General features: G+C 32.5%; 2 protein-coding genes and 1 long non-coding RNA gene across 3 annotated transcripts; 2 read left to right on the top strand and 1 right to left on the bottom strand.

The window, feature by feature from the left end:
* Nucleotides 1-32,542: 32,542 nt before the first annotated feature.
* LOC142219620 (uncharacterized) lies at nt 32,543-33,254 on the top strand. Its single transcript, XR_012717672.1, has 2 exons — nt 32,543-32,958; nt 33,028-33,254. It is a non-coding gene; the product is annotated as an uncharacterized LOC142219620 (long non-coding RNA).
* A 232-nt stretch (nt 33,255-33,486) lies between these two features.
* LOC142235725 (uncharacterized) lies at nt 33,487-43,977 on the top strand. The gene is made up of 5 exons (XM_075306986.1): nt 33,487-33,675; nt 33,718-33,780; nt 37,156-37,271; nt 37,349-38,321; nt 38,383-43,977. The coding sequence occupies exons 1-5, from the start codon at nt 33,487-33,489 to the stop codon at nt 43,975-43,977; spliced, it is 6,936 nt and encodes a 2,311-aa protein (XP_075163101.1).
* A 12,104-nt stretch (nt 43,978-56,081) lies between these two features.
* LOC142235718 (signal transducer and transcription activator-like) lies at nt 56,082-57,547 on the bottom strand. Its single transcript, XM_075306978.1, has 2 exons — nt 57,381-57,547; nt 56,082-56,315 (listed from the first exon to the last, which is right to left on the bottom strand). The coding sequence occupies exons 1-2, from the start codon at nt 57,492-57,494 to the stop codon at nt 56,082-56,084; spliced, it is 348 nt and encodes a 115-aa protein (XP_075163093.1). The 5' UTR covers nt 57,495-57,547.
* Between the last annotated feature and the right edge of the window lie 14,542 nt (nt 57,548-72,089).

The raw sequence follows: 72,089 nt of genomic DNA, 5'->3' as shown, positions 1-72,089 counted from the left end.
GGGGAAAAATACGGTGGAAGCAAAAGCTTGGCTTGATAATGAGTTTCCGAACTCTGCCCCAGGGAAATCAACAATAATTGATTGGTATGCAAAATTCAAGCGTGGTGAAATGAGCACGGAGGACGGTGAACGCAGTGGACGCCCGAAAGAGGTGGTTACCGACGAAAGTATCAAAAAAATCCACAAAATGATTTTGACTGACCGTAAAATGAAGTTGATCGAGATAGCAGAGGCCTTAAAGATATCAAAGGAACGTGTTGGTCATATCATTCATCAATATTTGGATATGGGGAAGCTCTGTGCAAAATGGGTGCCGCTCAGAATCAAATGTGAGCTCGCACATTTGATTCTGAGCGGTGTTTGCAGCTGTTAACTCCTAATATACCCGAGTTTTTCCGTCGATATGTGACAATGGATGAAACATGGCTCCATCACTACACTCCTGAGTCCAATCGACAGCCGGCTGAGTGGACAGCGACCGGTGAACCGTCTCCGAAGCGTGGAAAGACTCAAAAGTCCGCCGGCAAAGTAATGACCTCTATTTTTTGGGATGCGCATGGAATAATTTTTATCGATTATCTTGAGAAGGGAAAAACCATCAACAGTGACTATTATATGGCGTTGTGCAATGGTTAGCATGCCCGCCTTGCATACACAAGGTCGTGGGTTCGATTCCTGCTTCGACCGAACACCAAAAAGTTTTTCAGCGGTGGATTATCCCACCTCAGTAATGCTGGTGACATTTCTGAGGGTTTCAAAGCTTCTCTAAGTGGTTTCACTGCAATGTGGAACGCCGTTCGGACTCGGCTATAAAAAGGAGGTCCCTTGTCATTGAGCTTAACATCGAATCGGGCAGCACTCAGTGATAAGAGAGAAGTTCACCAATGTGGTATCACAATGGACTGAATAGTCTAAGTGAGCCTGATACTTCGGGCTGCCACCTAACCTAACCATTATATGGCGTTATTGGAGCGTTTGAAGGTCGAAATCGCGGCAAAACGACCCCATATGAAGAAGAAATAAGTGTTGTTCCACCAAGACAACGCACCATGCCACAAGTCATTGAGAACGATGGCAAAAATTCATGAATTGGGCTTCGAATTGCTTCCTCACCCACCGTATTCTCCAGATCTGGCCCCCAGCGACTTTTTCTTGTTCTCAGACCTCAAAAGGATGCTCACAGGGAATAAATTTGGCTGCAATGAAGAGGCGGTCGCCGAAACTTAGGTCTATTTTGAGGCAAAACCGAAGGAGTACCACCAAAATGGTATCAAAAAATTGGAAGGTCGTTATAATCGTTGTATCGCTCTTGAAGGGAACTATGTTGAATACTAAAAACGAATTTTGACAAAAAAATGTTTTTTTCTTTGTTAGACCGGGGACTTATCAGCCAACCTGTTATGCTAAACAAAAATTGCAAAAGAATAAAATTTTTTGAAAAAAAATTTAGGTTGTTATTGGTAAATTGATCAATAATTCTCTCTTAAAACTCTGGGGGAAGAGTTAATTAATTTACTTCATTAGCTTAACCATTCACCACCAGCACAAGACACTCTGCTCATCATCTGCTCCTTATATGGAGCAGGCATATAGCGCACAACATTTTAAAATCAAACAATGCCATGGATTTACTTAAGCCATTTTTGTAGTTCGTCCATTTCATTGTTGTTTAATGCTCGTTTTCATTAGGTTTCATTGACAATCCATTCCATTGAATTGGCTGACTTCCTGTGAAAAATATTTTCGCATTAAGGCTTGTTAACGTTTGACACTTCGTTACAATGTTCCAGACCAATACATTTACTTTTACGGCTAGTTCTGGCGACCACATAGACCAATGCCTGATCAACATTTGCTTATACCGCATACGGCGGTGGTAGGTGGCATTGCACTTTTGTCCCCTTTGCTTCAAGAGCATCTTTTGTTGATTTAATGAGGCTTAAATTAATACCAAAAATGCTGTATAAAACCTCTAGCCATGATGAGATGATGTCCATGATGATGATGATGATTGTCGATGGTGGTGGTTAGTTTCTGGTTGTTGTTATTTCAAATTGACTTTCAAATTAACTGCCATGTTTCAATTGACCTCTGTCGTCTGTAACAAACAATGGCCAATCGTATACTTATCTAATGGTCATGGATATTTGCCAGTGACAAAACACCCTGAAAAATCGGGACATGATTTCTTTTGTAGCTGTGTAACCATAGTTGAATGACCATGTGAAAAAAAAAATATTAAAATCTAATTAAAATTTTTAAGGACATCTGCTACAGAGGGTTTGTAGCGTGCTTACATGATACAGCTTGTGAAGGGATTTTCGTTAGCCCTTCTTTGTTTTGTTATAGATCTTACTTTTTGAGGGGCCAGTTAGAATTTCGATTGTCAGAGAATTGCAGGGTTTCAGTGGTATGGGAAAAGATTCTGATTTTTTTGTGTAGAAGTAAAACTTAGTAAGCAGGCGAAATGATGTAGATTTCTTTCTGAGTATAATTTTGCTCACTCACCCAAAAAGATATTGTTGGAAATACAAAGATTTTATGGCCTTAAATAAAAATGTTTCTTTGGTGTAATATATAGAAAATGCATATCTCTGCATTTCTGCTACAAAAAATTTTTTACCAGACCTAAAAATTATCAACATTCTATTGAAGGAATTTTGTCCTTAGAGCTAGACTTTAGAATATGTATCTTTACATAAAGGATAATTCAATTTAATTATATCCTGCGCCACATTGTGGAACAGGGTATTATAAGTTAGTGCATATGTTTGTAACACCCAGAAGGAGACGAGATAGACACATGGTGTCTTTGGCAATAATGCTCAGGGTAGGTCCCTGAGTCGATATAACCGTCCGTCTGTCTTTGAACACATTTTTGTGATCAAAGTCTAGGTCGCAATTTAATTCCAATCGCCTTCAAATTTGGCACATGTTCCTAATTTGGGTCAGAATAGAACCCTATTGATTTTGGAAGAAATCGGTTCAGATTTAGATATAGCTCCCATATATATCATTCGCCCGATATGCACTCCAGAGTTTTATACCCACCCAGCAGCCAGAGTTTTATACCGATTTGCTTGAAAATTTGTACAAACATAACACTTAGTCGTATAGTCAAGTTTGAAAATTTGATTGAAATCGGTTCAGATTTAGATATAGCTCCCATATATATTTTTCGCCTGATATGGTCTTATATGGCCCCAGAAGCCAGAGTTTTGGCCCAATTTGGTTGACATTTTGCACAGGGAGTAGATTTAGCATTGTAACTATGCGTGCCAAATTTGGTTGAAATCAATTCAGATTTAGATATAGCTCCCATATATATCTTTCGCCCGATGTGGACTTATATGGCCCCAGAAGCCAGAGTTTTGGCCCAATTTGGTTGAAATTTTGCACAGGGAGTAGATTTAGCATTGTAACTATGCGTGCTAAATTTGGTTGAAATCGATTCAGATTTAGATATAGCTCCCATATATATCTTTCGCCCGATATGCGCTTATATGGACCCAGAAGCCAGAGTTTTATCCCGATTAGCTTGAAATTTTGCACAAGGAGTTCAATTGACCAAGAAGTACAATTGGTAGTATAGTCATGTGTGCCAAATTTGATTGAAATCCGTTCAGATTTAGATATAGCTTCCATATATATTTTTCGCCTGATATGCACTTATATGGACCCAGAAGCCAGAGTTTTAACCCAATTTGGTTGAAATTTTGCACTAGGAGTACAATTAGTAGTTAGTCATGTGTGCAAAATTTGATTGAAATCGATTCAGATTTAGATATAGCTCCCATATATATCTTTCGCCCGATATGGACTAATATGGTCCTAAAAGCCAGAGTTTTGGCCCAATTTGGTTGACATTTTGTACAGAGAGTAGATTTAGCATTCTAGCTATGCGTGCCAAATTTGGTTGAAATCAATTCAGATTTAGATATAGCTCCCATATATATCTTTCGCCCGGGAGCCATCGTGGTGCAATGGTTATCATGCCCGCCTTGCATACACAAGGTCGTGGGTTCGATTCCTGCTACGACCGAACACCAAAAAGTTTTTCAGCGGTGGATTATCCCACCTCAGTAATGCTGGTGACATTTCTGAGGGTTTCAAAGCTTCTCTAAGTGGTTTCACTGCAATGTGGAACGCCGTTCGGACTCGGCTATAAAAAGAAGGTCCCTTGTCATTGAGCTTAACATGGAATCGGGCAGCACTCAGTGATAAGAGAGAAGTTCACTAATGTGCTATCACAATGGACTGAACAGTCTAAGTGAGCCTGATACATCGGGCTGCCACCTAACCTAACCTAACCTATATCTTTCGCCCGATATGGACTTATATGGCCCCAGAAGCCAGAGTTTTGGCCCAATTTGGTTGAAATTTTGCAGAAGGAGTATAATTGGTAGTATAGTCATGTGCGCCAAATTTGATTGAAATCGGTTCAGAGTTAGATATAGCTTCCATATATATTTTTCGCCCGATATGGACTTATATGGCCCCAGAAGCCAGAGTTTTGGCGCAATTTGGTTGAAATTTTGCACTAGGAGTACAATTAGTAATATAGTCATGTGTGCCAAATTTGATTAAAATCGTTTCAGATTTAGATTTAGCTCTCATATATATGTTTTTCTGATTTCGACAAAAATGGTCAAAATACCAACATTTTCCTTGTTAAATCGCCACTGCTTAGTCGAAAAGTTGTAAAAATGACTCTAATTTTCCTAAACTTCTAATAAATATATATGGAGCGATAAATCATAAATAAACTTTTGCGAAGTTTCCTTAAAATTGCTTCAGATTTAAATGTTTCCTATATTTATACCCTTCACCACTACTGTGGTACAGGGTATAATAAGTTTGTGCATTTGTATGTAACGCCAAGAAATAGTGGTCATAGACCCATCTTTTAGTATACCGACCGGCTTAGAATTAAATTCTGAGTCGATTTAGCCATGTCCGTCTGTCTGTCTGTCCGTCCGTCCGTCTGTGTGTATATGTAATTTTGTGCACAAAGTACAGCTCGCAATTTAAGTCCCATCGTCCTCAAATTTGGCATAGGGCAGTTTCTTGGGACAGAGACCATCGCTATTGGTTTTGGAAAAAAATCGGTTCAGATTTAGATATAACTGCCATATATATTTATCCCCGATTTGGGCATAGTTAGCGTGTTTATCAACCGATTTTCTTGAAATACCGTACATCCGGTACGGTTTAGATTTAGATATAGCTCCCATATATATCTTGCGTCCGATTTGAACTTATATGGCCACAAAATCCAGGGTTTTGCCGTGATTTGCTTCAAATTTTTCACAAGGGGTACATTTAATAGTATCGTTAAGTGTGTCAAATTTTGTTAAAACTGATTCAGATTTAGATATAGCTCCCATATATATCTTTCGTCCGATTTGAAATTATATGGGCTCAAAATCCAGGGTTTTGCCGTGATTGGCTTCAAATTTCGCACAAGTAGTACGTTTAGTAGTATCGGTAATTGTGCCAAATTTGGTTGAAATCGGTTCAGATTTAGATATGGCTCCCATATATATCTTCCGTCCGATTTGCACTCATATGACCAGGGGGCCGAAGTTATAATCCCATTTACGTGAAATTTCGCATAGATAGCAGTATTATTATTCTAACTATACATGTCAAATTTAGTCAAAATCGGTTCAGATTATATATAGCCCCCATATATACGTACACCAGAGTTGGGGAAATATGGTAGACTGTTACACAGTTTAGACCCATTTTCAATGGAAGTTTCCTCCAATTAACTGGATCGCGTTAGCCGATTTGAATTTTAATTCTAGAGATTTTGTAGAAGTAAAAAAATTGTCTCCTTTATATAGCTTCCAGCAAATGTGAAGTAGTTGAGATGGTAACACAAATTTTGGCCTACATAGGGGTGAAGGTTATAATATAGTCGGCCCCGCCCGACTTTAGACTTTACTTACTTGTTTTTGTACTAAAATTGTGTTCCACCCTAGTACATTAGCCAACTTAAATTTTGAGTCAATAGATTTTGTAAAAGTCTATCAAATTCTGTCCAAATCGAGTGATATTTAAATGTATGTATTTGAGGACAAACCTTTATATATAGCACCCAACACATTTGACGGATGTGATATGGTATCGAAAATTTAATGGTGCAGGGTATAATATAGTCGGCCCCGCCCGACTTTAGACTTTCCTTACTTTAGGAAATACCCCAAAGCAACTTTTCACAAAGTTTATATTCTTTTTAATGGATTATTAGAGAAATAATCCAGTAAAAATGGCGAATTTAGCGCCACCAACAGAATTGCGATAAGAACGTCTAATGAATATTTTAAGAACGTCTAATGAATATTTCATGGTGAAAGAAAAACGAAAGCCGTTCATGAGATCGTGAACGTCCGTGGACGATTTTCCGTGAACGTTTTCGTTTCATTTTGTTACCCTCCGTTCATGATTTTGGAACGTAATTTTTCCTATTAGTGTTTGAGAGCACATGAAGAAAGAAGATAAGAATGTCATGTAAAATATGTTTCCTAGAATCAAGTATGCAAAACTCAAATTTAATAGCGAATTGTTCCTTAAAGGTATCCATACTTCAATCTGTGCTTCTTTGGCTCGGAATTAATACCAAAGTCATTTGTGAAAGGACCGGACATGAATTTTTCAGTGTAAATATTGTCTTGATCAGGGTGAAATTCGAAGACGACCTAACGTAACCACGCTGCAGAGCTTCAACAAAAAAGCTATGGTGCTTAATTTCTGAACAAGCAGCATTTTTAACCCAGTTTTGAAGTTTTTTGATCAGTTTTTATACCCTCCATCATAGGATGGGGGTATTCCGTTTGTAACACATCGAAATATTGCTCTAAGACCCCATAAAGTATATATATTCTGGGTCGTGGTGAAATTCTGAGTCGATCTAAGCATGTCCGTCCGTCCGTCTGTTGAAATCACGCTAACTTCCGAACGAAACAAGCTATCGACTTGAAACTTGGCACAAGTAGTTGTTATCGATGTAGGTCGGATGGTATTGAAAATGGGCCATATCGGTCCACTCTTACGTATAGCCCCCATATAAAGGGACCCTCAGATTTGGCTTGTGGAGCCTCTAACAGAAGCATATTTCATCCGATCCGACTGAAATTTGGTACATAATTATGGACCGATATGGACCAATTTTTGCATGGTTGTTAGAGACCATATGTTGGTATATGGTCTCTAACAACCATGCAAAAATTGGTCCACATCGGTTCATAATTATATATAGCCCCCATATAAACCGATCCCCAGATTTGGTTTGTGGAGCCTCTAAGAGAAGCATATTTCATCCGATCGGGCTGAAATTTGGTACATGGTGTTGGTATATGGTCTCTAATAACCATGCAAAAATTGGTCCATATCGGTCCTTAATTATATATAGCCCCCATATAAACCGATCCCCAGATTTGGCTTGTGGAGCCTCTAAGAGAAGCAAATTTCATCCGATCCGGCTGAAACTTGGTACATGATGTTGGTATATGGTCTCTAACAACCATGCAAAAATTGGTCCACATCGGTTCATAATTATATATAGCCCCCATATAAACCGATCCCTAGATTTGGTTTGTGCAGCCTCTAAGAGAAGCATATTTCATACGATCTGGCTGAAATTTGGTACATGGTGTTGGTATATGGTCTCTAATAACCATGCAAAAATTGGTCCACATCGGTCCATACTTATATATATCCCCCATATAAACCGATCCCCAGATTTGGCTTGCGGAGCCTCAAAGAGAAGCAAATTTCATCCGATCCGGCTGAAACTTGGTACATGATGTTGGTATATGGTCTCTAACAACCATGAAAAAATTGGTCCACATCGGTCCATAATTATATATAGCCCCCATATAAACCGATCCCCAGATTTGGTTTGTGGAGCCTCTAAGAGAAGCATATTTCATCCGATCCGGCTGAAATTTGGTGCATGGTGTTGGTATATGGTCTCTAATAACCATGCAAAAATTGGTCCATATCGGTCCTTAATTATATATAGCCCCCATATAAACCGATCTCCAGATTTGACCTCCGGAGCCTCTTGGAGGAGCAAAATTCATCCGATCCGGTTCAAATTAGGATCGTGGTGTTAGTATATGGTCGCTAACAACCATACCAAAATTGGTCCAATCACACAAAAATTGGTCCATATTGGTTCATAATCATGGTTGCCACTAGAGCCAAAAATAATCTACCAAAATTTTATTTCTATAGAAAATTTTGTCAAAATTTTATTTCTAGAGAAAATTTTGTTAAAATTTTATTCGGTTCATAATAAAATTTTCATCATTGTCAAAATTTTATTTCTATAGAAAATTTTGTTCAAATTTTATTCGGTTCATAATCATGGTTGCCACTCGAGCCAAAAATAATCTACCAAGATTTTATTTCTATAGAAAATTTTGTCAAAAGTTTATTTCTACACACAAAAAAATTTTTTTCTGATTCAATCACGAAATTAATTGATCCAATTAATTTTTAATTGAAATGTCTTCAATCACAGAAATGATAGTATCAATTAAAAAATTAATTGAAGGTCAATTAAAAAATTAATTGATCCAATTAAAACATTAATTGATACTATTATTTTTATGATTGATTTTTGTTTCAATTAAAAAATTTGTTGAATCAATTAAATTTTTAATTGAATATTTTTTCAAACTCTATTAAAATTTTAATTGGAAAAATTTTCATGAAATTTTTTTGTGTGTATAGAAAATTTTGTTAAAATTTTATTTCTGTAGACATTTTTGTCAAAATTTTCTTTGTATAGAAAATTTTGTGAAAATTTTTATTTCTATAGAAAATTTTATTTCTATAGAAAATTTTGTTAAAATTTTATTTCTGTAGAAAATTTTGTCAAAATGTTATGTCTACTTTGTTAAACTGAATTATATAGCTATTGGATCGATTTTTTTTTGATTTAATATATACCACGTATGGACTTACATACAATTTAGAAGATGGTGTTAGGAGGTTTTAAGATACCTTGCCATCGGCAAGCGTTGGGTGGCAGTGTTTAGAAGAAGTTTCTACGCAATCCATGATGGAGGGTACATAAGCTTCGGCCTGGCCGAACTTACGGCCGTATATACTTGTTATATTTTTTAGTAAATGAAACAATTTTAATATTCCATTGGCTTGAATTTTGGAGGTATTTGAGCATCGTAAACATTTGATACAACCACCGTATAGATCGATCTCCCGATTTGATTTATCGAGGCTATGGAATCCGCAATTTTTGTTGAAATTTAAATATATAATTACAATTACAAAGAAATGTTTTCAAAGTAAATTTTTGTATGTCTGCCATGGTGGTGGGTATTTAAAATTTGGCCGGACTTTACTGTTGGCCGTATATACCAGTTCTTCTTTACATATCTATACAAAATAAATTTCGAAAACACTTAAGGTGCCACCCTAATTAGTGATCACTTATCTTTCGTACCTTTTGGTTAAAATATGAGAAAAATCCATTTTCCCCCCATTGACCAAAAAACAGATATCACACAATCCATGGGAACTATTGAAATCAATTAATTTGGTGACTTAATTTAAATCTTTCTCAATTAAGATAAGAAAATTTCCACCACGAAACTATTATAACAAAAAATATAAGATGCCAGTGTATAGAACTACTTCTGCTTCTATGATCAAATCTGGTTGAATCCCCAAAAAAAAAAGATCTTTTTTAGCGATAATTGCAAATGTATAGAATTACAAACAAACAAATCTTGAATATCTCTTTCCACCAAGTTGAAGATCAACAAGAACAAATAAGCCCCGAGTAATAATTTGTTGTTGATATTTCTTCTACTTCTTCTCGAATGTTAAATGATCCATTTGACTTTTGGGGTCGTGGTAAAATAAAATTCTTCTAGCGGCTTAATTGGCGGTATTGTTTGTTTTGATAAAGATTGGGCCATAAAGAGCATTTAAGTGTCTAATTCATTTTATTACCAAACAAATTTACATAGCAAACAAACCAAAAAAAAAATCCATTTCTCAGCTAATTGTTAATGGCCTTATGAAAGGAGGAGGGGGGGAGAAAACCAAAAACAATCGAAATTTCAAACGATTTCGTTGAGATTGACTATAGTAAGTAAATAAGGTCTCTTCCTTGGATCCCATGTTCATCAGCCATATCACTTGAAATCCATACAAATTTCTGTACAATTAGAGGTTTATCTATGAAATATTGCTACTTAATTAAGTTTCCAAACACAAAATGAAGGCGCATCATAATAACAATCATCTCATGGGCAAATTGAGTGAGCCTTCGTTGGGCAACATCGGAGATTCAAGTTGACTGACATTGTTACAATGCTTCGGTTACTCGCGGGAAATGTTCTTCATCCATGGCTATTCCGTTTTCTATTCGCTGTTTTCTATTCCCAGGCATTGACATGAAATAGGAGTTGAAGTTGAAATACAAATAATTCTTCATGCTCTAGCTAACGCCGTGGTGCGCATGCGCAGATAAGCAAACACTGCACAAGGCATCTATGGCAAATAGAATGAACAATTTTTATTTCTATGGTCTGCCTGTCCGTCCATCCATATTTCTGTCTTGTAAATCAGAATATGTCGAAGACTGAGGTAGTATACTCATGTATCTCTATCTTTCTGTCTGTAGGTCTGCCTATTAAATTTTGATAAATTACTTGCCTATTTTATTTATCTCTGTTTGTATTTTTGTGTATTTATGTGACTCCTAAAAAATCCTTGAACAGTGTTTTCAAATGGAATATTAAGGAGGATAGAAGATGGTAATTTCGTTAATTGACGATATTGGAGATGGAATCAAAATATAAATGAATATATAAGTGAATTTTTGACCAAATGTCCCATAGAATTGGAAATTTTGACAAAATTTCAAATTTTATTCAAATTTATTCATGGCAAAATTCCATTGCCATAATGGAATTTTGCCATGAATAAATTTGAATAAAGACTCCAATAGATAGGGAAATTTACCAAAATTTATAGAAATGGAATTTCGCAAATATTTTCTATAGGTAAAAAATTATGTAAAAATTTCCTACATTTATAGAAGTTTGACGAAATATTGTAAAGAAATGATATTTTGAAAATTTTACAAAATTTCCTATAGAAATAAAATTTTGAGAAAATTCCCTTTAGAAATGGAATTTCGACATAATTCCTTTTAGAAATGGAATTTTACCAAAAATTTCCTATAAAAATCGAATTTTGACACAATTTTCTACACAACTGAAATTTTGATAAAATTTTCTATAGAAATGGAATTTTGACAAAATTTTCTATAGGTAAACAATTTTTACAAATTTTTCTAAAGTTAAAAAAATTTAGACAAAATTTCCTATAATAATGAAATTATGACAACATATCTTATAGAAATGAAATTTTGACAAAATTTGTCATGGCAATAGAATTTTGACAAAATTTCTTATGAAAATTAAATTTGAATAAAGACTCCAATAGATAGGGAAAAATTTATAGAAATGGAATTTCGCAAATATTTTCTATAGGTAAAAAATTTTGTAAAAATTTCCTACATTTATAGAAGTTTGACGAAATATTGTAAAGAAATGATATTTTGAAGTTTGACGAAATATTGTAAAGAAATGATATTTTGAAATTTTTACAAAAATTTCCTATAGAAATAACATTTTGAGATAATTCCCTTTAGAAATGGAAATTCGACAAAATTCTTTATAGAAATGGAATTTTACCAAAAATTTCCTATAAAAATCTAATTTTGACAAAATTATCTACACAACTGAAATTTTGATAAAATTTTCTATAGAAATGGAATTTTGACAAAATTTTCTATAGGTAAAAAATTTTTACAAATTTTTCTAAAGTTAAAAAAATTTAGACAAAATTTCCTATAATAATGAAATTATGACAACATATCTTATAGAAATGAAATTTTGACAAAATTCTATAGGTAAAAAATTTTGTAAAAATTTCCTACAATTACAGAAGTTTGACGAAATATTATAAAGAAATGATATTTTGAAATTTTTACAAAAATTTCCTATAGAAATAAAATTTTGAGAAAATTCCCTTTAGAAATGGAAATTCGACAAAATTCTTTTTAGAAATGGAATTTTACCAAAAATTTCCAATAAAAATCGAATTTTGAAAAAATTTTCTACACAACTGAAATTTTGATAAAATTTCCTATAGAAATGGAATTTTTTTACCTATAGAAAATTTTGTCAAATTTTCCTAAAGTTAAAAAAATTTAGACAAAATTTCCTATAATAATGAAATTATTACAACATATCTTATAGAAATGAAATTTTGACAAAATTTGTCATGGCAATAGAATTTTGACAAAATTTCTTATGAAAATTAAATTTGAATAAAGACTCCAATAGATAGTGAAATTTACCAAAATTTATAGAAATGGAATTTCGCAAATATTTTCTGTAGGTAAAAAATTTTGTCAAAATTTCCTATATTTAAAGAAGTCCGACGTAATATTGTAAAGAAATGATATTTTGAAATTTTTACAAAAATTTCCTATAGAAATAAAATTTTGAGATAATTCCCTTTAGAAATGGAATTTCGACAAAATTCTTTTTAGAAATGGAATTTTACCAAAAATTTCCTAAAAAATCGAATTTTAACAAAATTTTCTACACAACTGAATTTTTGATAAAATTTCCTATAGAAATGTAATTTTGACAAAATTTTCTATAGGTAAAAAATGTTGGCAAATTTTCCTAAATTTAAAAAAATTTAGAAAAAATTTCCTATAATAATGAAATATAGAAATTAAATTTTTAAATTTAGAAATTAAATTTTGAGAAAATTTCCTTTAGAAAATTGACAAAATTTCCTTTAGACTGCAAGATGGTTAGATGGACAGCGTTTTCGCAATTCACTAAACCCAAAGTAATTTACACTCGAACCTCCCGAAAAAAAGTTTTCGATAGTCGGCTTTGCCTAAATAAATTTTTGCACAAATATCTCACTTGTCCGTTGCCAAAGTTAAATCATCTATAGAAATGAAATTTTAACCAAATTGTCTATAGAAATCAAATTTTGACAAAATTTTCTTAGGAATTTAAATTTTTACAAAAATTTCTATTGAAATAAAATGTTGACAATTTTTCTAGTTAATTTTTTATTGAAATGAAATTTTGACAAAATTTTCTACAGAAATGAAATTTAGACAAAATTGTGTACTGGAATGAAATGTTGATAAAATTTCCTATTGAAATAAAATTTTAACAAAATCTTCTATAGAAAATAAATTTTGATAAAATTATCCATAGAAATGAAATTTTGGCAAAACTTGTTATAGAAATAAATTTTAATATAATTTCCTATAGAATCGAATTTTGACATGAAATTTTTTGAAAATGAAATTTTAACTTAAATTTTGACAAAATTTTCTATTGAATTAAAATTTTGACAAAATTTTCTATTGAATTAAAATTTTGACAAAGAAATGAATTTTGATATAATTTCCTATAGAAATTAAATTTTGAGAAAGTTTCCAATAAAAATTAAAGTTTGACAAAATTTCCTGTAGAAATGGAATTTTGACAAAATTGTCTATAGAAATGCAATTTTTACCGAATTTCCTATAGAAATGAAATTGTAACAAAATTTCCTATAGAAATAAAACTTGGGCAAAATACCTTACAGAAATGAAATATTGACAAAACTTCCTATGGAAATGATATTTTGATATTTCTATAGGAATTTTGACAAAATTGTCTATAGAAATGAAATTTTGACCGAATTTCCTATAGAAATGAATTTGTAACAAAATTTCCCATTTCTATAGGACAAAATACCCTACAGAAATGAAATATTGACAAAACTTCCTATAGAAATGAAATTTTGGCCGAATTTCTTATAGAAATGAAATTTTGACAAAATTTCCCATAGAAATGAAATTTTGACAAAATTTCTTTCAGAAAATGAATGTTGACAAAATTTCATATAGAAATGGAATTTTGAGAAAATTTCTTATAGAAATGAAATTTTGACAAAATTTCCCATAGAAATGAAATTTTGACAAAATTTTCTATAGAAATGAAATTTTGACAAAATTTCCTATAGAAATGGAATTTTGACAAAATTTTCTAGTGTAAAAAAATTTATCGAAATAAAATTCTGACAAAACTTGCTATAGAAATTAATTGTAATATAATTTCCTATAGAATCGAATTTTGACATTTTTTGAAAATGAAATTTTAACTTAAATTTTGACAAAATTTTCTATTGAATTAAAATTTTGACAAAGAAATGTAGAAATGAATTTTGATATAATTTCCTATAGAAATTAAATTTTGAGAAAGTTTCCAATAAAAATGAAAGATTGACAAAATTTCCTATAGAAATGAAATTTTGACAAAATTGTCTATAGAAATGAAATTTTGACCGAATTTCCTATAGAAATGAAATTGTAACAAAATTTCCTATAGAAATGAAATTTTGACGAAATTTCTTATAGAAATGAAATTTTGACAAAATTTCCCATAGAAATTAAATGTTGACAAAATTTTCTATAGAAATGTAAAAATCTTTAAAAATGTGGGTGTATGTTATCCCGAACTATGCCATCTGTTGCCAATCTCCTCATTACTAATTTGTGCTGCAAATATTTATTTATTTTTCGTGTAATTTTATTTATTTTAATTCTTTATTAATTAACTAAAAATTTCATTACATTATATTATTCTACCAGTATATAACATCTATTTAACAAAGATAACCATGTTCCTTAATCTATATCTGTCCATAAAGCTCGAAAAAAAATTGTATAATGCATTTGGACGTCAATTGCCTGTTTCGGTATCAGGCTAACTTGAAATATAATAAATATGTAATTTGACAATGTTTTTTATGAAAACGTCTGTTTCGTTTTATCATTGATTCAGATTAGTTCATATACCAAGTATTGCCTGTATTTCATAGCCGATTTAATATAGTAGTAATTAATCCAATCGCTTTCTTCGTGACCGTCTAATATATCCTTCATTTCATCATCATTCAATATTATTTTCCGGAAATAAGCTATTTTAAATTCCTTGAGAACTGGGCAAACTCCTAGGAAGTGTTGTATATTTTCAATGGCTGCATATTGCAGAGGTAGCATAGCTTCTGTACGTCTTCCACACCATACTTATCGGCATTCAAAATAAGCAGACCCCCGCGCGCCTTAAAAATCCAGATAATGGTATCCAAAGAATAGTTGTCTGTAAAGTTGGATAACCCCCTATTATAATTTAAGTGCTTATAGAAGCGTTCGCTGTTGTTTTTTGTTCTGAATGTTATTTTGTATGCTACTTAACTTTAGGGCCGTCAAATTATCAGTTTTAAATGAATTCCATCGTATGGTATTAGTTTGATCACCAGGCCAATGTATACTCTAATTCGCCACATTTTCTCTAAGGTTATTTAGCCAAAATATATTTTTATTCAATAGAATATTCGTTAATAACTTTGGTAGTCTATTTTCTCGTGTAATTATTTCAGATGCAAAGTGTAATGCTAAGAGTAGTCCCTCCAATGACATATTTTGTTAATTTCTACAGTTAAATACATTGCGAGTAAATTTAAGAATAACTAGTGGTACTTACTGGTGAAGAGTGAATTTAATAGCGAGTAAGTGGTTATACGAAGAAATGAGTAATATCAAGTTCCACTTATGTGTTTTTTTCTCTCAAGGTGATATTATGCTATTTTTCTTATAAAATCTCCATTATACTTATATACTTCCTTTCTCTCTCTCTCTCCCTCTCTCTTTCTATGCACTGTCTAATTCACAATTTAAATGTAATTTATAAACAATCTTTATAAATTATATAACTTGCAATACATTGATTGAAAGAATACCTAGGATACATAGTGCGAAAACCATTCTCTTCTATCGAAACCTCCAAAAAATCTCTCCAGATGTTTAAAATCTTCCAAACCGCAAAACACTGTACTTCCCAGCAATGTTAACAAGCAATATTTAATATTCCACAGCATCATCGTCATAATAATCATTTTTGTTGGATGGTTAGCTGACTAGCTGGTGGCTGCTATCATTTTCCCTTTTAAATTTTTTGCTTTTGTTAGTAGTGGTTTGGGGCCGTGTTAAGTGAAGATTATTAAACGTATCTCACCCAAGGGAGCACTTAACAATTCGTTAAGTTACCGCCGCCGTTTACTTTTTCCCTTACTACCGATGGCCGTGGTGGTGGTGGTGTGGTACAGATTCATTTCACATCGTAATCCACCAACCACTCCCCTCAAATTATGGATGGATTTGTTCATGTATGTTGGCGCCCCCCCTTCTAAATCATCCACCAAACAATTTTCCACTCGACACTTTGGATTAAATACCAAATGTCCTTCACTGCAGCATAACTAAAGTTCAGTCAATTGGCCTCATGTAGCTGTGATATGGTCACAGAGTCCTCAGATAAATAGAGTGAGGGAGATGAGAGAATAACAGAATTTCCCTTTATATACCTAATTGAGTGTGAGAGAAGTAATGCTGCATTAGGGTAGTTCCCTTGTTGTTCGTGGTAATGTTTCTTGTTATGAGGATTATTTATTGGAATATTTACCATAGACATCACTCTGTACACCCATACTTTGCCTTCTTTGACATCATCATATACTCTATCAATGTTTAATGTTGACTTAGAGAGAGAGAGAATACCATGGAGTTTAATACATTGTCACTTTGATTATATTTGATGTTGTTGGAATGAGAAGTGAAACAAGGGGGTTGGATTTTCAAGTGGTTTGATGTTGTGAAGCGATAAAAGTAATTGGGGTGAATTTTTGTTTTATCGTCATCCTCATTCCCTTTGTCATTGTGTCATGTTTTTTCTTTTTGTGTGTTGTATTTTAATAGCTGATAGCCTTCCCCCTCTCTATTGCCATGAACTTTTCTTGTGTTCTCATAAATAATTCAATAATGATACACAGTGATTCATTCAAGAAAATTTAAGCGAATACTCTGTTTTCCAAAGGGTTTATAATTTGTAATACAATTTTTTTTTATTATGAAAAATATAAATAAAATGTTTAAAGTAAATTCTAATTTATTGTTTTATAATGTAAAAAATTTTAATGCAAAAATTTAATTTTTGAATCTGCACCATAAATAGGGTATTGGAATTTGGTGCCTATTTGTGATAGAACTTAGAGTACTTTGACATGCTTGACAAAAGCACGGCCAAGTAAAAGTATAGATCGCAATTTTCATCCAATTGACTTGATCTATATCTGTTTTTGGTAGAAATTGGTAAATATTTTGATGTTTGCTGTTTTTATAATTAAAGGCCGCAAATTCATGCTAAAGTCGTTTCTAAGGACTCACTCTCAAAGCTTTTAAGTCACATAAAATACCTTTAGATTTCAAAAGTCAAGCAAATTGAACAAAATTTGGAGCTTCTCTGCCTTCCAAAAAGTCAAATGGTGAGATCGGTCTATACGGGATCGGTATATGGATCGGTATAGTCAATTTTTGAACTTTATTTGCAGAAAAAATGAAGTCTGTGCAAAATTTCAATACGGTAGCTTCATTGTTGAAGGTTTTAAATAAATAACGTTTTTGGAAATAATTGGTCACCCCGGAGAAGTGTTTTTTTAGCTGTCAAATCCGCAATTATGAACCGATTTCGAAAATGTTTTCTCTCAAGTTGACCTTAGTAAAACGACACTTTCTTACATGTTAGGATACCCAATTTTAAGCTAAATCACGACGAAACGACTTCAGTGGACAAGGGATGAAACTTTATATCGGAGAAATACACTGAAAACAGAGTTTTCTTTTGTGAAGAACGAAATTTTAGACAAGCAAAGTTTTCTTTTGACAATTTTTTTTTCGGGAAAGGCACCTACATTCCTTCTGTCGCACCAAATACGTTTTAAACTTCTAACGGCGATTTTGGTCAAGTAATATATGAGTTCTTCTCATCGCAAAATCGGAAATTTTTAAAAAAGAAAAAAAATTGTTTTAAAAAATTGTCATTTAGTAAAGGACCTATTGCTAAGCCCATACCTTTTCCAAAATGCCTCATGCGTCCAGTAACCAAGAGTAAAAGTTTTCAACATCCTAGCGGTAAACAGCTGAGAAATGTGCAAATTACAAAAAAGGGGATTTTGATGGTTTTTAGATACGAATTTTGGGAATGGTATATTCAGCAATATTTCTTAAAACAATTTTCCCTGCAAAACTCAATAACAATAATAATGATATCATAATTTGTTCAAAAGTTATCTATATATATAAAATTCAAATTATGTTTGTTTATTTGTTTGTTTGTTTATTTGTATGTTCCGGGTTGGCGCGAAAACGGCTGAACCGATTTACTTGAAACTTTCAGAGATCGTGGGGGGCACTCATGTGCTGAAAATAGGGTACCTCATTTTTTGACATATGGTCGCGGAGAGGAACCTCCCTTTGTCCGACTTTTTGAAAATTAAACCAAACTTGACCGATTTGCACGAAGTTTTCAGGGATAGTAGGGGGTGATCCCTAGACAAAGATTCGCAATTTTTTTTTTCGAAATTTGATCGGGAGGGGGTACCTCCCCTTAAGCGACTTTTTGTTTGTTTGTATGGTCCGAGTTGGCTACGAAACGGCTGAACCGATTTACTTGAAACTCTCAGAGATCGTAGGGGGCGTTCATGTGGTGAAAATAGGGTACCTCATTTTTTGACACCTGGTCGCGGAGGGGACCTCCCCTTTGTCGGACTTTTTGAAATTTGGACCAAAGTTGACCGATTTGCTTGAAATTTTCATTGAAGGTTGGGGTTGGCATCTAGACAAAGATCCGCTACTTTATATTTCGATATTTGGTGGCGGAGGGGGACCTCCCTTGGTTCGACATTTTTTAATGTACAGTGAAAAAACTAAAATTCTCTTAATTATCTGAGATTTACAGAGAACATGCGGTGAGGTTATTTAATTAATATCGGATACCTGATGATTTCATATGTCGACGGGGAGAGGGACCTCCCCCTTGCCCTACTTTTTGAAACTTGGAACAAAATTATGCGATTTGCTTGAAATTTTCATTGAATGTTGGGGTTGGCATCTAGACAAAAATCCTCTACATTACTTTTCGATATTTGGGTGGGGGGGAGGGTTGGGAACAGCCCCTTTGCCCGACTTTTTTTTTAACGTACAGTGAAAACAAAACTAAATTCCCGCGACTGAAATTTTACGGAAAAAATGGGCGAGGTTATGAAATTTATATCAGGTTCCAGATTTTTTAATAAAAACAAAGGGGCATAGGGAGACATCGGCTTCTCTTAAGTATATACAGAGAAACAATTAAACTTTACCAAGTTACTTGAAATTTACAGAGGACTGGGGAGAGGTTACGATATTAATAGTTGATACCTGACTTTGTGATATTTGGACGGAAGAGAGGCCGCCCCTTTAGGCTTATAATTCCGATATCAGGTCGGTGTGGATTGAAGGTGGGGAGAGGGTTCCCTTTTGTCCGTTTTTTTTCTTAAATTGAAAGTAGAGGGTTGTCCATAAATGGGAACTCGGTACATAATTTTATGATTTTTGCACAGCCTTCTGCCAGACTTCTTTTTAGTAACGAACTTAAATTTACATGAAATTGGCAGCCAACATAGAGGGTTAATGTGGTAAACTTTTTTACTACTTTTGCTTTTTCCGATTTATTGGATGGGAAACAATATTTTATTGTATGTTATTATAATATAGTGCTTAATTTTGAGGAGAAAATTTGGAGAGAAAATTCTCAAGAAATATAGAAGATTGTCCAACTACTTGAATACAGAACATTATTTAAAAAATTTGGAGGAAAGGGTACACACTCTCCCAGACATTTATTAAGACGAACCGTTTTACATATGAATATCCTCCGTATTTTCGAATTTGTTTTCAGCACGAAGGATATGGTTGACTAAGTTAACGCAAATTGTTCCTACAAATATGCTTCGGAATGCGCAGCGAAGCGGGCCGGGTTACGCTAGTAAATGATACAATTCATATTTGTAATTCCCCCCAAAAAAAAAGTTGTAATTTGAAAGCAATTGTACCTTGCCACAAAAATTTTCAGTTTTCGAAATTTTTGTTCCTTTTGATTATACAAGAAGAAAGTTCTCTTAAATACATTTCCAACGATATTATATTTAGAAAAAAAAAATTGTACAAAATTTTCTATAGAAGTAAAATTTTGACATTTTTTTTTCTATAGAAAATTTTGTAAAAAATTTATTTCAATTGAAAATTTTCTCAAAATTTTATTTCTATAGAAAATTTTGTTATAATTTTATTTCTATACAAAATTTTCTCAAAATTAAATATCTGTAGAAAATTTTGTCAAAATTTTATTTCTATAGAAAATCGTGTCAAAATTTTATTTCTTTAAAAAATCGGGTAATAATTTTATTTCTAAGGAAAATATTGTAAAAATGTTATTTATAAAAATTTTATTTCTAAAGCAAATTTTGTAAAAAATTTATTTCTATAGAAAATTTTGTAAAAATTTTATTTCTCATTTTATTTCTATAGAAAATTTTCTATAAATTTTATTTCTATAGAAAAATTTCTCAAAATTTTATTTGTACAGAAATTTTTTTGAAATTTTTTTTTTCTATAGAAAATTTTCTCAAAATTTGATGTCTAAGAGAAATTTTGTTAAAATTTTATTTCTATAGAAAATTTTCTCAAAATTTGATGTCTAAGGGAAATTTTGTTAAAATTTTATTTCTATAGAAAATTTTCTTAAAATTGTATTTCTATAGAATTTTTGTGCAAAATTTAATTTCTATAGAAATTTTTTTAAATATTTTATTTCTATAGAAAATCTTGTCAACAATTTTTTTCTATAGAAAATCTTGTCAACATTTTACTTCAATAGAAAATTGTGTCAAAATTTTATTTCTATAGAAAATCGTGTCAAAATTTTATTTTTATAGAAAATGTTCTCAAAATTTTATGTCTATAGAAAATTTTCTCAAAATTTTGACAAAATTCTATAGAAATAAAATTTTGACAAAAATGTTGAGAAATCTCAGATGTTCAACATGGGTTTGTAAAGAATCGCTCGACAGTTTCAAATTTATTAGTATTTACTAATTTCTGTTTAAATAGTCTAGAAAAGGGGAACCAAGTTGACACTATATACTTGGATTTCTGCAAAGCTTTTGATAAAGTTTCACATAATATTTTGCTTGCAAAGCTTTACAAAACTGGTTTCCACTCGAGTTTACTGCAGTGGTTACGGTCATATTTAAATATGAGAAAATGTTTTGTTTATGTGGATGCTTCAATATCGGAACCCTATATTGCTACGTCTGGAGTTCCCCAAGGTAGTATTCTTGGTCCTTTGTTATTTATATTATTCCTTAATGATGTTATATTTTGTTGCCATTTTGCTAACTGTTTGATTTATGCAGATGACATTAAGATATTTGCATATATTAAGTCCTTATCTGATGTATTCTTGCTACAATCTGATTTGGATAGAATATTCTCGTGGTGTGAATTGAATTTATTGCCTTTGAATGTGTCTAAATGCGTATATCTATACTACTCGAGAAGAATTAATGACCTGAATTCTTCATATTTTATAAATAATCAGGAGCTGCTAAAGGTTGATCATGTTCGTGATTTGGGGGTAGTTTTTGATGCTAAATTTTCCTTCAAATTGCATATAGATTATATAATGCCAAAGGCTTATTCGATGTTGGCATTTGTTAAACGGAATTCTAAGGAATTCGTAGATCCATATACAAGAAAAATACTTTACACTAGCTTTGTGAGATCTAGGCTGGAATATGCTGCCATTGTTTGGGATCCCATATATACTGTCCATTGCGATCGAATTGAAAAATTGCAGAAAAAGTTTATAAAGTTTGCATTATTGTCTGTGCCTTTTACTGATCCTTTGCCTTCATATGAACCTAGGTGTAGGCTAATTCATTTGGATTCTCTTCAATCCCGTAGATTAAAGTTTTCAGTTTTGTTTATTTATAAAATAATTAATGGATTTATAGATTGTTCGTCTCTTTTAGAGTTGATTGGTTTTAATGTACCAATACATTGTTTGCGAAAGCATGATTATTTTGCAATTCCTGCTCATAGAACAAACTATGGATCTTCGGAACCTATTTTAAGATCTCTTAAAGAATTTAATAATTTAAATAATAACTTTGATTTAGATTTTTCAATTTCCCTAAATAGTTTTAATTCTATTTTAGACTTAATTTATTTTAAGAATTGCTAGTCTGTAAGGAATGTATTCCATAGACTGAATAAATAAATAAATAAATAAATAAATAAAAATTTCCTATAGAAATAAAATTTTGCGAAAATTTTCTATAGAAAAAAAAATTGTACAAAATTTTCTATAGAAGTAAAATTTAGCCATTTTGTTTTTGATAAAAGCAATAACATTTTGACAAACTTTAGAAATAAGATTTTGACAACATTTTCTTTAAAAATAGAATTTTTACAAAATTATATAGAAATAAAATTTTGACAAAATTTTCTATAGAAATGGAGTTTTGCAAAATAAGATTTTTGTGTTTGGTAGTCTTTTGGTAAGTAGTAATAGTTACTTTTTCCGATATACACTGTCACGGTTCTAGCCCAGTTTCTAACAACCTCCTAATTGTTTAAAAGAAGTTTGCTCTTCCTAATTTATTACTGTCATATTTCTGTAAACCGACACTACAATAGTGTGGTAGACAAAGTAAAAATGTATAAACAGTGAGCCATTTTCCCTTATACTCGTATAAACACGTTTGCAATTGCATTATTTTAAAATATTTTCATAAATATTTATTTTAAAATATTTTCATAAAGTGTTTATGAAATTTGAAAATGGCAACTTTTATTATGATAGTTAGTTATGATAGTTAGTTTAATTTCAAATTTAGATGATGTATTGCTTTTGGGAATACTGACTGAACATGTGTATATCGTGAAATATGGTGAAATCGAAATAAGTTTATTTCATTTCCATACAATGTTACAAAAAATCACACTACGATATATTATAAAGTTTTTTTTTTATTTTGTGTTTTACAAAATAGTTCTTACTTTAGTATGATGTACACGCAAAAAAATAATTCTTTCCTCCCAAAAGAAATTTTAGACAAACTAATATCGTTTCTCATTTGCTTTTCGCTGTAAGGAAGTTTATTTGGAAGAAAAGTATATATACTTTTTGTGATAAACGTTTATTCTTTTCCAGGATGTAAAAACAATTTCATAAATGCTAACTCAAAAAACAATCTTTTCTGTATAAATGCATTTTCCCTCACATCTTTCTCACTTCCACGAGGTTTTCTAGTTCTAAGAACCTTTTTCTGTTATACAAACAATGTAGAAGAAATTTTTTAAAGTTTACCTTTCGCCTGGACGGCGAAAATTTTTTAAAGTTTACCTTTCGCCTGGACGGAGAATCGAACCGCGGACCATGCAATTTGTAAGCCAACACACTATCCACTGGGTTTCGTAGCTGTTATTGTCATCAATAGACAATTATCGGTATAAGTTATATTTATATAGCATAGTTTGTGGCGCCCACGAGCAGATTAAACAACTTTTATTTAACAGAAACATACATTTAGTTGGGCACCGTGGAGCAGTAGTTAATACGTCCGCCTTGCTTACCAAGGGTCCTGGGTTCGCTCCCTACTTCCACATACACCAAAAAGTTTTTTTTTTGTTTTTTTTTCATGTATTCCAAATATGTTCGCAAGATTCCGAAAAAATGTTCAACACTACTATATTAAATTTTTACTATGAACTGTAAAATGTGTCTGATTAAAGACTTAAAGTCAGAAACGAAATAAACGAAATGAAATGTGTTGTTGGTTCAAAAAAATTGTTTCTTATTGAAAAAATAAAAATTTGGTACAAAACGAATTTTTGTGGTGATAAAAAAATTTACAATTTTCGAAGAAATTCCAAAAAACTCTAACAAAAGAAAAACGTTTTCGGTATACGTTTTCTAAACGTTTATTTTCTTTGCGTATATGTGACCGCCCAGCAAAAAAATTTGGAAGTTCTTCTAAAGGCACAACTTTAAAAGCACTTCCAAAAATGTACTCCCAAAGATGTTCTTTAGTTTAACAAAATTTTCTATATAAATACAATTTTGAGAAAATTTTCTATAGAAATAAAATTTTTACAAAATTTTCTTTAGAAATAAAATTTTGACACGATATTCTATAGAAATAAAATTTTTACAAAATTTTCTTTAGAAATAAAATTTTGACACGATTTTCTATAAAAATAAATTTTTGACAAAATTTTCTAAAGATATATAATTTTGACAAAATTTTCTAAAGAAATAAAATGTTGACAAAATTTTCTATAGAAATAAAATTTTTACATTTGCTTTACAAATAAAATATTTACAAAATTTGCTTTAGAAAAAAAAATTGACAACATTATCTTTAGAAATAAAATTTTGACACGATTTTCTAAAGAAATAAAATTTTGACACGATTTTCTATAGAAATAAAATTTTGATAAAATTTTCTAAAAAATAAAATGTTGACAAAATTTCCTATAGAAATAAAATTTTGAGAAAATTTTCTAATGAAATAAAATTTTGGGAAACTTTTCTATAGAAATAAAATTTTGAGAAAATTTTCTATAGAAATAAAAGTTTTACAAAATTTTTTATTGAAGTAAAATTAGCTTTAAAAATAAAATTTTGACAAATTGTGCTTTAGAAATAAAATTTTGACAACATTTTCTATAGAAATGGAATTTTGCAAAATAAGATTTTTGTGTTTGGTAGTTTTTTGGTAAGTAGTAATATTTTCCTTTTCCGACATACACAGTCGTGGGTCTAGCCCAGTTTCAACTTTAAAAGCACTTCCAAAAATGTCCTCCCAAGGATGTTCTTTAGTTTAGCTGCACAGGAAGTTAATTTGGGTCAATTTTTTTATAATTGACATTTTTCATATTTTTAATCGAAATTATTTTTTTTTTGTTTTAAATAGATTAAAAACAAATTAAGAATTAATGAAATGGTACGAATTATTTAAATATTGCCAAAAAAATGCTAAATCCATTCTAGGTCAAAGGTTCCTGACAAGCGTTAGAATGCATTAAAATTAATTAAAAAAATTTAAAATTATTTATTCGTCAAAATATCACAAAATTTATCAATTCACATCTAGAACATTGAATTTTCATCACACCTTAAGAATTTATGAAAATTCAGTGCAACGGCTGTTGAAATGGTGGACATACGCCCATGTTAAATTCATCGCTTCTGCGCCAATTTTGCATCACTTCCGGATCCAAAAAGAACAATTTCACAACTTTTTTGGCGATGCTTGTTTTCCTGGGCGATGTAAGAGATTAACATTTAAAAGCTCTTCTAGAGGATGCACTTCCAATGATGTTCTTTATTATAACTACCCAGGAAGTTTTTTTCATTCAATTTTTCATAACATGTTTTTTTCATACTTTTACGGCCATTTTCATGTAGCTCCGTTAGGCTTTAACTGCCAGTTAACAGGAAATAAATTGCAAATATCTTCTCTCCAGTTAACTTTAACTGAAAAATTTTCGTCAGTTAAGTTCCTAACTGGCATATGGAATATATATGCAAAATGACAGCTTCGTCCATAATACGGTTTAAAAGCTGGTTAGTTAACGGAACACTAACGGAGCTTTATGAAAATGGGGGTTAATGGGTAATTTTAACTCTATTTTGTTTCAAATAGGTTAGAAACAGAGTAAGAATTTATAAAATGGTACAAATCATTTAAATTTTGTTGAAAAAAATATTTGAGGTCAAACGTTTCAGACAAGCGTTAGAATCCATTAAAAATTATAAAAAATTATAAAAATTATTTATTTGACAAACCATCACAGAATTTTTTAATTTACATCCAAAACATTGAGTTCGGATCACACCTAAAGAAGTGATGCAAATTCAGTGCAACGGCTGTTGAAATGGAGGACTTCCGTCCTATGACAAGCCCATGTTAAATTCATCGCTTCTGCGTCAATTTTGCACCACTTCCGGATCCAAAAATAACATTTTCATTACATTTTTGGCGACGCTTTTTTTGCTGGGATAATAAAACATTGTTAGTTGTCCAGACAGCGCCTTATAACCGTAGCTTTAGTCGGTTTGCAATTTATTCAAATGTCTAAATATATGCCACATCGAATTTCCCGGGATCCCGGTAAATTCGAAAGAAATCCCGCATTCTTGGGAATGGTAAAAATCCGGGGAAAAAAACTCTATAAATCATTCACTAAAAATGTCATCTTTAGAAATTGACTGTATATCAAGCAGTTAGTATTGTCAACTTAAAATAGTGCGAATTCAATTCATTTTCGATTTCTTGCAAATCATATGCCTATTATTTGTCCAATTACCCAGAACAATAGAAAGCCTATTGACTTTCCCAAAAAAAAAAAAAAACAAAGACCAAAGTATAAAAACAAAAAACACAATATCACACCGCTATTGTCAAGGGATTGTTTGTTATACCAGTTTCTCGCTTCATTTTCACGCCATACATACCAATAAAAGAGGATATGAGGGGAATGGAACCCAAAGGACTACAATAAAACAAAGGGAATAAAACGAAAGTAAACATCATCAAATTACAATTCTAACACCTGAATAAGTCCTTTTTCTAAGACAAACGAAAAAAAAACGAAAATCAAATGTTTCTTTACTAAGGCATGAGAGCGCCATACAAAGAGCGCATGCGCAACCCTTGTTTTTAGACTCATGTAGCCGTACTTCATGCCATACAGATCTGTAAATAGGGAATACTTGTTTGAATGATTGTGACTTTTGCAACATCCCTTGTTTGTCTTCTAGCCAAAAATCGAAGGTATAAAACACTTCAGATTTTCTTTTTGTGGGTATTTCGATCAAATCATCAAATTGAAATGAAATTAGTTTTAATTTTTTTTCTTTTTAAATTTATTGTTAAATTGTTCTCTGGGTTTTGTACAACAACACTCTACGATAGATGTTTGCACATTATTCTCTTTGTAATATTTAATTGTTTTCACTTTTGTGATAGCCATAAACCAATTGCCGCTGATCAATAAAGAAAATATCTCGCCAAGACTTTTGAGAAGTCCTTAAGGATTCTTCAGGTTTGCCATCATTAATTTACACAGCAGCCAATCAAGTTAATTGTTCTCCCTGCACCACAGGCAATTCAGGCGAAAAATGATCTTCAGAAGAGAATGATTTTGTAGTTCAAGGAAATCAGAAATCGATTTGAAATTAATACTAATTAAGTTAACAAAGGTTTGGAAAAAAAAGAAGTGAGCAATTGCCATAACACCTAACTAAAGAAGCAATTTATAAGTGGAAATATGAAACGAGACTTCGTCCTTCCTTTTATTGATCCAAATGCTGTGTAATAAATTTGTCAAGTCTTTGGAATTTGAAATCGAAATAACATCTGCTTATATTCTTTGCTCTTTTGAACGATTCTTTATAATTTTTAATTAGAACCTGGTTGAAAAAATCGAAAACAATACAATCATCTTTCTGGTTAAAGAAGACAATAAGTCTGAAAAAGATTTTTTAGCACGTGATACATGCTATTCATTGTGGACACAATATATTGTCTCCTTTTTTCATTATAAAGAGCAATAAATGTTGGTAATAAATCATGAATATCAATTTTCATTAAAATAAAGAAGTTTCACCGTCAGTTGCAATTAGTTCTCCGGTTAAGTTCTTCGGTAGGGTTGCAATTAGTTCTCCGGTTAAGTTCTTCGGTAGGGTTGAACATTTTATGGAAGTTTGGTGGTGGCCTCTAGACAAAGATCCGTTATTAGCGCCAAATGAATCTTGTCATAAGAAAAATGTCCATCATTTCAACAACCGTTGCACTGAATTTGCTTCACTTCTTACGGTGTGAACACCTTTGCTGTGGGAGGGCGATATACTTTTGCGTGTATACTTTAAAGCAAATCAAGCAAAGAAGATCACAAAGTAAGAAGTGAAGCAAATTCAGTGCAACGGTTGTTGAAATGGTGGACATCCGTCCTATGACAAGCCCATGTTAAATTCATCGCTTCTGCGCCAAATTTGAACTACTTCCGGATCCAAAAAGAACGTTTTCACTGCATTTTTTTGGCGACACTGTTTTTCTGGGATTTTCTTTAGAAATAAAATTTTGACCCGATTTCAAAAAAAAAAAACCAAGTATATACGGCCGTAAGTTCGGCCAGGCCGAAGCTTATGTACCCTCCATCATGGATTGAGTAGAAACTTCTTCTAAACACTGCCATCCACAATCGAATTACTTAAGTTGCGGTAACGCTACAGAAATAAAATTTTTACAAAAATTTCGATAGAAATAAAATTTTCACAAAATTTTCTATAGAAATAAACTTTTGACAAAATTTTCTATAGAAATAAAATCTTGGTAGATTATTTTTGGCTCGAGTGGCAACCATGATTATGAACCGAATAAAATTTAAAGAATATTTTCTATAGAAATAAAATTTTGACAATGATGAAAATTTTATTATGAACCGAATAAAATTTTAACAAAATTTTCTCTAGAAATAAAATCTTGGTAGATTATTTTTGGCTCTAGTGGCAACCATGATTATGAACCGATATGGACCAATTTTTGTGTGATTGGACCAATTTTGGTATGGTTGTTAGCGACCATATACTAACACCACGTTCCTAATTTGAACCGGATCGGATGAATTTTGCTCCTCCAAGAGGCTCCGGAGGTCAAATCTGGAGAACGTTTTATATGGGGGCTATATATAATTATGGACCGATATGGACCAATTCTGGCACGCTTGTTAAAGATCATATACTAACACCATGTTCCAAATTACAACCGGATTGGATGAAATTTGCTTCTCTTGGAGACTTCGCAAGCCAAATCTGGGGATCGGTTTATATGGGGGCTATATATAATTATGAACCGATGTGGACAAATTTTTGCATGGTTGTAAGAGACCATATACCAATATCATGTACCAAATTTCAGGCGGATCGGATGGAATCTGCTTCTCTTTGAGGCTCCGGAACCCAAATCTGGGGATCGGTTTATATGGGCGCTTTATATAATTATGGACCGATGTGGACCAATTTTTGCACGGTTATTAGAGATCATATACCTACACCATGTACCAAATTTCAGCCGGATCGGATGCAATTTGCTTCTCTTTGAGGCTGCGCAAGCCAAATCTGGAGATCGGTTTATATGGGGTCCATATATAATTATGGACGGATGTGGACCAATTTTTGCATGGTTGTTAGAGACCATATACCAACATCATGTACCGAATTTCAGCCGGATCGGGTGACATTTGCTTCTCTTTGAGGCTCCGCAAGCCAAATCTGGGGATCGGTTTATATGGGGGCTATATATAATTATGGACCGATGTGGACCAATTTTTGCATGATTGTTAGAGACCATATACCAACACCATGTACCAAATTTCAGCCGGATCGGATGAAATTTTCTTCTCTTTGAGGCTCCGCAAGCCAAATCTGTGAATCGGTTTATATGGGGGCTATATATAATTATGGACCGATGTGGACCAATTTTTGCATGGTTGTTAGAGACCATATAGTAATATCACGTACCAAATTTCAACCGAATCGGCTGAAATTTGCTTCTTATAGAGGCTCCGCAAGCCAAATCTGGTGATCGGTTTATATGGGGGCTATATATAACTATGCACCGATGTGGACTAATTTCTGCATGGTTGTTAGAGACCATATACCAACACCATGTACCAAATTTCAGCCGGATCGGATGAAACATGCCTCTGTTAGAGGCTCCACAATCCAAATCTGAGGGTCCCTTTATATGGGGGCTATACGTAAAAGTGAACCGATATGGACCATTTTCAATACCATCCGACCTACATCGATAACAACTACTTGTGCCAAGTTTCAAGTCGATAGCATGTTTCGTTCGGAAGTTAGCGTGATTTCAACAGACGGACGGACGGACGGACATGCTTAGATCGACTCAGAATATCACCACGACCCAGAATATATATATATATATATATATATATATATATACTTTATGGGGTCTTAGAGCAATATTTCGATGTGTTACAAACGGAATGACAAAGTTAATATACCCCCATCCTATGATGGAGGGTATAAAAAAATAAAATTTTGACACAATTTTCTATAGAAATACATTTTTTACAAAATTTTCTATTGAAATACAATTTTAACAAAATTTTCTATAGAAATAAATTTTTACATAATTTGCTACAAAAATAATACTTCTACATTTTCTTTAGAAATAAAATTTTTACATAATTTGCTATAAAAATAAAATTTTAACATTTTCTTTTGAAATACAATTTTGACTCGATTTTCTAAAGAAATAAAATTTTCAGAAAATTTTCTACAGAAATAAAATTTTGAGAAAATGTTCTATAGAAATAAAATTTTTGCTTGATTTCCTTTAAAGTATACACGCAAAAAACCAGGTTTGGAATGTGTACCGAAAACGTTTTTATACCCTCCACCATAGGATGGGATGGTATATTATTATACCCTCCACCATTAACTTTGTCATTCCGTTTGTAACACATCGAAATATTGCTCTAAGACCCCATAAAGTATATATATTCTGGGTCGTGGTGAAATTCTGAGTCGATCGAAAATTGGTCCACATCGGTCCATAATTATATATAGCCCCCATATAAACCGATCCCCCGATTTGGCTTGCGAGGCCTCTAAGAGAAGCAAATTTCATCCGATCCGGCTGAAATTTGGTATATGGTGTTAGTATATGGTCTCTAACAACCATGCCAAAATTGGTCCACATCGGTCCATAATTATATATAGCCCCCATATAAACCGATCCCCCGATTTGGCTTGCGAGGCCTCTAAGAGAAGCAAATTTCATCCGATCCGGCTGAAATTTGGTACATGGTGTTAGTATATGGTCTCTAACAACCATGCAAAAATTGGTCCACATCGGTCCATAATTATATATAGCCCCCATATAAACCGATCGCCCGATTTGGTTTGCGAGGCCTCTAAGAGAAGCAAATTTCATCCGATCCGGCTGAAATTTGGTACATGGTGTTAGTATATGGTCTCTAACAACCATGCAAAAATTGGTCCACATCGGTCCATAATTATATATAGCCCCCATATAAACCGATCCCCCGATTTGGCTTGCGAGGCCTCTAAGAGAAGCAAATTTCATCCGATCCGGCTGAAATTTGGTACATGGTGTTAGTATATGGTCTCTAACAACCATGGAAAATTTGGTCCACATCGGTCCATAATTATATATAGCCCCCATATAAACCGATCCCCCGATTTGGCTTGCGAGGCCTCTAAGAGAAGCAAATTTCATCCTATCCGGCTGAAATTTGGTACATAGTGTTAGTATATGGTTTCTAACAACCATGCCAAAATTGGTCTATATCGGTCCATAATTACATATAGCCCCCATATAAACCGATCACCAGATTTGACCTCTGGAGCCTCTTGGAAGACCAAAATTCATCTGATTCAGTTGAAATTTGGTACGTGGTGTTAATATATGGCCTCAAACTCCCATGCAAAAATTGGGCGAAATCGGTCCATAATTATATATAGGCCCCCTATAAACCGATTCCCAGATTTGACCTCCAGAGCCCCTTGGAAGAGCAAAATTCTTCCCATTCGGTTGAAATTTGGTATGTGATATTAGTATATGGTATCGAACAACCATGCAGGAATTGGTTGCCTTTTGGAGAAGCAAAATTCATCCGATCTGCTTGAAATTTAGTACGTGGTTATCGTATATGATATTTAACAACCATGCCGAAAGTGGTCCATATCAGTCCATAATCATATATAGCCCCATACAAACCGATCCCGAGATTTGGTTTTGGAGCCTCTTGGAGGAGCAAATTTCATCCGAGTCAGTTGAAATTTGGTACATTGTGCTAGTATATGGTCGTTAACAACCATGCCTAACTAGGTCCATATCGGTCTATAGTTATATATATCCCTCAGATAAATCGATTTCCAATCACACAAAAATTGGTCCATATCAAGTTCATAATTGTATATAGCCCCCATATAAGTGACCCCCATATTTCAATTCTGACTCTCTACGTACCGTGCAAAAAGTCCGTATCGATTCGTAATTATTTGTAGACTTACCTATACATACAGTTTGTCAAGAAAGTGTTTTGACAATGGGATAAAAATTATGTTTTGTTCCAAAATTAAATATAATGAAATTTAAAAAAAAATATTTTATTATGTATTTTGCAAAGTATACATACGTACACAGAATTAAAAATTTAATAAAATATTTAATATTTCAATTATTTCTAGAATTTGAAATATTTGGCAATGTCAAAAGACTTTCTTGACATACTGTAACTTTTTTGTCTAATATATACCACGTATGGACTAACTCACAATTTAGAAAACGATGTTAAGAAGTTTTAAGATACCACAACCCAAGTAATTCAATTGTGGATGATAGAGGTCTGCATCGAATAACTTTTCACTACATGTATGCAATTCGCTGTCGAATATAGTACATACTAAAGGCCTGCACAAGACGTCTTATAAGACATATCAAGACATTTTTGTCTATTGAGGGTCATTGTTTACTCTCATTTGTTCCCGCAAATCATTGTATTTTTCCCTACACATGAACTATTATCTTGTGTGTACAAATACAAAAACTCACGCCAAACACTATTTACATATTCAGCATTTGCAAACTTACACACATCTCGCGTATTTGCAAGTTTTATATGGTGTACCTATTGTATTTCCATCTCCACGCTAGTAAAATGTATAAAACCACCACCATTTGTTTGGAGTTGTGAGTAAGTGAGAGAAGGAGAAACTGAGAAGCAGAAGAGAGCAATATAATGTCAAGTAGGGATGCCATATCACAATAAAACGAATGCTTTTATAGCTGAAAGCAGGGAGATTGATGGTAATTGCGGTGGTAATCAAATTCCTAAATATTTTTTGGTTTAAACTGGTAATATTACTACTAATAACTGACTATTTTCAGACTATTGCACCAGCAACTAACAATGAAAATATAACGGTTCACATATGAATTCTCTCCAGTAGTGTTACCGCCTATTTTGCCGCTGCATGTAAATATAAAACTCCAAAATCGCAATATTTTCAATAAGCATAGAAAAGACAACCATATTATGTTATTTGAATTTTGATATATAACATAGGTACCTTTATGTTTAAATAACTAATAAACCAACATTCGTTATTTTTAAATTAAGTTTCTTTGCATTTCGATTAATAACATTTAATTAAAGGAGGTGATTCAGAGTCGATCGGTATATATTTTATGGGGTCTAAAATCAATATTTCTGGTAGGCACATTTTTTGTTTTTGTTGTTATTATACCCTGACCACTATTTAGGGTATAAAAATGAATGTAATTGATCGAAACACAGTCAAAAAATACCACTTTTTCTTCCTACAAGTTGGCAACTCTGACTAACAAATGCACCACAAAAGCATAGCAAAGCAAAAAGATGAATCTCTAGGAATACTCGGTCGCTATGCTTCGTGTCCCGAGTATTTGATGTTGTTTTGTGTTATTTATTCATTATCGATGAATGTGTTTATGCATTTTGCCTTTGCAAAGAGAGTATTTGAGTTTGCGGGATCAGGGCAAATATTGGAAGTACGAGTATTTGTTGAAATAAATACACACTATGTTTAATTTGCTCAGAGCTTCTTCGGTTACAAATACTATTTGTACTCTCATTTATACTCTCATGTCTTGACTTTGGCCGTAAACACCATTTGGTATTTGCCTGCCAAATACATTTGTGCAGGCCTCTAGTACATACACTGTCTTTCTCTCAGAGCGCAAGTAGTGAAGTGAAGAGAACACTTGCTTGTCAAATACCACCAAGTACTTATCCGAAACAATATGTGTTCCGAAAAAAAGGAACAATAAAAATGTAAGTACTTGAGAAAAAGTACAACATGGATTCTCTTCACTTCACGTGGTACCACAAGTATTTCTCAGTTATATGCGAAGCAAAACTTTCCATTATTATTATACCCTTCACCACTACTGTGGTACAGGGTATAATAAGTTTGTGCATTTGTATGTAACGCCAAGAAATAGTTGTCATAGACCCATCTTTTAGTATACCGATCGGCTTAGAATTAAATTCTGAGTCGATTTAGCGATGTCCGTCTGTCTGTCTGTCCGTCTGTCTGTCCGTCTGTCTGTCCGTCTGTCTGTCTGTCTGTCTGTTGATGTATTTTTGTGTGCAAAGTACAGCTCGCAGTTTTAGTCCGATTGTCCTAAAATTTGGCGTAGGGTCCTTTTACGGCTCAAAGACGATCCCTATTGATTTTGGAAAAAATCGGTTCAGATTTAGATATAGCTGCCATATATATTTTTCACCGATCTGGTCATAATTGACGTGTATATCAACCGATCTTTCTCAAATTCCGTACATCCGAATATTTTATAAGTCTCGAAAAACTTGCCAAATATCAGCCAAATCGGTTCAGATTTAGATATAGCTCCCATATATATCTTTCGCCCGATATGCACTTATATAGGCCCAAAAGCCAGAGTTGTACACCAATTTGATTGAAATTTTGCACTAAGAGTACGAATAGTAGTACAGTCAAGTGTGCCAAATTTTATTGAAATCGGTTCAGATTTAGATATAGCTCCCATATATATCTTTCGCCCGATATGCACTTATAAAGCCCTAGAAGCCAGAGTTTTGCCCCAATTTGGTTGACATTTTGAACTAGGAGTACAATTATTAGTTTAGTCAAGTGTGCAAAATTTTTTTGAAATCGGTTAAGATTTAGCTATAGCTCCCATATATAGCTTTCGTCGATTTACAGTCATATGATCATAGAGTAAAATTTTTTTATCCGATTTAGTTGAATTTTTGCACAGGGAGTAGAATTAGCTTTGTGGCTATGCGTGCCAAATTTGGTTGAAATCGGTTCAGATTTGGATATAGCTCCCATATTTAGCTTTCGCCCGATGTACACCCATATGGCCCCAGAAACCAAAGTAGTACCCCGAGTTGCGTAAGATTTTACACAGGGAGTAGAACTAACATTATAAATATGCATACTGAATTTGGTTGAAATCGGTTCAGATTTATATGTAGCTCCTATATATATCTGTCATCCGATTTATAGTCATAAGACCAACGTGGGTCAAAATTTCATCCGATTTACTTCAAGTTGTGCACAAGGAATTGAATTAATGGAATTTTGACTATGCATGCCAAATTTATTTGAAATCCGTTCAGATTTAGATATAGCTGTCATATTTATATTTCGTCCGATATGTACTTATATGGTCAAAAATGTCATTCCAATATTTGTCAAAATGTTATTTCTATAGAAAATTTGTCAAAATTTTAGTTTTATTAAATAACGAATAATCGTGTAAAATTGGATTTGTGATGGTTTATACTTTTCTGGCGGAAAAGGTCCCTTGTAAAGCACGAATTTTTTGAAAATTTTGGCTTTTCGCATTGATATTTTTTGAACCACTTAACTTATCACAAACCCAATTGTACACGACTCGAGATATATTGTGTTTAGTGAAAAAAGAGCGAAAATTTCAAAAACTTTTCCATAAAACGTTTTTTTCGAATTCAGCAGCTCAAAATACATGGGAAAACTTGGTTTTTTTATCAATGGTACATTTTGAGTGTAAAGTAGTGTTATTAGTATTGTTAAGCGTGCCAAATTTGGTTGAAATAGGTTCAGGTTTAGATATAGCTCTCCTATATATATATCCTTCGCCGATTTACGTCGTTATGACCACAGAGACCCAAGTTTGACTCCGATTTAAGTGCCATAGAGGCTAAAGTTTCATATATTTTCTTAATATTTTGACCCAAGAGTACAATTGCTAGTATTGTTAAGTGCGCTTAATTTGGTTGAAATCGGTTAAGATATAGGTGTCATATGTATCATTCGACCGATTTATACGCATATGACCACTTAGCCAAAAAGAAAAGCTGATTTTCAATCCCAGTATGGTTGAAACACATCGGTTCAGATTTAGATATAACTCTCATATAACCCTTAACCCTATATTCCCATATCGACGAGATTGTAGCCCAAATGAATTAATGTTTTTCTAAAAAGAGTGGCATTGATACCTTTGCTAAGTGTGGTAAATTTGATCAACATCGGTTGAGATTTAGTTATAGCTCTCATACAGACGTATAGTCACCCGTGGGGTATCTACTCAGATATGATTGGATTTCAAAATTGGCCCCATTAGATGCAGATATAACCTCATGTAATTAGATAGAATTACATATAAATGTATATGATTCCATATGAGACCAAATCTAACATCTGACCCAATTCTATATATGAATAGATATAATTATATACAAGACATTAGATCTAGACCAGTATTGAGATCTGACCACATCTATTCCCATAGTATTTAGATTTGATTAGATCTTACCATTTTTCGAATTGAATCATATCTAATTGTATCACATTAGATATTTCAAGTTTTATGCATGCACATATCTCTTAAATTTCATAATAATGATATTACCCACTTTTATTAAAAGATTGAGATGATCAAAATGGTATTCTTAAATATTAACGTTGAGATATAGATATATGTCATATATACAGGCTGGTCCTTATTATATCTCCAAGATAAGTATCACTTCTGTAGTGGATTTTCAATGTAGTGTGTACCATATACACACGACAAATAAAAGATATTATCACAAATAATGCGAGTAGATCTCAAAAATATCAAATTCGTACGTCCTTCGTATAAAATGTATACGTAAGGTATCATTTTAATATTTATACCACTTCTGTGGTCCGTCAGGTACCTGTGAATTAAAGAAAACAATGTAAACAATTGTTTTGATCCGCAAGGATTATAGTAATTTGTAATTACCTGTATATACAGATTGTTAGTCAGCTAATTTGTGGTTGAGGGCTGCCCACAGCTTAGGTACACAAAATACCTAATCTGCGGATGTGGACATCCCACAGATTAGGTATACAACATACCAAATCGATAGACAATTTTCCTTATTTACCTGTGCATCAATGAATAAAATGTAAACAATTGATATATATCCCTATCGGATGTAGTAATGTTTACCTGTATATACAAATTTTTATTCAGTATACCTGGGGTATTTCCCCTAAATTAGGCAGTAATATTCAAATTAGTATGTCCTACACTTTAGAAGTATTAGGTTGTGCTACGGAAATATTTATTATCTCAACGAAATACATATTGTTAGTGTCAATATTCATAAAAGTAAAATGCCAAGAACTCACAAGCAAAGTACTTTGATCCGACAACGGCGGAACAGGACACGGATGCGTGATATACGAAATGTTGAAAATGTAACAATTCAACGAAGGAGCTATGTCAATGCATGGATGTTACGTAGAAGACAAGATGTTCAGTTTCGAAATGCCGAAAGGATAGCAGGCGCAATCGCGCACTCACAACAACGTGCCAACAATGAATCCCGGGCTATGGAAATGGAACGAGACAGAGCGGCCCATTCCCTTCGCCGTCAAGATTTGCAATACCGTACTCAAGAAAGCCAGCGAGATAGGGTGTCCCGATCACAACGACGTATGGATATTGAATACCGTGTGGAAGAACAGGAACGGGATACCAATGCTCGAGCACAACGGCGCATGGACGTTGAGTATCGCGCAGAAGAACAAGAGCGGGATACGAATGCAAGGTCCCAAAGACGCATTGATGTCGAGTTTCGCGCAGAAGAGCAACAGAGAGATACTGAGGCTCGATCACAACGACGTATGGATATTGAATACCGTGTGGAAGAACAGGAACGTGATGGCAATGCTCGAGCACAACGGCGGATGGACGTTGAGTATCGCGCAGAAGAACAAGAGCGGAATACGAATGCAAGGTCCCAAAGACGCATTGATGTCGAGTTTCGCGCAGAAGAGCAACAAAGAGATACTGAGGCTCGATCACAACGACGTATGGATATTGAATACCGTGTGGAAGAACAGGAACGTGATAGCAATGCTCGAGCACAACGGCGCAAGGACGTTGAGTATCGCGCAGAAGAACAAGAGCGGAATACGAATGCAAGGTCCCAAAGACGCATTGATGTCGAGTTTCGCGCAGAAGAGCAACAGAGAGATACTGAGGCTCGATCACAACGACGTATGGATATTGAATCCCGTGTGGAAGAACAGGAACGTGATAGCAATGCTCGAGCACAACGGCGCATGGACGTTGAGTATCGCGCAGAAGAACAAGAGCGGAATACGAATGCAAGGTCCCAAAGACGCATTGATGTCGAGTTATATATATTACGAGTTATATATATTATATATATTATATATATTACGAGATAAGTTAGCACATGCGACCAGACGCGAACATTTGGAATATGGTCAACTGGAACGACAAAGAGACAGATTTGCTCACGCCCAACATCGTGAAAATGAAGTTTTCCATATAACAGATCGTTTGAGGAATACAGCTCAGAGGCAATTGAGGAGAACTTTGGAAAGAAATATGCAGGCTGACGCAAATCGCTCAATGGCAGGAAGGGTGGCGCGCCACAGACGAGATTCTACAAATAGAGTACGAAGCAACATTCGTCAATCACAAAGAATACGAGAAATTAGGGCAAATCTATCAGCCGATGAACGTCGCCAGGAAATTTCGTCAATAATTGTCCGAAGGAATAATCAACGATTCGAGAATTACAACCGGGCGATTAAGCAAGGACCAACAAGTATTTGCACATGTTGCGGTGGTCTGTGGTTTAGTAATCAGATTGATTTATTGGATAAACAAGGTACATACGTCATAAACAATATAAATGATATTTTTTATCTCTCCGAAAAATTTCCTTCCTCCAATAATATGTACATTTTCTGCAAAACTTGTAGTAGATCGAAAAAAAAAGGCAAAATACCGAATATTTGTCTAGCAAATGGTTTGGATTTTCCCGAAATCCCTGATGCTCTAAAAGGCTTAACGCCCGTAGAAGAGCGCCTGGTAACAGCTAGATTGCCGTTTATGATTATAACCGCCCTTGGTTTTGAAAGGCAAAGTGCCATACGTGGAGCCGTGGTCAATGTTCCAATATCAGTTCAGGAAACGGTAACATCTCTCCCACGTACATTTGATCAGGCTCATGTCATTCAGTTGCATCTTAAACGACGATTAGAATACCAACACAATTATATGACTGAAACAATAAGACCTGCCAAAGTAATTGAAGCAGCCAGATATTTGATTAACACAAATTTATACACTGAACATGGTATCACAATTGATAACACCTGGTTTGAAAGCTTCAATTCGCAGGTCATTGTTCCTTTTGTTGCCGATCGTGAAGATCAGCAAATAATACAGTCAATTTTTAATAACCAGACCTCCTCTGAAGAAATTAATGATGTTCCTTCTGTGGAGGATGAACTCGAAGCCCTTAATCCTGGAGGTCAACAAACTTTATTGGAGAATATTCCAAATGAAAATATCCCTCAACAACGTGTTATAATGGCTCCAGGCGAAGGCCAACGGCCTATTGATATGATTCTGGATGCGGACTCTGAAGAGCTCTCATTCGCCTCCATATATTGTGGCCAAAAACGTTCCTGTACGGAAACTTATTCAAAAATCGTTCGATCGGAATTGCGAAGATATGACAGAAGATGTTGTAGAATTGACAAGCTGCTATATAGCTATAAAAAACTTGAAATGCTCACAATTAGAAATGCTATGTCGATCGCATTGCGGAAACATACTCGATCGCGAAATGTTACTGCCGCCAACGCTCTAAACGACGAATATATTGATAGCCTTATTCGACACGATGACGGATTTAGAATTTTAAAAGGTGTTCGATCATCTCCAGCACATTGGGAGGCGGAAAAGAAAAAGGCTATAGCCATGATTCGTCAATTTGGTCTTCCAACATTCTTTATCACTTTGTCGGCTGCTGAGACTAAGTGGCAGGAACTACTGGTAATTTTGGCAAAAACTGTAGATAATATGAATATATCTGAGGAAGAGGCTCTAAACCTCCCATTCGGAGAAAAAGCTAGATTGATCCGAAGTGATGCAATTACTTGTTCTCGTTATTTTGAATTTAGATTTAGGCAACTTTTTTCCCTCTTTAAAATGAAGAATGGAATTTTCGATGACCATTTTGTTAATAAATATTACTGGAGGGTGGAGTTTCAGCAACGAGGGTCCCCACATGTACATGGTATGTATTGGCTTCATGAAGCTCCAAAAGTTAACATCAACGATTCATCTACTTTTCCCGATGTTATTACTTTTATAGATAGATATATCTCTACCAATGGTGCAGACGAGAATTTAGCTGAATTTATTCCGTATCAACGGCATAATCACAATCGCTCGTGTACAAGAGAATTCCGGGGTGAAAAAATTTGTAGATATGGAATGCCGTATCCTCCAATGCCAGAAACAACAATTTTATTGCCCCTTCCAGATGATTGTGAAAACGTTTTAGAGTACAAGAATAATTTTAGCAAAATCCAATCGTTATTAAATGCCAATATGTCAGCTGATCAACTCGAACATTTGAATGTTTTCAAAAACTTCCTCAGTCATGAAAATATTTGTCTTTCTTATAACGAATATATACTGTCCTTGCGTTCTGCACTGAAAAAACCGAAAATAATGCTTAAACGGCGATTTGAGGACAGGATGGTCAATGCATACAATCCCACAATACTTGGTTTGCATAGAGCCAATATGGATATACAATATATATTAGATCCCTATGCATGTTGTAGCTATATAATTAACTACATAAATAAATCAAATCGGGGAGTTTCACGAATACTGCGTGACGCTGTTGAGGAAATTAAATTTGGAAATCACTCCATTAAGCAAAAGCTTCAGCACATTGGTCATAAATTTATTTCAGGTACAGAAATTTCTGCACAAGAAGCAGCTTATTGTTGTTTAGGAATGCGGCTATCTGAATGCAGTAATGCAGAAATTTACATAAATACTGGCCGACCAGAGGAACGTGTATTTATTTTGAAGCCAAGGGATCAGTTAGAACGATTGGATCCTGATTCTACAAACATATATGCACCTGGGCTTCTGAATCATTATATGCAGCGTCATGAAGATTTGGAAAATAAGTGTTTGGCAGACTTCGCAGCTGAATACCACTTTTCTAAAAACAAACCAAATCGTCGTCAAAACACTGTACATGACTTAAATGATCCCGCGGAAAACCCTCAATACATGGATCAAGATCCACTAGAAGAAGACCAAGGACAAGAACACACTGACGATCTGGAGGTAATGTTAGATATTCAAGCACCATTAAGGCAGTTAAAATATTTTGAACAGAAAGATAAAAGTGGTTATATGATAGAACGTATAAAACCGCATGTAATTCGATACCGCCATTATAGTGTAAGTACCCACAGAAGTGACTACTTTAGAGAACTTGTGATGCTGTATCGACCCTGGAGAAACGAAGAAGTAGAGCTGCTGCATAATGATAACGAGGCAACATGCATTGCTGAAAAAGAATTAATTGAAATCAACAGACGTAAATATGATGTTTTCGAGGAACGTGAACTTGAAAATATTCTCCAACGTCTGAGTGAAGAGGACGAGGTGGCAAATCAGATTCTCCAAGGTGAAGATGAGGCAGAAATTGATACAGAATTCCAAGTTCTTGGTGTCCCGGAAATCGATTCGCACATGAATTTATTGCAGACACCAGGCGGCGCTGTTTCGGAAGAAACTTCTGATGGCCGATTGCGGACTGTTAAACTTCCTCCACTAATTTCAGGATCAAATTTGCTGCAAATGGTACAAATGCTTAATTTGAAACAAAAGCAATATTTATCTCATCTGCTTCACAACATCAAATGCGGTAATTCATTCCATGAATTTATTGGCGGTGGTGCTGGAGTAGGTAAAAGTAGGTTGATATCAGCAATTTACCAATCTGTTAACCAGAGGCTTAATAGCATTCCTGGAACTGATCCGAGCGTTATAAAGGTTTTATTGACGGCACCAACTGGAAAAGCCGCATTCGGCATTGGGGGTGCAACATTGCATTCAATGTTTTCTTTACCCGTGAATCAGTCTTCGTCGGACTTAAGACCGTTGAATGCGGATACAGTAAATTCCATGTACTCTAAACTAATGTATTTGAGGCTTCTCATAATTGATGAAATTTCAATGGTGGGTGCGAGAATGTTCTCCTTCTTAGATGCACGATTGAAACAAATTTTCAAAAGCACAGAAATTTTCGGCGGCGTATCTGTAGTAGTGTTTGGAGACTTGAAACAACTTTCACCCGTTGGCGATCGCTGGATATTTTCAGCACCAAGCAGTGATCCCTACAGCGCAATCTATGGTACCACAATTTGGGAGAAGTTCAAATACTTCGAACTCACAGAAATAATGCGCCAAAGAGAAGACAACCTCTTTGCAGTTGCACTTAATAATATGTCTTGTGGGCAAATGACTGAGGACGACATTAAAATGCTTCGACAGCGAATCGTTACTCCCTCAGCGGTCCCTACTGATGCAATTCATCTTTTCTGCTCAAATGATGAAGTAGACCAATACAACACTGCCAAGTTAAATTCGATACAATCTGAAGAGATTATATCAAATGCAGAGGATTGCATAAAAGCCATTGGTTTAACAGAACAAAACAAGAAAAAGGTTTTGGAAGCTGTAAAGTTATTTAAAGTATCTGAATGCCAAGGACTTCCATATCGGTTAATTCTAAAAGTGTCGGCAAAATATATGGTAACTGTGAACATCGATACTAGCGATGGTTTGGTAAACGGCGCCACGGGGCAACTCATGGATATTACATTATCCACTACGAATAGGCGAATTCCTACAACACTTTGGATACATTTTTCTGAACCAACGGTAGGATATGCGGCTCGTTTAAAAAAACCCCATAGTACTCAAAAAAATTGGACTCCTATTGAAATTGTTACTAAAAGTTTTCAATATAAACGCAATGAGCAAGTTAATGTTGACAGAAAACAATTCCCGGTGGTTCCAGCAGAAGCAATTACAATTCATAAGAGTCAGGGTGCCACATATGAAAAGGTTGCCGTTCATTTAAAACCCCGTATGAACCGTTCCTCATTGTACGTTGCATGTAGCAGGGCAACAAGAGCTAATGGGCTGTTCCTTATAGGATCATTCAATCCACCTCGCCCCTTTACCGAAAATGACGCCGTGCATATGGAAATTGTTAATCTTCGCACGCATAAATTGTTGAAGACTTATTTCGATCATTTGCTTGAGCCCACAAATCTAAAAATAGTGTACCAAAATATTCAAAGTTTGCATGCCCATATAGAAGATGTCCGAAATGACAAATTAATTATGCAGGCTCATGTTTTATGTTTTGTTGAAACTTGGACTCTAAAAGAGGAAATTTACAATATCCCTGGTTTTACTATTTTACCACAAATGAGAATAGATTCTAGCGAAAGTTCTAATCGAAGATGTAAACGGGGATTAATAGTTTTTGTGAGAGATGATATATCCCATTATGTTACATATATGCATTACAAACGAGATATAATTGCAAATAAACCATTAGAATATTTGACCTTCAAATTAAAGGATATTAATTTTATTCTTTTATATAGGCATAAAAATTATTCAGAAATATTGCTTCGGAATGAGTTGGACAATATTTGCAGCAATATAAAATTTCCGGATAACAAAACTGTTATTCTTGGCGATTTTAATATTTGCAGAAAGCAAAATAAACCCGAAACGGAGATTCGACTCAACCAGAAAGGACTATTCTCATTTCTTGAAATGCCAACCACAAAAGGGATGTCTACGATTGACTGGTGTTTCAGTAATATTGACTATAGCTTTATAAGCGCTATAACATATGAAACAATTCATAGCTATCATGACGCAATATGCCTAAGCATATCTAATTTTTAAGCAGAAAAAATATTGACTAAACCATAACTATTTGGTTCCATACTCTAGCTCGTAAATACTACTTAGAATTATAATTTATATAAGATTAGAATAATTCTTATTTATAACAATGTATGTACGTGGTCGTAAATTTGCTATATTAATTTATATCAATATGTTACGAACTCATTACATTCTAACAAACTTTGGTAATATGTTGAACTATACGTTTCATTATATGGTAACCTATATGATTTCAACGTATTACACTCCCCTATGGAATACGCCGTGCTGAGGCAGGGGAGCTGAGTACTTTCTTTATTGGGAGGAAACCAATTATTCCATGTTTTTATTAGTTTTCACTAATTTGAAGGTGTTAAGATGGTATCAACAATTTTGGTATACATTGTGGTGAAGGGTATAATATAGTCGGCCCCGCCCGACTTTAGACTTTCCTTACTGGTTAATCATAGATATGTATGTATATCACATATTTCATATATTTATGTATGTAACACACTTACATTAACGTTTGCCGTTCTTTATAACAAACCAAAACATATATTATTGAGAGTAAGTTTATTTTTTATATTTCTGAAACTGCACGTGGTACATGGAGTACTCTATGAAGTTTTGTTTTCTCAACATACTCGACGTGATCACTCTGAGTACACTTCAATAAGAGAGAAAGAGGAATATGTGTTTGTTGGTAGTGAAGGCATCAGAGTAGCAACAAGAAGTTAGTCGTGGCTTTTGGTGTTCATCAAAATGTGTACCAATAGTTTTGCGACTCTCTCAAATAGATGTACTCATGTAGCAAGTACACGTGTACTCTGCATTTACAAACGGAATTGTGCAGACCTCTAGTGGATGACAGTCTTTCGTAGAAGTTTCTACGCAATCCATGGTGGAGGGTACATAAGATTCGGCCTGGCCGAACTTACGGCCGTATATACTTGTTTAACTTGAGAATATTATAACAACATAAGATAACATAAAAAGGACACCATAAACGAGTACACAAATTTACAGCAAAGTGCATTTGTTAAAAAAAAATGAGGTGGAAATCTTTAAAAAAATTATATTTACGTTTGAAATGTATACAAAACCTTATTATGGCAGCAAGAGTTAGTTAGATATGTTGAAATATGACGGCTAAACACCGCTAAACGGGTCATGACAAAAGCCAGAAAAAAGCTAATAACCAAATGCGTTTTTTCCCGCTAAAAGACATTAAAAAAACAGATCTAGCGGGAAAATCCAAATTGATATCAAAATATAAAATGCTTGAACCTCAAAATATTCATTAATAAACAAGAGCTCATTTTTAAATATTTTTAAATATTGTTCTAACTTGCCATTACCCAAAGCATATTTAAAGCTCATCGTAATGAAATATTATGTTTGACTAAAATTAAATCTCTATATAATTTTAAAAGATATTACAATAGTAATTATTATTTAAATTGGTAATTCTACTAATTTATTTTCAGGCATATTTTTATGCCCCATCATGTCATATTAAGATAAATTAAATAATATAATTATTATTGTACGACCACACACATACACACAGATATAGTCTCTTCTACGACTGCATAAAAATTAATCACAATAATTAAATTTGATATTAAATGTAATTCAATTATGACTGTTTGCTATTGCTATTGCAAATATGAAACCAGTTTAAATAACTAAACTAAAGAGAAAGGCATTTCAAATTATTTTACAGACATGATTGGTTGGCCATTCCCCTCCCCCTCCCCACATCTTGACCAAGCCTACGGCAATATTATCATTTACCATTTACTCAGTGCGGAAAATCAGAGAAAACTGATTGCCAACACTAACCACACAATTTAAAATATTATTGCAATTGAAATTAATTTACAAAATGATTCCCCTGCTCCAGCTTCAGATTCATTGGGGGAAAAGTAAACAATGACAATGGCCAGATATGATTTTCTGTTATAGCAGCAAACAACCCACATAGTCTGGAATGCTTGCCTGCCTGCCTGCATAGCTGCACAATATGGTATTTCCATATTGTCAATTTATGTGGTAAATACTGATGGTTTATTTGTTTGGGGAGGAGGAGCAAGCTATATTGAACCAAAGAATGATTCAGCATAACCAACTTCACACATTCAGACTAACAAACTGTCAGACAGACAAAGTGATAAACTGAAAGCTTAAGCATCTCGATTCATAATCTAGCAGGAAAATACTATAATGGTGAATGGCATCATGTTGCAGTTACACCCACTTCTTCTGTGAGCCACTAAACGGAAAACCAAATTTGCTTCTAAACTAGAAACTGGAAATTCCACGAAACAGAAAAAGTTTTGCCAAAACCTCTCAACCACTTCTCTAGTGTGTTTCACCCTGTTATCCCAATGACCAATGTGATTGTCTAATTTTCTAAGTCCAAGCCCCGTTTTAGAGGTTGCATGAATGCGCGCGCATTCGTTTATGTCTCTGTACTACTAATTCCATTTTATATTTCACTCTTGTATAGATGTCTCTCCTCAGATACAGCATCCCGCGGTCAAATAAAGAACGCTGGGAATTGTAAAAACTTTAAAGTTATTTTATTACAAGGCCTTAAATATTAAGGGGCCATCAAATATATTTTGTACATATACGAAGTACATATACGAAGCCTTTGAGGGATAAATTTGGTCTCAAACGAAAGGAAATTTTCTTTAGATAAGACTAATTGCATTTATTTTTCAAATCAATTCAGTTTGAAAGCAAGAGCAAAGATAATTGAGAAGAAGAGTTATACTTAATTATCTTTGGCAAGAGTGTATGTCAGGGCTGCCAATTTTACCGATTTATCGGCATTTTGACAATTTTTTACTCAAACAAGTATGTACAGCACTAAGTTCGGCCGGGCCAAATCTTAAATACCCACCACCATGAACCAAATATTAGGGTTTCCTTTGAAATTTCAGGAGGGCTTGAGGACACTTCCCGAAGATAAATTTAAAGATATCCTCTATGAGGACCATATCAGATTCTGGATTTATAAGAACCATTTTTGTTTGAGTTTTAGAGGAATCATTAACATCTCTTGTAAGTGTGCAAGAAAATTATAAAATAACGTCTTGATTTGAAATCTTTAATCTGTAGAAGTAAAATCTGGAAATGTCAAGCAATTTTCATGATCAGTGCGCCTTCTACACCCTCAAGAAGTGAAGTCGGTCTATATGGAGGCATTACCAAATTGACCGATAAAAACTTAATCCGATACACGTTTTTGTGAGCCTAAAATACCAGAATATTTACAATTTCAGGCAAATCAGATAAAACCTACGGTTTCTAGAAACCCAAGGAGTTAAATCGTTCTTATGGGGCTATACCAAAATATGGACCGATATTCACCGTTTTCGGCACACCTCTTTATGAGCCGAAAATACCTATAGATTTCCAATTTCTGGCAAATTGGATAAAAACTTCGGATTCTAGAAGCCCAAGAAGTAAAATCGGGAAATCGGTCTATATGGGGGCTATACAAAAATATGGACTGATACTCACCATTTTTGGCACACCTCTTTATGGTCATAAAATATCTCTAGATTTCAAATTTCAAGCAAATCGGATAAAAGCTACCATTTCTATAAGCCCAAGACCCCCAAATCAGGAGGTCGGTTTATATGGGGACCATACCAAAACATGAACCGATACTCACAATTTTTGGCACACGTATTTGTGGTCCTACAATACCTCTAGATTTCCAATTTCAGGTAAATTGAATAAAAACTGCGGTTTCTATAAGACCAAGAAGTAAAATCGGGAGATCGGTCTATATGGGGGCTATACCAAAATATGGACCAATACTCACAATTTTTGGCACACGTATTTGTGGTCCTACAATACCTCTAGATTTCCAATTTCAGGTAAATTGAATAAAAACTGCGGTTTCTATAAGCCCAAGAAGTAAAATCGGAAGATCCGTCTATATGGGGGCTATACCAAAATATGGACCGATACTCACAATTTTTGGCACACGTATTTGTGGTCCTACAATACCTCTAGATTTCCAATTTCAGGTAAATTGAATAAAAACTGCGGTTTCTATAAGCCCAGGAAGGAAAATCGGGAGATCGGTCTATATGGGGGCTATACCAAAACATGGACCGATACTCACCATTTTTGGCACACCTCTTTATGGTCGTAAAATACCTCTAGATTTCAAATTTCAGGCAAATTGGATAAAAACTTCGATTTCTATAAGCCCAAGACCCCAAATCGGGAGGTCGGTTTATATGGGGACTATATCAAAACCTGGACCGATATAGCCCATCTTCGAACATGACCTGCCTGCAGACAAAAGACGAGTTTGTGCAAAATTTCAGCACGATTGCTTCATTATTGAAAACTGTAGCGTGATTACAACAGACAGACGGACATCGTTATATCGTCTTAGAATTTCTCCCTGATCAAGAATATATATACTTTATATAGTCGGAAATCGATATTTCGATGTGTTACAAACGGAATGACAAACTTATTATACCCCCGTCACCATTCTATGGTGGTGGGTATAAAAATAGCTAATGAAATTATGATATTAGCTCCATTCAAAAAGTTTGAATAGACGCAGTTCGTTTACACGTTAAGAGCCAGCAAAAGAGAGAATGCATTAGACAGTTGTCAGAAAGAGAAATTGCAAATGTTTGCTAGAGATGTAGGAGCTATACCTCATTTTACATCTACAGTATTATTATCACGGTTGCCACTTATACTAAAAATAATCCACCAAAACTTGAAGAAATTGTTACCAAAAATCTACCCAATTAAAAAAACAAGTAAGTAAAGTAGAAAGTCGGGTGGGGCCGACTATATCATACCCTAAACCACCATTACAGAATTAGTAATCATAAGCATTTGTGGGGTAACATATAGGTCTGGGGGATAAACCGCAGTTGCATATTTAAGAAAGTAAAGGGGTACATGTCAATCTGACTATAGCTCATAGCCAATGTTGCCACGGAAAATGTTCGGTTTACCCTACAAGGACAAAAAAGTTCCCTACTTTCCCATACATTCCCAAACAATTTTCCCTACTATATTTTTCGTTAAATTTTTCGTTAACCAATTTTACAAAACAAAAATGGTTCTAAGTACTTTATTATATTAAAACATGATAAAATCTCTATAAAAATAAAATCTCTATAAAAATAAATCTCTATAAAAATAAAATTTTGGAAAAAGTTTCTATAAACAAATTTTTGTGAGAAATTTTTCTATAGAAATAAAATTTTGACAAAAACTTCTATAGAAATAAAATTTTTGAGAAAAAATTCCACAGAAATAAAATTTTGAGAAAATTTTTTATAGAAATAAAATTTTGAAAAAATTTCTATAGAAATACAATTTTGACAAAATGTTCTATACACTCAAAAAAAAGTGAACTCTCTATTTCACTAAAGCCAATTTAACTTTATTTTAGTTCATGGAATTATTATGTTTGGAGAAAGTTTCCTTTACTCTAATAATTTTTTGTGTACGTTAGTTAAATTAACTAAAACCGAGGAAAAAAATATACTCAAATGAAGCATACAGATTAACTAAATTTGTGTCTTCCACAAAATAGTTCAGAATTTCTTTAAATTTGTAAATTTTACCAAAAATGCGTCCACCATGAACTTCGTATGTCACTAAAGACATTCTTGCAATTTTGAACTCCAAGTTTTTCCTTCAAACAACAAAATTTTCTTCAACAAGTGAAAAAACTTAATTATGTCTAATAAATTTTCTTGAATTTGTCGAAAAATATTTACTTAGTTTTATGACATCGGCGTGATGCCAACGTTTGTAATACTGTTTAGTTAAAATTTTCTACAAATATTCAAAATTTTCTAAAATTAACCGAAAGTTTTCTTCCTTGTTGGTTCACTGTTTTTTCAGTGTAGAAATAAAATGTTGACAAAATTCTCTACAGGAATAAAGTTTACCACACATTATTAAAGATCAAGCCTTGCCGGCTTCTAATTTCCTCCTCTAGAGCCACCAAAATGTAAAAATTATTACAAATTGTTGAGTGAAAATGTCCTACATTGTGGCCCTACGTCCCTACAAGACGCTGAATATTAAAAAACCCTACATATAGGGAATTTCCCATACTTCTAGCAACACTGGCTGCGTTGATATTGCGCCTACGAAGTTAGTGAGCCCATTATTAAAAAAGAGAAAATCGTTAAATTAGTGTTGGTAATAAATACAAATTTGTAAAAATCGAGCAATATTCTTATGTAAGAGCTACCAGTACGTATAAGTACGATCGGCTAGTACATCAAAATTTGAAATTTGAGTAACATTGTTTAATAAATAAGAGTACTATAGCCAAATTTGGGAAACTCGAGCGATGCATATATATGGAAGCTATATCTAAATCTGATCCAATTTGCATAATATTTTGCGGGTATGAGTAATACCACAAAAGGTTACCTTGTTCAAGATTTGAGTAAGATCAGTTAAGAAATGAGGCCTGTATGGTCAAACATAAGGTTATTAGGGGCGAATTTTTCAAATCGGCTGATACATATATGGGAACTATATCTACATCTGAACCGATTTCGATGAAATTTTGCACATATAGTTAGTACTATAGAGGACTGAATATAGCAAACTTTTAGTGAGATCGGTTAATAAATAAGGGTTCTATGGCCAAATTTGGGAAAATCGGGCTATACATATATATGGGAGCTATATCTAAATCTGAATCGATTTCGATGAAATTTTGCACATATAGTTAGTACTATAGAGGACTGGATCTAGCCAAATTTGGGTAAGATCGGTTGGTAAATAAGGGTTTTATGGCCAAATTTACAAAAATCGGGCGGTACATATATATGGGAGCTATAGCTAAATCTGAACCGATTTCGATGATTTTTTGCACATATATTTAGTGCTATAGAAGATTATGTTTAGCCAACTTTGAGTAAGATATAGAAAAATTTGTCAAAATTTTATTTCTATGGAAAATTGTGTCAAAATTTTACTTCTATGGAAAATTTTGTCAAAATTTTATTTGCACAGAAAATATTTTCAAAGTTTTATTTTTATAGAAAATTTTATCAAAATGTTACTTCTATAGAATTATATTTTCGTTAATAAGTTAACCATATCCTTCGATCTGAAAACAAATTCGAAAAGATTTGTACTGTTTTAACCCTTATACTACGTTGGGGTCATTTGACGACCCAAATCGTATTTTTCAACACCGCATATGTTACTGTTCGAATATAATTAACAATTTCTATCACTCAGTGCATAAATTGGTAACATATGCTGAATTCATGCTGAAAAGTAAGAACTTTTAATTATAATCCAAAAGTAAGAAATTCGGTGATGAAAAATACGACCTAATACCCAACGTAGTATAAGGGTTAAAGAGTAGGGTCAGGGGTAGTCTGGTACAAAAACTGTATTACTGATTAATCACTTCATGGTTTCCACACACGTGTCCCCTACATTTAAAAAAAAAAAGTCTGACTATTGTGTTTATATACAGAAATAGGGCGGTTATGCAGATATAAAACGGACCGGCTTAACAAACGTCGGGTAGGGCGTGTTCCCTTTCAACCTATTTTTATACCCTTCACAATAGGATGGGGGGTATCACATCGAAATATTGCTCTAAGACCATATAAAGTATATATATTCTGGTTCGTGGTGAAATTCTGAGTCGATATAAGCATGTCCGTCCGTCTGTTGAAATCACGCTAACTTCCGAACGAAACAAGCTATCGACTTGAAACTTGGCACAAGTAGTTGTTATTGATGTAGGTCGGATGGTATTGCAAATGGGGCATATCGGTCCACTTTTAGGTATAGCCCCCATATAAACGGACCCCCGAAACTTGGCTTGCGATTGCTCTAAGAGAAGCAACTTTGATCCGATCCGGCTGAAATTTGGTACATTGTGTTAGTATATGGTATCTAACAACCATGCAAAAATTGGTCCACATCGGTCCATAATTATATATAGCGCCTATATAAACCGATCCGCCGATTTGGCTTGCGGAGCCTCTACGAGAAGCAAATTTCATCCGATCCGGCTGAAATTTGGTACATGGTATTAACAGGTTGGCTGATAAGTCCGCGGTCTAACAAAGAAAATCACTTTTTTTCTCAAAATTCGTTTTTATTATTAAACATAGTACCGTTCAAGAGCGATACAACGATTATAGCGACCTTCCAATTTTTTGATACCATTTTGGTAGTATTCCTTCGGTTTTGCCTCAAAATTGGCCCCAGTTTCGGCGATCACCTTCATTGAAGCCAAATTTTTCCCTGCGAGCATCCTTTTGAGGTCTGAGAAAAAGAAAAAATCGCAGATCTTGAGAATACGGTGGGTGGGAAAGCAATTCGAAGCCCAATTCATGAATTTTTGCCATCGTTCTCAATGACTTGTGGCACGGTGCGTTGTCTTGGTGGAACAATACTTTTTTCTTCTTCATATGGATCTGTTTTGCCGCGATTTCGACCTTCAAACGCTCCAATAACGCCATATAATAGTCACTGTTGATGGTTTTTCCCTTCTCAAGATAATCGATAAAAATTATTCCATGCGCATCCCAAAAAACAGAGGCCATTACTTTGCCAGCGGACTTTTGGGTCTTTCCACGCTTCGGATACGGTTCACCGGTCGCTGTCAGGAGTGTAGTGATGGAGCCATGTTTCATCCATTGTCACATATCGAAGGAAAAACTCGGGTGTATTACGAGTTAACAGCTGCAAACACCGCTCAGAATCATCAACACGTTGTTGTTTTTGGTAGACAGCTTCCGCATATCCAAATATTAATGAATGATATGACCAACACGTTCCTTTGATATCTTTAGGCCTCTGCTATCTCGATCAACTTCATTTTACGGTCATTCAAAATCATTTTGTGGTCGGTAACCGTCCTACGCGCTCATTTCACCACGCTTGAATTTTACATACCAATCAATTATTGTTTATTTCCCTGAAACTCATTATCAAGCCAAGTTTTTGTTTCCACCGTATTTTTTCCCTTCAGAAAACAGTATTTTATCAAAACACGAAATTCCTTTTTTTACATTTTTTTCACAATAACAAGTTGTTTCACAAAAGACGCTGTATCGTGTCAAATTTTGACACGAATCATTTGAAGGTTCACACAAAAAAAAAATTTCTGATTCAATCACGAAATTTATTGATCCAAATTAAAAATCTAGAGGTACTTGAGGGCCATAAGAAGATGCGCCGAAAATGGTGCCCATCGGTCCATGTTTTGGTATAGCTCCCATATAGACCGATCTCCTGATTTTGCTTCTTGGGCTTCTAAAAACTGTATTTACTATCCGATTTGCCTGAAATTGTAAATCTAGAGGTATTATGGGACTATAAAGAGGTGTGCAGAAAATGGTTCGTATCGGTGCATGGTTTGGTATAGCCCCCATATAGACCGATCTCCCAAATTTTGCTTCTTGGGCTTCTAAAAACTGTATTTACTATCCGATTTGCCTGAAATTGGAAATCTAGAGGTATTTTGGCACCATAAAAAGATGCGCCGAAAATGGTGCCCATCGGTCCATGTTTTGATATAGCCGCCATATAGACCGATCTCCCGATTTTGCTTCTTGGGCGTCTAGAAACTGTATTTTCTATCCGACTTGCCTGAAATTGAAAATCTAGAGGTATTTTAGGACCATAAGGAGGTGTGTCGAAAATAGTCCCCATCGGTTCATGTTTTGGTATAGCCCCCATATAGACCGATTCCCCGATTTTGCTTCTTCGGCTTCTAAAAACTGTATTTACTATCCGATTTGCCTGAAATTGGAAATCTAGGGATATTATGGGACCATAAAATGGTGTGTAGAAAATGGTTCGTATCGGTTCATGTTTTGGTATAGCCCCCATATAGACCGATCTCCCGATGTTGTATTTTGGGCTTCTAGAATTCGCAGCTTTCACCCAATTCGTCAGAAAGTGGAATTCTAGAGGTATTTGTCCATGTTTTGGTATTGGTCCATGTTTTGGTATAGCCTCCATATACACTTAACTCCCGAATTTATTTCTAGGACTTCTGGAATCCGGCTGACTACAAATAGGTCAGCTGAATATGGTCGATGCTATCCGAAGGAGATCGAAATATCGAATTATAAAAAAATAAAACAGAAAATAAAAATAAAACTTTGACCTTGAGCTTGAATTTACAAAAAGTAAACAGAAGGTAATAAATAAAAAGGTCAAAAAACAAAAACAACAAACTTAGGAAAAATCTACAGATTTAAGATTTCAAATCGAGGAGTTATTTCATCATATAATCATATATATAACTTAAATATTTAGACTCTTTAATAGGGTTGCCATATAGAGCTTGGTGATGGTTTCAATTGGGGTTAACTACCATTTTGACAAATATAGTGGATATGTTAACGAGCTGGTTCGATAGTGTAACTAAATTCCAGGAGAAGTATTTCGAACACATTCTTACTACGAATGACCTATGACCTAACACCTATGTGCCTTTTACATTTCAGTATGATTTTCAGAAATACGACAAATTTGTAAGTTTCTGGATTAATATTTTGATTTTGTAAATAGCGTTTACTTTGAAAGCTCTCTTGTAGCAGTGTCGCGATGGACTAAAGGCCTTTCAAAATCAGCAACATAGAATTCAACCTCCAAATACTTTTTGTTTCTTTCTCTTCTCTTTTTCATAGGATATATTTCCAGTTTTTCCATAGTTCGTTGCTTATGAGCGATATCATTGAGCAGTGCCATTACATTTATGAGTTGGAAATTGGCATGGGAAGTTATGGCTAAAAGGAACAGCAGCATTCAGTGTTGCAGCATCAGCAAAGTCGAAACGTCATGGATGAAATAGAAGTGGGCGTGTTTTGTTTTATTGGCAGCCAGTAATGGCAACACCACTAACAGCCACATAGCCTAGTCACCAACTTCAACAGGAGTACGATGTACGATGACTTTACTCTAAACAAACTGCGCTTGTGCAAATACACAGCCAATTCAATTCCATGTGCATGAAAGCCTATCACGATGATAGGGATGTAAGGAGAGATGGAAGGAATTTTTTTTTACTGCTGTAAAATTGCCAATCTCTTGTGTGCAACTATATAGTCTCTCGGAGTTTGTGAGGAGTATATGAGAGCATGTAGGGTTGTGTTTGTGTGTGTGATATGTTGCTTTAAGCAACAACATCTTTTAATTTATTTAACGATAATTTATTGCCGTTGGGCTATAAAAACGTACACTTTCTGTTCGTTCTCATTTAATAATTGAACGATACCTTAAGGCGTCGTCATTTTGTGATTTTTCACTACTTCTGATTATTTGTAATTATAGATTGTGCAGACGCAAATACGCATATACACACAAATAAATATACAAAGACTTACTTTAGTATAAGATTCTAATACAGATGTTGTTATATAGGGACAATGGGAATGCCGTTCGATTCAGAAAAAATTGTGAGTGAGGAAAACATATGCGTACACTGAAAAAGAAATTGTCCTTAGCAAAAGGTTTCATGATTCGCATATGAATGCGAATTTTGTCAGCATAGAAGATGCATTTCTCTGATATAAAGGTTTTTCATTATCCATTATTCATCCATTATCAAATAACTTTTAATGGAAGTCGTTTTAAGTGATTTGACTTAAATATGGGTAACTAAAAATCTAGACGTATTTTGGGTTAGTAAAGAGATATGCCAAATTTGGTACGTCTGATAGTCCTTATTCAGGGTGGCTGGTATATAATGCAGCAAATTAGGGCGATTTATTCTCCTGTTTTTTTTTTTTCAAATGAAAGAAATGCGGGATATAACCACAGTTGCCAAAGATATTAGAATTCTACCAAAAATGGTAGATTTTTTTCTGTTTGGTAAATTTTTACTGTTTTGTAGATTGGTAGAATTCGTGATGGTATGGTAGATTTTGCAAAATCTAACAAATAGAAATAGAATTTCGACAAAATTTTCTATAGAAATAAACAAAACGAATGAAAGAAAGAAGAGGAAGTACGCTCAAAATAAAACCCAGCCAACTTCACTCTAATCGATTATTTGATGGTGGCAAAGGAAAAGAGAGATGCTTGTACGAATTTATTTCGGCATAAGCCGGCTATGAATGTAAAGCTTGAATGTAAAGATTTTCCTCGGTTAGAGCACGACCTGTTGATGACTCGAATTTTATATTTAACGCAAGGGCTAACTGTGACCACGCAACTCTTTCGGACACTTGAAAAGGTTCCCGTACGATATCGGAAAAGGCATTATCCCAGGTAATTGTCGCCCATGACTGTGGTTCCTGATTACCATGCACGATGACTACAACGGGCAATGACAATGTCCATACCTAAAGAAAAACATGTAGGTGGCAGCATTGAAGGTAAATCGAAGGATGTAAGATTTAATTAAAATATTTAATTATAAAGGGTGATTCTTTTGAGGTTAGGATTTTCATGCATTAGTATTTGACAGATCACGTGGGATTTCAGACATGGTGTCAAAGAGAAAGATGCTCAGTATCCTTTGACATTTCATCATGAATAGACTTACTAACGAGCAACGCTTGCAAATCATTGAATTTTATTACCAAAATCAGTGTTCGGTTCGAAATGTGTTTATCGACAAATTTTGTTCAGCGATGAGGCTCATTTCTGGTTGAATGGCTACGTAAATAAGCAAAATTGCCGCATTTGGAGTGAAGAGCAACCAGAAGCCGTTCAAGAACTGCCCATGCATCCCGAAAAATGCACTGTTTGGTGTGGTTTGTACGCTGGTGGAATCATTGGACCGTATTTTTTCAAAGATGCTGTTGGACGCAACGTTACGGTGAATGGCGATCGCTATCGTTCGATGCTAACAAACTTTTTGTTGCCAAAAATGGAAGAACTGAACTTGGTTGACATGTGGTTTCAACAAGATGGCGCTACATGCCACACAGCTCGCGATTCTATGGACATTTTGAGGGAAAACTTCGGAGAACAATTCATCTCAAGAAATGGACCGGTAAGTTGGCCACCAAGATCATGCGATTTGACGCCTTTAGACTATTTTTTGTGGGGCTACGTCAAGTCTAAAGTCTACAGAAATAAGCCAGCAACTATTCCAGCTTTGGAAGACAACATTTCCGAAGAAATTCGGGCTATTCCGGCCGAAATGCTCGAAAAAGTTGCCCAAAATTGGACTTTCCGAATGGACCACCTAAGACGCAGCCGCGGTCAACATTTAAATGAAATTATCTTCAAAAAGTCAATGTCATGGACCAATCTAACGTTTCAAATAAAGAACCGATGAGATTTTGCAAATTTTATGCGTTTTTTTTTTTTTTAAAGTTATCAAGCTCTTAACAAATCACCCTTTACTTGTTACGACGCGTGTATCTAAACTGTAAACACTTTCGCCCACACACACTTACCCTAATCCTATAATCATTGACTACAACAGACGTATAAAATAATAAAGCAAACTTCTCGTCCATGACACTCTCGGTGCCCTTTTTCTCGGCACGTTTTATTTTCTTCAATTGCATCGTTCTAAAAATAAATTAAACAGGGAAATAAGAAACCTCGATAATGGAGGACACCAAGACCTATGCCACCCACAGATTCTCTAAAGACAAACTTTCTATGAAATTTCCACTAAATTTAGAGATGGCTTTGTCTTACAAAAGTTCTATGAATTCTTTCTAAAGACAAAATTTTTATGCAATTTATTCTAAAGACAAAAATTTTATGCAATTTATTCTAAAGACAACATTTTTATGAAATTTATTCTAATGACAAAATTTTAATGACAATTATTCTGAAGACAAAATTTCAATGAAATTTATTCTGAAGATAAAATTTTTATGAAATTAAAAAAAAATCTATGAAAACATTTATAGACAAAATTTGAAATGAAATTTAATGAAATTTAACACAAAATTTTTATGAAATTTTCTCTAAAGACAAAATGTCTATAAATTTTTTTTAAAAGACAACTTTTCTTTAAAATTTTCTGTACAGGCAAAGTTTCTATGAAATTGCCTTTAACTGAAAAATTTCTTTGAAATTTTCTTTAAAGACAAAATTTCTATGAAATTTTCTCTTAAGACAAAATTTCTATGAAATTTTCTCTAAAGACAAAATTTCTATGAAATATTTTCTAAAGCCAAAATTCTATAAAATTTTCTCTAAAGACAAAATTTCTATGAAATATTTGCAATACACAAAATTTCTATAAAATTGTCTCTAGACAAAATTTCTATGAAATTTTCTCTAAAGACAAAATTTCTATGAAATTTTCTCTAAGGCAAAAATTCTATGAAATTTTCTCTACAGACAAAATTTTTATGAAAGCTTCTCTAAAGACAAAATTTCTATGACATTTTCACTAAATTTAGAGATTGTGGTTTATTGTTGGGTTTAATGAACTGCCTGAATTTATTCTGATAATTGGTTAATAGTTTTGCTGCAAGTAGAGGATGCTGATGAGGAATGTGGTAATTCCGAAACGTGCGTCCATCCAACCATCTTGCAGTCTATACGGCTTTGCCCAAATAAATTTGATAAACATTCTTTTCCTCTGTTGGTTAAGCTCCACTTGTAGTTTAGTCAATGTATGGTTTTAAGCTGAAATCAAAAAAAAAAAAAAAACGACGAAATAAAATTTTGACAAAATTTTCTATAGAAATAAAATTTGGAAAAATTTTTCTGTAGAAATAAAATTTGGAAAAAATTTCCTATAGAAATAAAAGTTGGAGAAAATTTTCTATAAAAATAATATTTGGAGAAAATTTACGATGAAAATAAAATTTTGACAAAATTTTCTATAGAAATAAAATGTTGACAACATTTTCTATAGAAATAAAATGTTGACAAAATTTTCTATAGAAATAAAATTTTGACAAAATTTTCTATAGCAATAAAATGTTAAAAATGTTTCTATAGAAATAACATTTTGACAAAATTTTCTATAGAAATAACATTTTGACAAAATTTTCTATAGAAATAAAATGTTGACAAAGTTTTCTATAAAAACGAAATTTTGACAAAATGTTCAATAGAAATAAAATTTTGAAATCTTTTTTGATAGAAATAACATATTGACCAAGTTATATAAATTTTGTCAAAATTTTATTTCAATAGAAAATTTTGCCAAAATTTTCAATAAAAATAAAATTGGGAGAAAATTTACGATAGAAATAAAATTTTGAAAAAATTTTCTATAGAAATAAAATTTGGAGAAAATTTACGATGAAAGTAAAATTTTAACAAATTTTCCATAGAAATGAAATGTCAACAAAATTTTCAATAGAAATAAAATTTGGAGAAAATTTTCGATGGAAATACAATTCTTACAAAATTGTTTATAGAAATAAAATGTTAGGTTAAGTTAGGTTAGTTGGCAGCCCGATGTATCAAGCTCACTTATATTATTCAGTCCATTGTGATACCACACTGGTGAACTTCTCTCTTATCACTGAGTGCTGCCCGATTCCATGTTAAGCTCAATGACAAGGGACCTCCTTTTTATAGCCGAGTCCGAACGCCGTTCCACATTGCAGTGAAACCACTTAGAGAAGCTTTGAAACCCCCAGAAATGTCACCAGCATTACTGCACGCAGAGAAGGAATATGATCACCTCAACCATGTTTCAAGAGCAAAATGTTATTTTTGGATGGTGACCATGTAACACGTTTATGGCAAAAATTTTCTTTTCTCGCCAAAAAAAAATATGCTTGCCGAAATCAGACACAAAATCTCCGAGAAAGTAACATGGTTGCGACAAACATGTTACATGGTCACCATTCAAAAATAACATTTTGCTCTTGAAACATGGTTGAGGTGATCATATTCCTTCTCTGGGTGTGAGGTGGGATAATCCACCGTTGAAAAACTTTTTGGTGTTCGGTCGAAGCAGGAATCGAACCCACGATCTTGTGTATGCAAGGCGGGCATGCTAACCATTGCACCACGGTGGGTATGCTAACCATTGTTGACAAAATTTTCTATAGCAATAAAATTTTGACAAATTTTTCTATAGAAATAAAATTTGGAGAAAATTTTCTATAGAAATAAAATTTGGAGAAAATTTACGATGAAAATAAAATTTTGACAAAATTTTCTGTAGAAATAAAATTTTGACAAAATTTTCTATAGAAATAAAATTTGGGGAAAATTTTCTATAGAAATAAAATTTTGACAAAAGTTTTCAATAAAAATGAAATTATGACAAATAAAATTTTGAAATCTTTTTTTTATGGAAATAACATATTGACCATATAACTCCAAATTTTATTTCAATAGAAAATTTTGACAAAATTTTCTATAGAAATAACATTTTTTAGTAATAAAATTTTGACAAAATTTTCTATAGAAATAAAGTTTTGACAAAATTTTATATAGAAACAAAATGTTGACAAAATTTTCTATGGAAATAAAATTTTGACACAATTTTCGATAGAAATAAAGTTTTGACAACATTTTCTATAGAAATAAAATTTTGACAAATTTTCTATAGAAATAACATTTTGACAAAATTTTCTATAGAACAAAAAATTAACAAAATTTTCTATAGAAATAAAATGTTGACAAAATGTTCTATAGAAATAAAATTTTGACAAAATCTTCTATAGAAATAAAATTTTGACATAATTTTCTATAGAAATAAAATTTTGACAAAAATTTCTACAAAAATAATATTTTGACAAAATTTTCTATAGTAATAAATTTTTGACAAAATTTTCTATAGAAATAAAATTTTGACAAAAGTTTTCAATAAAAATGAAATTATGACAAATAAAATTTTGAAATCTTTTTTTTATGGAAATAACATATTGACCATATAACTCCAAAATTTTATTTCAATAGAAAGTTTTGATAAAATTATAATAAAATTTTGACAAAATTTTCTATAGAAATAAAGTTTTGACAAAATTTTATATAGAAATAAAATGTTGACAAAATTTTCTATGGAAATAAAATTTTGACACAATTTTCGATAGAAATAAAGTTTTGACAACATTTTCTATAGAAATAAAATTTTGACAAATTTTCTATAGAAATAACATTTTGACAAAATTTTCTATAGAAAAAAAATTAACAAAATTTTCTATAGAAATAAAATGTTGACAAAATGTTCTATAGAAATAAAATATAGAAATAAAATTTTGACAAAATTTTCTATAAAAATAAAATTTTGACAAAATTTTCTATAGAAATAAAATTTTGACAAAATCTTCTATAGAAATAAAATATTGACAACATTTTCTATAGAAATAAAATTTTGACAAAAATTTCTACAAAAATAATATTTTGACAAAATTTTCTATAGTAATAAATTTTTGACAAAATTTTCTATAGAAATAAAATTTTGACAAAATTTTCTATAGAAATAATATTTTGACAAAATTTTCTATAGTAATAAAATTTTGACAAAATTTTCTACAAAAATAATATTTTGACAAAATTTTCTATAGTAAAAAATTTTTGACAAAATTTTCTATAGAAATAACATTTTGACAAAATTTTCTATAGAAATAACATTTTGACAAAATTTTCTATAGAAATAACATTTTGACAAAATTTTCTATAGAAATAAAGTTTTGACAAAATTTTATATAGAAATAAAATTTTGACAAAATTTTGTATGGAAATAAAATTTTGACACAATTTTCTATAGAAAAAATGTTTTGACAAAATTTTCTATAGAAATAAAATTTGGTGAAAATTTTCTATAGAAATAAAATTTTGACAAAGTTTTCTATAAAAATGAAATTTTGACAAATTTTTTTATAAAAATGAAATTTTGACAAAATGTTCAATAGAAATAAAATTTTGAAACTTTTTTTTATAGAAATATCATATTGAACAAGTTATATAAATTTTGACAAAATTTTTTTTTGAAATAAAATTTTGACAAAATTTTCTATAGAAATAATAATTTGACAAAATTTTCTATAGTAATAAAATTTTGACAAAATCTTCTATAGAAATAAATTATTGACAAAATTTTCTATAGAAATAATAATTTGATAAAATTTTCTATGGAACTAAACTTTTGACACAATTTTCTATAGAAATAAAGTTTTGACAGCATTTTCTATAGAAATAAAATTTTGACAAAATGTTCAATAGAAATAAAATTTTGAAACTATTTTTTATAGAAATAACATATTGAACAAGTTATATAAATTTTGACACAGTTTTCTATAGAAATAAAATTTTGACAAAATTTTCTATAGAAATAAAATTTTGACAACGTTTTCTATAGAAATAATAATTTGACAAAATTTTCTATAGTAATAAAATTTTGACAAAATCTTCTATAGAAATAAATTATTGACAAAATTTTCTATAGAAATAATAATTTGATAAAAATGTTCTATGGAACTAAACTTTTGACACAATTTTCTATAGAAATAAAGTTTTGACAGCATTTTCTATAGAAATAAAATTTTGACAAAATTTTCTATAGAAATAACATTTTGACAAAATTTTCTATAGAAAGGAAAATTTACAAAATGTTCTATAGAAATAAAATTTTGACAAAATTTTCTATACCAATAAAATTTTGACAAAACATTCAATAGAAATGAAAAATGTAAAAAATTTTCTATAGAAATAAAATTTTGACAAAATTTTCTATAGTAGTAACATTTTGTCAAAATTTTCGATAGAAATACAATTTTGACAAAATTTTCTATAGAAATAAACTAAACATTTGTAGTAAAACAATTTTCTCGAAATTATGGTAGATTATTTTTGGCTCCAGTGGCAACCGTGAATATAACATTAAATTTCGGAATAAGTTTAGATATATGCAAATTGGATATTTTTCAAATGGATGAAAGTGACTTCGCGGTATTTTGTGCTCACACGCAGCGAAGCGCCGTCTGTAAGTGAAGGAGACTTTTGTATTTTTTAGTGCCAATCTTACTCTCCAAAATAATCCAGGTGCAATAGTCCAACGGATTGAGATGCGGATATTTTGTTGGCGGTAAAAATAAAGCGAGGACCTTCCTAATTCAGCTATTCGTGGTTGACGCGTGCTTGGTCCTGTTGAAATATCCATGGTCTGCGGCCGAAATTTTTGTCTTTAGAATATTTTCCCGATGGGTTAGGGTAAGTTCGATTAAGTGGCAGCCCCTTTTTATTTGAGTCACTATTTACTGAACCAATGAATAGTATTAAGCTAATTATTTCCGAATAAAATTTTGAATAATTTTTGTATTTGAATTATATTTTTATTTAATTAAAATATTAATAATTAATATTATAATTAAAAATGTAATTTTTAATTTTCAATTATTTTCTTAATTGATTTTATTGTTTTGAAGTGATTAAATTCTTAATTGTATCAGTTGATTCTGATATCTGGTTGACTGCATTTGAAACTTCAATCAAATTTTTAATTTGGAAATATTTTGGTTCTTTTTTTATGTAAAACAGTTGACTTTTTTTTGTGTGTATGATGATGGTTTATGACATATGGTTTATGGTACAGCATTTATTTAATAACCACACACTTGGTTTTTGTTTTTGTATTAAACCATACATTTTGACTAATTGACACTTTCACTTGGCCCATTGTTTAAGCTTTCGGTCGTCATTAATATATGGGCATTGTTTCTCATTTGAAATATGTCAAAATATGTCGATTATAAACAAATTATAAAATAAAAGCTTGTCATAAATAACCGAGGTCATCATAAATAACAATGATTATTAATATACGAAAATAAATCTTTGAATACACCAATTCTAAAGCGAAATCTTTTCTAAAATGAGTCATTTTAGGTACACCATTGAGTTTGAACTCCAAGGGTATAGATGACACTAAAGTTCGTCTTAGCTTCAGTGAATAGAAGATATGATCATTTAACAATTCAAAGAAATTACAAAGGCACTTGTTTGGTGATAAATGTTGAACAATTTTCTAATACTGACATATTAGAAAAAGTTATTATAGATTTTTCTTTTATTATTGTGATAATAGAAGCAAAAATAGAGGCTTTTTATGAAAATGAACTTAATAGATCTCAGAAATATTTTCTTAGATTGCATTTCAAGAAAATTAAATTTCTTTGAGTCACGATTGGTATTTATTTTATTTTGTTAATTTATTTATTTATAGTCGGAGTCTGAAGATTTTGCTGGAGTCGAAGTAGTAAAAATTTGCTCGACTCCGGTTAAACTAAATTTTTTAAACCATTTCACATTTTTGTACCTAAACAAGTTTTTACGTAAATTATTTTCCATTGCGTTATTCATTCGATCAATGTACGGTATTACTTTAAATGAAAATCAACTTCCAATTACGGAGATAATTTTATATTTCCTAGAATGTTAGACTAGCAGATTTATTTGAAATAGTTCCATTACAATTTTTTTGAAATATTTCGAACAATTTTATTTTTTTTTTAATTTTTTTTTAAGACCATATACCTATATACATATGTCGAATATTGGCAGAAAATTCTTTCAAAAATTTATTTCTATAGAAAATTTTATCAAAATCTTATTTCTATAGAAATTTTTGTCAAAATTTTATTTATATAGAAAATTTTGTCAAAATTTTATTTCTATAGAAAATTTTGTCAAAATTTTATTTCTATAGAAAATTTTGCCAAAATTTTATTTCTGTAGAAAATTTTGACAAAATTTAATTTCTGTATAACAAATTTTGTTAAAATTTTATTTCCAGAGAAAATATTGTCAAAATTTTATTTCTATAGAAAATTTTGTCATAATTTTATTACTATAGAAAATTTTGTCAAAATTTTATTTCTATAGAAAATTTTGTCATAATTTTATTACTATAGAAAATTTTGTCAAAATTTTATTTCTATAGAAAATTTTGTCAAAATTCTGTTTCTATAGAAAATTTTGTCAAAATTTTATTTCTATAGAAAATTTTGTCAAAATTTTATTTTTATATAAAAAATGTTGTCAAAATTTTATTTCTATAGAAAATTTTGTGAAAAATTTTATTTCTATAGAAAATTTTGTCAAAATTTTATTTCTGTAGAAAATTTTGTCAAAATTTTATTTCTATATAAAAAATTTTGTCAAAATTGTATGTCTATATAAAATTTTGTCAAAATTTTATTTCTACAGAAAATTTTATCAAAATTGTATTTCTATAGAAAATTTTGTCAAAATTTTATTTCTATAGAAAATTTTGTCAAAATTTTATTTCTATAGAAAATTTTGTCAAAATTTTATTTCTATAGGAAATTTTGTCAAAATTTTATATCTATAGGAAATTTTGTCAAAAATTTTATTTCTATATAAAAATTTTGTCAAAATTGTATGTCTATATAAAATTTTGTCAAAATTGTATTTCTATAGAATATTTTGTCAAAATTGTATTTCTATAGAAAATTTTGTCAAAATTTTATTTCTATAGAAAATTTTGTCAAAATTTTATTTCTATAGAAAAATTTTATTTCTATTGATAATTTTTTCAATTTTTTTTTTATAAAAAATTTTGTCAAAATTTTATTTCTATAGAAAATTTTGTCAAAATGTTATTTCTATAGAAAATTTTGTCAAAATATTATTTTTATAGAAAATGTTGTAAAAATTTTATTTCCGCTGATTCCAAATAAATTTGACAAACATTCTATTCCTCTGTTGGTTAAGCTACTCTTGTAGTTTAGTCAATGTATGGTTTTAAGCTGCAATAAAAACAACAACAACATTTTATTTCTATAGAAAATTTTGTCAAAATTTTATTTCTATAGAAAATTTTGTCAAAATTTTATTTCTATAGAAAATTTTGTCAAAATTTTATTCCTATAGAAAATTTTGCCAAATTTTTATTTCTATAGAAAATTTAGTCAAAATTTTATTTATATAGAAAATTTTGTCATAATTTTATTGCTATAGAAAATTTTGTCAAAATTTTATTTCTATAGAAAGTTCAGTCAAAATTTTATTTCTATAGAAAATTTTGACAAAATTTAATTTCTGTATAACAAATTTTGTTAAAATTTTATTTCCAGAGAAAATATTGTCAAAATTTTATTTCTATAGAAAATTTTGTCATAATTTTATTGCTATAGAAAATTTTGTCAAAATTTTATTTCTATAGAAAATTTTGTCAAAATTTTATTTCTATAGAAAATTTTGTCAAAATTTTATTTCTATAGAAAATTTTGTCAAAATTTTATTTCTATAGAAAATTTTGTCAAAATTTTATTTCTATAGAAAATTTTGTCAAAACTTTATTTCTATAGAAAATTTTGTCAAAATTTTATTGCTATAGAAAATTTTGTCAAAATTTTATTTCTATAGAAAATTTTGTCAAAATTTTATTTCTATAGAAAATTTTGTCATAATTTTATTTCTATAGAAAATTTTGTCAAAATTTTATTTCTATAGAAAATTTTGTCAAAATTTTATTTCTATAGAAAATTTTGTCAAAATTTTATTTCTATAGAAAATTTTGTCAAAATTTTATTTCTATAGAAAATTTTGTCAAAATATTATTTCCCTTCGTTTTGTTTTGTTCTTTTCTATTGCAGCTTAAAACCATACATTGACTAAACCCAGCAAAAAAATTGGAAGTTGTTCCACAAACATTTCTTTTAAAGCCCATCCCAGAATCCCCCATCGAGTTTTTTCAACTTCTGATGCAGTCCTTTTGGACAAGTCCACAAACATGTCTTCTAAAACGCATCGTGGGATCCCCCAATGATTTTTTTCTACTTCCGATGCAGTCCTTGTGGACAAGTATTAGAAAGAACGCAATCAGGCTATTTTAAATAGAAAACTAACAAAAAAAAACTAAAAAAAAAAATAGAAATTAATAAAAAAGTAAAAAAAAGTAATAAAAAAATAAATTTCATCCCCGCTGGGATTTGAACTTGTGCCGCTTGACTTTTTCGCTTCCATGGAAGTTCTTTTGAAAAAAATTTCCAAATTACGAGAATTTTTAATTTTTTTGTTGATTTTTAATAGAGGTGTGCACGTGAGTAATATTTTACTCACGCTCACGCACACTCACGACTGAAAAATCATACTCACGCACACTCACGCACGAACTTTTTTGGTAGGACTCACGCTCACGCACACTCACGAAAAGAAAATTTGTACTCACGCACACTCACGCACGAAAACGTCGAAAAATACCGTGACTCACGAAAAATATCGTGACTCACGAAAAATATCGTGATTCACGAAAAATATCGTGACTCACGAATAATTTTATGATTAATTTACCTTACCGAAGTGTCTGAAAACATGAGCATTATTAAAATCGAGAGTGTTATTAAACTCTTAACATCCCAGGTGTCACTAAAATTGTTATTGAATTTAACTCTTAAGCGTTTTATGTTGTTGAGCAGAAATATTTTCGTGAGTGTAATTCGTTACTCACGCACACTCACGAAGATATTATTTTCGTGACTCACGCTCACGCACGACATGTTGGTTTGTTAATCACGCTCACGCACACTCACGCTGTTGTCATGAGCGTGACTCACGACTCACGCACGAATCACGAAAATTTTCGTGAGTCACGACAATTTCGTGTCACGTGCACATCTCTAATTTTTAATGGAAAAAATATATTTATACGAAAATATATGCCGAAAATAAAAAATAAAAACGATGCATGACATAAAAAAAAATAATTTTTTAGAAAAATATTTGATAAAAAAAAGTTGCCGCTGGTGAGATTTGAACCTGCGTTTCTTATTTTTTCGTTCATACTAATAAAGAACATCTCGGGAAGCAGTTAGAATGTTATTCCTTGGTGTCGTATTACATTTGAATTGACCTTTCAACGCTTTATGTTCAATGGCGTTTGTGGCTGAGTGTGCTAAGGCGTTCTGTTATGGTGTCTGCAAACCCAGGTTCAACCCCTGGTCGGAGCGAAAAAGTTTTTCAAATTGTAAAAATTAGATAATAGGAAAATAATTGTGTAATAAAACATATGGATGAAAAAAAAGTGAAATTGGTTGAAAAAAATTGTTTTTTTCGCTTTTTAAATTTCTTCATTCAAATTAACTTCCAGGGCACAACTTCTAAAGCAATGCAAAGGATCCAAAAAGGGAGTACTTCTGTCCTATGACAAGTCCATGTAAAATTCATTGGAGATGATCCAAGTTTGCACTACTTCCGGATCACAGATTGGGGATCCAAACTACTTTTTTGGAAGCTCTTTTTTTGCTGGGTACAAGTGTAGCTTAACCAACAGAGGAAAAGAATGTTTGCCAAATTTATTTGGGCAAAGCCCTATAGACTGCAAGATGGTTGGATGGACGCACGTTTCGGAATTACCACATTCCTCATCAGCATCCTCTACTTGCAGCAAAACTATCAACCAATTATCAGAATAAATTCAGGCAGTTTATTAAGCCCAACAAAAACCACACTTGAGCCCTCCGAAAAAAGGTTTTACATTGATAGCCGGCTTATGCCGAAATAAGAATCTATAGAAAATTTTGTCCAAATTTTATTTCTATAGAAAATTTTGTCAAAATTTTCTTTCTGTAAAAAATTTATTAAAAATTTTATTTCTATAGAAAATTTTGTCGAAATTTTATTTACTATATAAATATTTTTTAAAAATTGTATTTTTATTGATAATTTTTTCAAAAATTTATTTCTATAAAAATTTTTTGTCTCGAAATATTGGAAAATTTTAAATATAAAAATACAACTCAAAAAACAACAACATCTGTTTTTATTCACATGACCTCAAGCCGAACTAAGCAAATATAATTAAAATTTTTTTTCGAAATTTTATTTCTGTATAAAATGTTCTCAAGATTTTATTTCTATAAAATATTTTATCAAAATTTTATTTCTATAGATATTTTGGTCAAAATTTTATTTCTATAGAAAATTTTGCCAAAACTTTATTTCTTTAGCAAATTTTATCAAACTTTTATTTCTTGCTGATGCTCACTGATAATCACTGCTAAAACGAAAACTTGTAAAAATGACTGAAATTTTCCTATACCTCTAATACATATTTATCGACTGATGAATCATAAATGCATTTTTGCGAAATTGCCTAAAAAATTATAAATATTTTCCATATTTATATCCTGCGCCACATTGTGCCTAAGGCATTAGCTGTGCCCAAGAATTTGTAGAAGTCTGACAAAATTTTGTCCAAATCGGGTCAGTTTTAAATATTGGTTAAACTTTATATAAAGCACTCAACAAATTTGAAGGATTTGAGATTTTATCGAAATGTAGATCTAAATATAAATTGGTGCAGGTTCGGTCCCGCCCGACTTCAGACTTTATCGTTATATTTAAATTTGAAGTAAATAGATTTTGTATACGTGTACACAATATTGTCTAAATCGGTTCAGATTCAAATTTATAAATATGGGAATATAAACCTTTAAAAAGTTCTCAACAAATTTAAATAATTTGAGATGGTTATCCTAAAAATAAATGTTTTTCTAATTTTCAAGTGTAGGTCACTTTGGGTTTAGTGAATAACCTGAATTTATTCTGATAATTGGTTGATAGTTTTGCTGCAAGTAGAGGTTGCTGATGAGCAATGAGGTAAATCCGAAACGTGCGTCCATCCAACCATCTTGCAGTCTATAGGGCTTTCCCCAAAAAAATTTGACAAGCATATTTTTCCTATGTTGGTTAAGCTACACTTATAGTTTAGTCAATGCATCGATTTAAGCTGAAATCAAAAATAACAATAATGGTTCATTAAATTAAAATATGAACACTTCAAAAGCCATCATTCATATATATGCCGATAAAGGAGACTTGTGTGTGGTCGCTCCAAGGATATTTTAAATATTCCTTATCTACGCTTATTACTGACATAATCAATTATTACTGAAATGAACAAAAAATACCACGAACCATTGGTTATTTTTGACGGATAAATTAATTTTTTAAGTGGGCGGCTCCCATTGGCAATCTTAAGGAGACCACTTAACATTTCGTGGTTATTAAAGGGGTCTAAGGATACTGAGAAAAGATTTTAAGTATTTTTTAATTATGGAATATTAAGGGATACCAAAACGGATATTTAAATATAGAAACGTTTTTGTTATCAACTAAATGTTTCAGGGCTGTTGTTGAGGCAAATCAAGAAGAAGAGGAAGAAATTGCTGGAAAGAAGTCATAAAATGAATTCAAGTGAACATTTGTTGTCATTTACCATAACGAGAAAAAAATACTCGAAAATAAAATAAAAAGAAAACACCAATTCAGTTTAGCCATTTTGTTTCTATTATAAAAAAAATAGAAAAGATGAACTACCTCGTACGAACATTTAAATAAATTGTATTCCATTTTATGATATTTCTATAACACGTTATTAAAATAATGAACATTTTCTGATATTGTTTTAAATTTTTATCTACCATTTGCGAAATTCAAAAATGAACGGAAAATATAGAACCCAAGTTTAATAAATCGATTGCCGACGGCAATAGATTGGTGTGGTGTACTTGGAAAGTGAAAATGTCTCTACTGAATTTCCGATTTTTATGGGGGTATATTAACTTTGTGATTCCGTTTGTAACACATTGAAATATTGCTCTAAGATCCCCATAAAGTATATATATTCTGGGTCGTGGTGAAATTCTGAGTCGATCTGAGCATGTCCGTCCGTCCGTCTGTTGAAATCACGCTAACTTCCGAACGAAACAAGCTATCGACTTGAAACTTGGCACAAGTAGTTGTTATTGATGTAGGTCGGATGGTATTGCAAATGGGCCATATCGGTCCACTTTTACGTATAGCCCCCATATAAACGGACCCCAAAATTTGGCTTGCGAGGCCTCTAAGAGAAGCAAATTTCATCCGATCCGGCTGAAATTTGGTACATGGTGTTAGTATATGGTCTCTAACAACCATGCAAAAATTGGTCCACATCGGTCCATAATTATATATAGCCCCCATATAAACCGATCCCCCGATTTGGCTTGCGAGGCCCCTAAGAGAAGCAAATTTCATCCGATCCGGCTGAAATTTGGTACATGTTGTCAGTGTATGGTCTCTAACAACCATGCAAAAATTGGTCTACATCGGTCCATAATTATATATAGCCCCCATATAAACCGATCCCCCGGTTTGGCTTGCGAGGCCTCTAAGAGAAGGAAATTTCATCCGATCCGGCTGAAATTTGATACATGGTGTTAGTATATGGTCTCTAACAACCATGCAAAAATTGGTCGACATCGGTCCATAATTATATATAGCCCCCATATAAACCGATCCCCCGATTTGGCTTGCGAGGCCGCTAAGAGAAGCAAATTTCATCCGATCCGGCTGAAATTTTGTACGTGATGTTAGTATATGGTCTATAACAACCACGCAAAAATTGGTCCACATCGGTTCATAATTATATATAACTCCCATATAAACCGATCACCAGATTTGACTTCCGGAACCTATTGGAAGACCAAAATTCATCTGATTCAGTTGAAATTTGGTATGTGGTGTTAATATATGGCCTCAAACTCCCATGCAAAAATTGGTCCATATCGGTCCATAATTATATGTAGGCCCTATATAAACCGATCCCCAGATTTGACCTCCAGAGCCCCTTGGAAGAGCAAAATTCTTGCCATTCGATTGAAATTTGGTACGTGATGTTAGTATATGGTATCCAACAACCATGCAGGAATTGGTTCCTATCAGTCCATAATTATATATAGCTCCCATATAAACCGATCCCCAGATTTGACCTCCGGTGCCTTTTGGAGAAGCAAAATTCATCCGATCTGCTTGAAATTTGGTACGTGGTGGTAGTATATGATATTTAACAACCATGCCAAAAGTGGTCCATATCAGTCCATAATCGTACATAGCCCCATATAAACCGATCCCGAGATTTGGTTTTGGAACCTCTTGGAGGAGCAAATTTCATCCGAGTGAGTTGAAATTTGGTACATTGTGCTAGTATATGGTCGTTAACAACCATGCCTAATTAGGTCCATATCGGTCTATAGTTATATATGGCCCTCAGATAAATCGATCCCCAATCACACAAAAATTGGTCCATATCAAGTTCATAATTGTATATAGCCCCCATATAAGCGACCCCCATATTTCAATTCTTGCTCTCTACGTACAAAAAGTCCATATCGATTCGTAATTATTTGTAGACTTAACTATACATAACTTTATTGTCTAATATATAC

This window comes from Haematobia irritans, chromosome 1 (assembly GCF_050003625.1).
Source record: "Haematobia irritans isolate KBUSLIRL chromosome 1, ASM5000362v1, whole genome shotgun sequence".
Classification (NCBI taxonomy): domain Eukaryota; kingdom Metazoa; phylum Arthropoda; class Insecta; order Diptera; family Muscidae; genus Haematobia; species Haematobia irritans.
This window is presented reverse-complemented; position numbering and strand designations above follow the sequence as displayed.

Bases quoted from the DNA above. Each gene is read 5' to 3' on its own strand.
- LOC142235725 (XM_075306986.1), top strand. From the start codon at position 33,487: ATGCACCACAAAAGCATAGCAAAGCAAAAAGATGAATCTCTAGGAATA. The intron at 33,781-37,155 runs GTAAACACCATT...ATTTTTATTCAG, and splicing joins CTCATGTCTTGACTTTGGCC to TATACCTGGGGTATTTCCCC. The intron at 37,272-37,348 runs GTTAGTGTCAAT...ACGGCGGAACAG, and splicing joins ATCTCAACGAAATACATATT to GACACGGATGCGTGATATAC.
- LOC142235718 (XM_075306978.1), bottom strand. From the start codon at position 57,494: ATGCAATTGAAGAAAATAAAACGTGCCGAGAAAAAGGGCACCGAGAGT. The intron at 56,316-57,380 runs GTAAGTGTGTGT...GTTTTTCTTTAG, and splicing joins TCAATGATTATAGGATTAGG to GTATGGACATTGTCATTGCC.